The following is a 58,848-nucleotide window of genomic DNA, read 5'->3' as shown; positions in this document are numbered from 1 at the left end:
CGTAGAAACAAAATTCTACAGGGTTCACAAACTTTCTAGTACCACTGTAACATATTGTAAAATAGGGTCAGCTTCATGTAACCAAGCAAGAAAAAGCTCATGAAGATGTTGTTGATGACATCCACTACCATGGCAACAGCACTTCAATAATAAAACTAAATCTAATTTGCATCTTGAATTCATCTGTATCTGACAGTGTGGGTTTTGATTGGGACAACTTTGAACCACTTCACACAATGTAGCGTCATTAGATAGAACATTATCATAGAAAGTGATTAGATTAATTTAATGCAAAATTTGACATCCATTCAAGTGTTCTCTATCCAAATGAATCTGGCATATTGAAGTAGGTAATGGCTGATCTTTAGTTTAAATGGATCTACCTTCCCCTAGCTCCTTAATCTCTCACTGATCACAATGATCATTTTATTTTCTATTCAGAGATACAGCAGAATAACAGGCCCTTCCAGCCCAATGAGCCCACTACACCCAAGTGACAAATTAACCTCCTAACCTGCATGGCTTTCGACTGTATCCAGATGAAACCTAGACAGTCATGGAGAGAACATACAAAACTACTTACAGATGGTGACAGGAATTGAACCCTGGTCACTGGCTCTGTAACTGCCTTACTGTACATGGTTCTTTTACCATGTAGGTGGACATGTATCCCTGTTTAAATGGTCTGGCCCTTTTTTTTAATGCTTATAGACTTTACAACCATCATAAATGGCTTCAATTTACCATTTGAATTATTTTCAGAATTTTAAAAGTCATCTCACAAATTTCTGTATTTCAGAAAATTAATCTAGGTCTTTTTGTTCCCTACCCTAACTTGAGGCCCTGCTGAATCATCAAGTGATGTTCTTCCTTCATAAAGCTGTCTTCCAGAGGTGAGCTAATTGGAGCTCGTAAGTTCAACAACCCCTCATTTATGTTCTAATTGTCACATTACAAAGGTCTCTAAGACACTTTGATTACTGCGCTCCAATCAAAATCTGGAACTATGCCATGACATAGCAACTTGTTTTGCAAACTCAGAGCAATGCATTTGGTAGCATTATCATGGGTTCAAGTTCAACCCCAGAGAGTTTGGAGCACAAATCTAGGCTGACAGATTAGTGCAGAACTGTGTGCTGTGTAATTACGAATGCTCTATTTCAGAGTCAATAAACCAAGGCTTTTCAGATAAAGGATCCCTTGGCATTAATCTGATTAGAAACAGAGGCATTTGTTCTTGTCCTACCCAATATCGGTATTTCAACCATAAACAGTTTTTCAGGTCATTGTCAAATTCTTGTTTTTGGACAAATTTAGCTAGCAAAATGCTTGCAATAGGAATGAATTACAGAAAATATTTCACTTTTGAATGACTTAATATTCACTTTGGTATACGTATTAGGTATCTCATGTACCTAATAAACTGCCCACTGAGTGTGTATTCATGGTCTTTTGCTGCTGTAGCACATCCAAGATTCATCATTTTGTGCGTTCAGAAATGCTCTTCTGCACAACGCTGTAATAACTCGTGGCTGAGCTACTGCTGTCTTCCTGTCAGCATGAACCAGTCGGGTCATTCTCTAAATTCTCTCATTAATAAGGCATTTTCACCCACAGAACGGCCACTTACTGGATATTTTGTTTCTCGCACCATTCTCTGTAAACTCTAGAGACTGTTGTCTGTGAAAATTCTTGGAGATCAGCTGTTCCTGAGATACTCAAACCACCAATAATCATTCCATGGTCACATTTATATAGCTAGGGTGCTTCAGACTTTTGCACAGTACTGCACTGTAATAATTTTATGTATTACACTGTACTGCTGCCGCACAAAAAAATCTTGACATGTGAGTGATGATAAACCTGATTCTGATATGGGTCTCGATCAGGGCTGGATTAAGCTAGTGCAGGGCCTGTAGCGTATGTTAGAAAGGGGGCCCTAAATTTTAAAAATGCACATAAGTATTGAAATATAAATTATTTACTTGCATAGTAAAGTAATTCAATTTTTTCACTTGCTATACAGCCAGATAATACGACAAATGTCTGACATTTCAGTAATAGTATTACTTACATGTAGGTATCAATTTCAAATGTCAAAAAGTTAACAAAACTACAATTTAAAAGTTACATTTTCCAGATCTAGCATGAGCAAATTTGTTGATGATACTGGAAATGTCTATTTCATGCAGAAGTTCATGTTCAATGCTCATTAGAGTGAGATATTTCAATCTGTTTTGACCCATGGTGCTCCTTGGTTCATTTTTAATCCTTTTCAGTTTTGAAAATGAGCATTCTCCACTGCAGTTGGTAACCATGAGCAACAAATAGATGCGCAGGGCATTTTCTACATTTGGAAAACATGACTCCAAAGAATTGTCAGTTATCAAACATTACAACTGTAACTCTACAAGGTCTTGTTTGGCACCAATATGAGAAGCAAGATCAGTTTTCAACAGCTCAGTAAACTGCACAAATTCATCATCAAGACTTTCTTCCAGATCTTCCGGATATGATTTCTTTCCAATATTTTTATTAATTTATATACATAAGAATACAGAGTACAGGGAAAAAATATATGTCAATACATTAAACTAAATTGCATATAAAGACTCCTTACCCTATATTCGTACAAATCAATTAGTGCGTAACATTGAAAAATAATAATTCTTTTATATAAAAAAAATCTAACCCACTACCAAGACCGAAGCTGATTAATAGGAAAAAAAAGAAAAAAGATTGTTAGTCATCATCGCTGCTTTTACAGCAAATCAAAGGTTTTGAAAATAATTCAGTCCCCACAATGTTTGAAAGTCTTGATTAGATTCAAAGATTGAACATCGAATCTTCCCTAAATTTAAACATGACATCACATCACGTAAACATTGGGCGTGAATAGGAGGAGCCACATCTTTCCATTTAAGCAAAAGCGTCCTTCAGGCCATAAAAGACATAAAAGCCAAAATGTGCAAATCAGATGGCTCCAAAATAATATCCTTTTCCCCCAACAATACCAAATAAAGCAGTCAAAGGATTAGGCTTAAAGTTTACTTTAAAAAGTATCGAAAAGGTTTGAAATACTTCTTTCCAATATTTTCCCAGACTCGGACATGTCCCAAACATATGAATGAGTGAAGCTTCTCCATTATTACATTTATCACAATATGGAGATATATCTAAATAAAAACGAGACAACTTATCCTTAGTCATATGGGCCCTATGGACCACTTTAAATTGAAGGAGAGAGTGACGGGCACATAACGATGAAGTGTTGACCAATTAAAAAATTTGATTCCAAGTTTCCTCAGAAATTGAAGTCTGTAAATCTTGTTCCCAAAGATTTTAAATTTTATCTAAAGGAACACTTCTCATTCCCAACAGCGTATTATAAATATTAGATATAGATCCATTATAAAAAGGTTTCAGATTAAAGATTACATGTAGTAGATTCTTATCAGGACTTTTAGGAAATGTATTTATTTGAGACCGTAAAAGATCTCTTATTTGTAGATATTGAAAAAAATGAGTTTTGGGTAGACTATATTTAGTTGACAATTGTTCAAACGAAAAAAGACTTCCCTCTACAAACAAGTCCTGAAAGCATTTAATACCTAATCTATCCCATTCTTTAAAAGCCACATCAATCATAGAGGGTTTAAAAAAAAATTAGAAAAAATGGGACTGGATATGATTTAATAATATTTGATTACCTCTTTACGATCTCTTCAGGTATAAACAACTGTAACTGATGAAGGAATCCAAAAACACCATTCACCTCTAGATAAGTTTTCTGCCTTTTTGACAGGGCAGAAAGCAAGCTGTCAATAATGTTCGGCTTTTAAACTTCTGAGCAAGTGTTTGAGATTCAACAAGTGGATCAAGAGTGCTGGACCCACTGAAATCATCATACCTGTGATTTTGCTTGTGTTTTCTTCGAGTTTGCTGTTGATAATCTTCACACTTAGTCAGATCCTTGGCTTTTTGCTCAATGTCTGAAAAAGTAGACCACATAGCTTGAATATATCCACGCAAGCTGTGTTCAAGACTTGGCCAGAAGATTGCAAAGAAGCGCTGGTCATTTGAAAACGCTGTAATTCTTGGTCCCACAATATGACCATTATTCCTGTTTCCAACTTCATCATGGTTGAAAGTAGTCCACAGCCTGTTGTCAATACTCTGCCTTCTGATCATTGTTATTTGAAATGTCATCCAAGACTTGTTTTATTGCAGGAAAGCTGTGTAAGAGGGATTTTGTTGCATCTGCACGAGCTGACCACCTGGTATCTGAAATTCTTTTCACAATGGGCAAATGGGCACCACCATCAGATAATGCAGCAGAAAAGAGATCCCGCCGGTAAATAGAAGCTGAAAAAAATGTGTACAGGCTTCTACAAATTGGAAAAAAATTAATGCTTCTTGATAACATTCAGCAGCACATTTTCCAACCAAATTTAGTGAATGTGCAAAACATGGAATGTAATCCGCAAGCTCATTCAGCTCTTTAATTCGTGCTTGTAAGCCACTATACTTGCCACTCATGTTGCTGGCATTGTCATAACTTTGACCACGGCAGTCTTTTATATCAAGTCATTTTCCTTTAAAAAGTCAAGTAAACTATGAGCGAGCTGTTCAGCACTATGACCTTCCATATCCAAAAACTTCACAAATCTTTCAACTGGTCCAGACGGCAAAACATATGGCATAAAGTCAGTGGCGCACTTCCCAACGGCGTAACAGCGCACACTGCAGCGGCCTGGCAGCGTGGGAGATAGCACAAAGGTCACCACAACACAGCAACACACGCCTGCAGACACATACCACGCAGCATGCAGCTCCCCCGACATGAGATCGTCGTGAGAATATGGTGAGATGTCGGTTTCACCAGACTGCAGCTTGCAAACATTTAGTGTGGGGCCCGTAGCATATGCTACTTTTGCTACTAGGTTAATCCGGCCCTGGTCTCTATTGTGAACTGAAAGTGGACAGGGCAATCATGGTTGAGAAAAGAGGAAGGGGAGAGTGGAGGGAGCAGGATACAGGAGAGAGACATTCTGTAATGATCAATACACCAACTGTTTTGAATCAAATTACCTCGCTGGGTGTATCTGCACGCACCCCTTCCTCTGCCACTGACACTTATTCTCTGCCACCTGTCCCACACCCCTGCTGTGGCGTTCCACCCTCACCATTCCCAACATCCTTTGCTTCTGCAAGATTTACAAAATCATTCTCCACTCCACATTGAGAAATACAGTAATATGCAAGTCTGAACTGCCCTAGCTATATATATGTGCCTAAGACTTTTGCACACTACTGTAGATCACACTCCTTCCCTATTCTGATGTTTGGTCTGAACAACAACTAAAATCTCTTGACCATGTCAAGCGAGATCAGTCCTGGGTGCCTTGTTGTTTGTCATCTATATCAATGATCAGGATTACAATGTGGTTAACTGGATCGACAAATTTGCAGACAACACCAACATTGGGTGTGTAGTGTACATTAAGAAAGGCTATCTTGGCTTGCAGAGGGATCTACATCAGCTGGCAAAATGCCAGATGGAATTTAATGCAGACAAGTGCAAGGTTTTGCACTTTGGTAGGACCAACCAGGATAGGTCTTACATAGTGAATGGTAGGGCACTGAGCAGTGTGGTTGAACAAAGAGATCTGAGAATACAGGCACGATTCGCTAGAAGTGGCATCACAGATGGGGTCATAAAGAAAGCTTTTGGCACATTGGCTTTCATAAATCAATGTATTGAGTACGGAAGATGGGATGTTATGTTGAAATTGTATAAGACATTGGTGAGGCCTAGCTATAGTTTTGGTCACCTACCTACAGGAAAGGCGTAAACAAGGCTGAAAGAGTGCAGAGAAAATTTTCAAGGATGTTGCTGGGTCTGGAGGACCTGAGTTATAAAGAACGATTAAATACGTTAGGACTGTATCCTTTAGAATGTAGAAGACTGAGAAGAAATTTGATAGAAATATACAAAATTATGAAGAGTATAGACAGGGTAAATGCAAGTAGGATGCTTCTACTAAAGTTGGGTGGGGCTACAACCAGAGGTCATGGCTTAAGGGTGAAAGTTGAGAAGTTTAAGGGGAACATGAGGGGAGATTTCTTCACTCAGAGACAGACATCCCACCCTGCAAAAACTCATTTCAGGGAGGTAGCACCATCAATTTGCGGGAGACTTCCGGGAGAGGTGGGTTGTCTGCAATAGAGTAGCTCCTTAGCAGCCAGCCAGCTAGTTTAAATAACGTTTGCTATGCTAATGAACGAATGACACCTGTTAACCTCACCTCAACACGTCTTTTATCTTAACCCACCATGGACAATAAAAAAGTCACTGTTGCAAACTGCAGCGAGCAACACTGTCATTATTTTTGACCCCTATTAGGCAGGGGTACACGTTAGTGTAGTCTGGGGTGACGTACGTTTTATATTTTCTTTCTTTTGGGACACTCTGCCACTCTGACTTCCTTTGTAACTCTCTCGCTCTTGCTCTCTCTCTACCGCGCGCGCTCTCACTCGCGCTCTTGCTCTCGCTCTCTCTCACTTGCGCTTGCTTTCTTGCTCTTGCGCTCGCTCTCTCACTCTTTCTCGCACATTCTCTCAGGCTCGCTCTCAAAAAAATCAATTTCCGGGACATTGTATACAATTTGCGGGCATCAGGGAGCCACTATTAATGTGGGGGAGATTCCCGGAACTTCCGGGAGAGGTGGGATGTCTGCAGCGGGTCGTGAGAGTGTGAAATGAGCTGCCAGCACAAGTAATCCATGTGAGCTCAATTTCAACATTTGTTTAAAGCAGAAGTTTCAAAGTACATTTATTATCAAAGTATGAATGTAGTATACAACTCAGAGATTCATCTTCCCACAATCATGAAATAAAGAAATCCGTGGAACCCATTCAAGAAAAACAACATGAAAAGTTACGGGGAGAATGCAGGAGAACAAGGTTGAGAGGGATAGTAAATCTGCCATGATGGAATGGCAGAGCAGACTTAATGGGCCAAATGGCCTAATTCTGCTCCAATGCCTCATGGTCTTATCTGCTAATACCTGGAGCAATAAACAAACTGCTGGAGGAACTCATTGGGTTGAGCAGCATCTGTGGGGGAAAGGAACTGTTGAAATTTAGGATCGAATACCCATTCAGATTAAGAGTAATCTCTGTCAGTAACCATTCTTTTTTAAATAAATTTATCTCCACTTGTCATGACATTTTGTGGCTGAGAATTCCAGATTTGAATCACCTGCATAATTTATTTTCAACTTCTTAAATAATTTTGGTACTGATGAGTGTTCCCTTGTTACTGGTTAGCCAGATTGTAGAAACATTCTATGAGCTATATGGTTTGTAATCCTTTTTACCTTCCCTCCCCTCGACGTTTCCTCCCCTTACCTTCTCTTTCTATATACATTACTTCAAAAGCAAGGCTTCTGTTTGTATTTTTATGGCTTTCTAATTGAATTCTCAGATTTATAAAGCTTTTATTTTTTACTTTTGGGATGTGAGAACCACAAGACCATCATCTTTACTGCCCATTTCTAATTGCCACTAAGAAAATCATGAGCTCATTACTTACACCACAGTGTGGTGACAATGCCCTGTTGTTGAGATGGAAGTTCCAGATTTAGACTCAGCAACATGAGGGGCGACATTTTTACTAAGGGTAATATGTCCTGGTTATGCGATCTCTGAAGAGTATTGATAAGAGACTCCTGGATGGCTACATGGAGCTTAGAAAAATAGAGGGCTATGGGTAAAGCCTAGGTAGTTCTAAGGTAGGGACATGTTCGGCACAGCTTTGTGGGCCGAAGGGCCTGTATTGTGCTGTATGGTTCTGTGTTTCTAATGGCTGGAGTCACATGTCTTGTAAAGACACTGCCCAGAAGAAGGCAATGGAAAACCACTTCTGTAGAAAAAATTTGCTGAGAACAATCATAGTCATGGAAAGACCATAATGTCACATAATGAACAAACAGTATGTCGAATGAGCTGCCAGAGGGAAATGGTTGAAGCAGGTAGAATAACTAATTTTAAAAGGCAGTTGGACAGTTACATGGATAGTTCAAGTTCAAGTTTATTGTCATTTCAGTATGTACATGTATACTTCCAAATGAAACAACATTCCTTTGGACCAAAGTGCACAACACAGTACATATAACTCACACAACATGTAAGGACATAAGAAATAGGAGCAGGAGTAGGCCATCTGGCCCACCGAGCCTGCCCCGCAAATAAATTAATATTAGCACAAATAAATTAACAAATAATAGGGTACATTTACAAATCAAGTTTAAAAGTAAACAGTATAATGCTACTGGTGCTTCTTACGTAGTGAGACCTGGGTGGTAGCAGAGAATTCAGTAGCCTCACAGCCTGAGGGAAGAAATTGTTTCCCATCCTGACAGGAAATATTTGGAAGGTTAAAGGCCAAATGGGATGAGGTTGGATGGGGAATCTTGGCCAGCACATATGGGTTGGACTGAAGGGCCTGTTTCCATGCTGTATTACTCTAACAATGAAGGGACAATGATATACAGTATTTCCAAGCTGGGATGATGTGAGAGATCTGGTGCAGATCCTGCAGGTGGCGGTGTCCCATGCCCCCACAGGTCTCACACCTGAACAAGTTTGACCTTGAAACATTGTGGATCCTCCCAATTTTTAAACTTTCATCCTGAGATAAGCACAGTAACTAGCCCTTAAACTCATTGAGCCTGTACGACAATCCACCACCTATTTAGACTAATCGCATATTCATCCTGTTTCTAAGACCCACGTTCTCATCGCTATCACTCATCTGCACACTAGGGGTAACTTACAGCAGTCAATTAACCTGCCAAGTCACATCTTTGGGACGCTAAAGAAAACCAGTGCAGCGAAGGAAACCCACATGGATACGGAGAGCTTGTGCAAACTCCACACAAACAGCACACACAGTCAGGATTGAACCTGAGTCAGCAGCTCCACCAGCCGTCACCCTTGTCACTTAATTACTATTTTCTTCTCTGCTATTGCCTCCTCTACTGTCAAGATGAAGCCACACTCAGGTTGGAGGAACAACCCCTTATATTCCGTCTGGGTAGACTCCAACCTGATGGCATGAACATTGACTTCTCTAACTTCCGTTAATGCCCCTCCTCCCCATCCCTTATTTATTTATTAAGTATTATTTTTCATTTTTTCCTCTTTCTTTCTCTCTCTTTTTTCTCCCTCTGTCCCTCTCACTATATCTTCCTCTGATGCTCCCCTCCCCCTTTCTTTCTCCCTAGGCCTCCCGTCCCATGATCCTCTCCCTTCTCCAGCCTTGTATTCCTTTTGCCAATCAACTGCCCAGCTCTTGGCTCCATCCCTCCCCCTCCTGTCTTCTCCTATCATTTCAGATCTCCCCCTCCCACTTTCAAATCTCTTACTATCTCTTCTTTCAGTTAGTCGTGACTAAGGGTCTAGGCCCAAAACGTTGACTTTACCTCTTCCTATAGATGCTGCCTGGCCTGCTGCGTTCCACCAGCATTTTGTGTGTTGCCGGTATTTTCTTCTATCCATTTTGCATCAAAAGTATCATCATGATTGAATCAAATCTTGTGCCCCTATGGGAGCAAACATGATGAGATAATACATCATAATCCTCTTCTCATTAGACAGGAAGTACAGGAGCCTGAAGACACACATTCAACATTTTAGGAACAGCTTCTTCTCCTCCACAACACACAAAAAAATACTGAAGGGACTCAGCCAGTTATGGAAAGGAATAAATAATTCACATTTTGGCCAGGACCCAAAATGTCAACTCTTTATTCCTTTCTGTAGATGCTGCCTGACCTGCTGAGTTCCTCCAGCATTTTGTGTGTGTTATTCTGTACTTCCAGCAACTTCAGAAGTTCTTGTGTTTAGTCTTCCTCTCTGCCATCAGATTTCTGAATGGTCTATGAACCTACGAACATTATCTGTTCTCTTTTTGCAGTGTTTTTTAATATTTTTTATGGTAACTTCAGTAATTTTTCATGTATTGCACTGTACTGATGCCACAAAACAGCAAATTTCATGACATGTGTCAGTGATAATAGACCTCAGTGAAGTTCCCAATTTCAGTGGTGATATGGGCCTAAACCAATAGCGACGCCTTCTGTCCAGCCCTGTACTGCTCTGCTGAGGCTTTCGTGGAGCAAAACCTTCGCAATTCTGACACTGGGAAATCTGCCTACAGACCCATTAACACTTAAATTTCAGGCAAGCATGTCTAGTAGTCCCATTAAAATGAATTCCACTACACAGAGAAAGGTTAGCAAAGCTATTTGCTTTATCTAATTTGGCTTAATTATTTTCATTATTCATAGTGCAAATGATTGTTTTACATCATTTAATTTCTTAATGGTTTTCTGGGTTTTTCTGAATGGGATGAAGTTTTGTTAACAACTTAGGCATCTAGAGAGGCCAGGGCTGGTACCTTACTGATAAAGATCGTACATGACTACAGACACATACTTGCACTAAGACAGTTCCTACATTATCCTGACGTGTTCGTACTCTGCTTTCCAGTTCAGATTCAGATTCAAATTTATTTATGTACATCAAAACAGTGGAACACGTTATTTGCATTAACAACCACCACAACCCAAGGATGCGCTGGAGACAGCCTGCAAGAGTTGCCACACATTCTGCCGCCAAGAAAGTATACGCATAGTGTTCCGCAGAACAACATAGAACACAACAAGCAACAAAATAACAGCAGCAAAACAAGCCCCTCTCCTCCCTCCCACCCACACACACAGACAGCCCTCCAGCAGGCTCACAGACAACAAGCCTCCAACTTCCCCAGTGGACTTCAGACTTCTAGATCCAGGGCTTCTGCCATCAGGCTTCAACTTCTGGACTTAAGGGTTCAAAGTAAATTTATTATCAAAGGATGCGTACTTCTAATTGACCTTAGGGCTTCAATCTCCAGTTAACCCTAGGACTAGCCACTTCTGGACCCTGGATCTCCAAGCCACAAACTCTGGACTCCCTGACACGCGAACTCAGCAATTCGCACACCTATGGGTCACCAGCTCTCTTTCCAGTCGTAAAGCTGTGCCCAGGATGCTGGTAAATAGCGGGGACCAAAGGCTGACAATAATCTCAGGACAACAGAAGATCTGTCCAACTGAGAATAGTCTATTAACCTTCCAACTAGTACGTCTTTGTGAAGTGGGAAGAAACCAGAGCACGTGGAGGAGATGCAGCAGTCGCAGGGAGGATGTAACTCCTCCGCACAGTGTGCTTGGGTGCTCATAATCAAACTCTGAGACAACTGCACCACTTGTATCATCACTGTGCCACCTCTGGGTGAGAGACCAGTCAAAGACAAACCAGGGAAAAGTAAGAACAAGATGGAAATTGGCAGCAAAGGTGGTGAAACAATTGAATTGTTTATAAGAATTGGAAACAGCACAAGTATTCTCATCATGTACTGAGTAAAGAGAGTATTTTTTTTAAAAAATAAATTTTATTCATAATAAAAATATTTACAAGAATAAACCGTGCAACGCCTTTTCATTCTTTACATTCAAAGTTAATTATTTCAGTCCTGTTGTATTATATTCCTACATATCAGTCAATAGCACTGCTGCCACTTATGTGTCCCCCTGGGGTAGTATACTACAACTACAATCTTTGAGGGGCTCCCTCTCACAACTGGACTCCTCTGTCTGATAGCAGATGAACCCTACGCTCTGGTCCTTTCGTCGTCGCCAATAATGAAATAAAATTACTGAAATAACAGCGCCCAGAACACATGCACTCTTACGAGTCAAACTTTGCTTTCCTTTCTTGTGCACAAGGAGAACAGCTCAGCACCTGTCACCCACACTGTTCTGAAGCCAGGACAGAAAGCTGTTATTTTTATACAGAATACACTTATCGGTTGCGGATATTGACCATTTGGTAAATTGTATTTGTTTGAATTTCTTACTTGCAAGATCAATCACCATTCACAACAGAAGTGTTAAAAGTCAATCGAAACTTCAAGCAGACAACCGATGATATTTTGAAGTTAATAAAGACAATAGAGGTGTTAAGGTGTTAAAAGTCAATCAAAACTTAAAGTGGACACTGATGATGCTTGCAACACACATCAAAGTTGCTGGTGAACGCAGCAGGCCAGGCAGCATCTCTAGGAAGAGGTACAGTCGACGTTTCGGGCCAAGACCCTTCATCAGGACTAACTGAAAGAAGAGCTAGTATGCTTTGAAGTTAGTAAAGCAATTGTCCCTTACTTATTGGGTGTGATTCACATTCTTCCATTGTTCTTATCTCATCTATCTCCAGCACCCCCTATTGTGTAAAGGGATACTATGTTTTATGAAAACCTTTCACTACAGTGGCCTTACTCGTCTGGCTTGAGTTCACACTGCCACAGTCATCCCAGTTTATCTGATCTGTAGTAAGCAGAGGTGTCCCAGGCTATCTTTGCCTGGATGTTGTGTTTAACCTTTGCCTTGGCTTACCACAACTTCCACACTCCCTCCTCTTTGTCATTTACTGAAATTCAATACTACAGGGTCTCTGAAACTCCGTGACAGTTTCATCATGGACAGTTGGCTGTTGATATCAGGGATACATGTGCAATACTCCTGGCTAATAATATGGCACCTCTACCACCTCTCTTAGACAACAGAAAGTCTAATGCCACAGTGTAACTTGACAGCACTTCAGCAGTAATATAGAAACATAGAAAATAGGTGCAGGAGTAGGCCATTCGGCCCTTCGAGCCTGCACCGCCATTTATTATGATCATGGCTGATCATCCAACTCAGAACCCCGCCCCAGCCTTCCCTCCATACCCCCTGACCCCTGTAGCCACAAGGGCCATATCTAACTCCCTCTTAAACATAGCCAATGAACTGGCCTCAACAGTTTGCTGTGGCAGAGAATTCCACAGATTCACCACTCTCTGTGTGAAGAAGTTTTTCCTAATCTCAGTCCTAAAAGGCTTCCCCTCTATCCTCAAACTGTGACCCCTCGTTCTGGACTTCCCCAACATCGGGAACAATCTTCCTGCATTTAGCCTGTCCAATCCCTTTAGGATCTTATACGTTTCAATCAGATCCCCCCTCAATCTTCTAAATTCCAACGAGTACAAGCCCAGTTCATCCAGTCTTTCTTCATATGAAAGTCCTGCCATCCCAGGAATCAATCTGGTGAACCTTCTTTGTACTCCCTCTATGGCAAAGATGTCTTTCCTCAGATTAGGGGACCAAAACTGCACACAATACTCCAGGTGTGGTCTCACCAAGGCCTTGTACAACTGCAGTAGTACCTCCCTGCTCCTGTACTCGAATCCTCTCGCTATAAATGCCAGCATACCATTCGCCTTTTTCACCGCCTGCTGTACCTGCATGCCCACTTTCAATGACTGGTGTATAATGACACCCAGGTCTCGTTGCACCTCCCCTTTTCCTAATCGGCCACCATTCAGATAATAATCTGTTTTCCTATTTTTGCCACCAAAGTGGATAACTTCACATTTATCCACATTAAATTGCATCTGCCATGAGTTTGCCCACTCACCCAACCTATCCAAGTCACCCTGCATCCTCTTAGCATCCTCCTCACTGCTAACACTGCCGCCCAGCTTCGTGTCATCCGCAAACTTGGAGATGCTGCATTTAATTCCCTCATCCAAGTCATTAATATATATTGTAAACAACTGGGGTCCCAGCACTGAGCCTTGCGGTACCCCACTAGTCACCGCCTGCCATTCTGAAAAGGTCCCGTTTATTCCCACTCTTTGCTTCCTGTCTGCTAACCAATTCTCCACCCACACCAATACCTTACCCCCAATACTGTGTGCTTTAAGTTTGCACACTAATCTCCTGTGTGGGACCTTGTCAAAAGCCTATTGAAAATCCAAATATACCACATCCACTGGTTCTCCCCTATCCACTCTACTAGTTACATCCTCAAAAAATTCTATGAGATTCGTCAGACATGATTTTCCTTTCACAAATCCATGCTGACTTTATCCGATCATTTCTCCGCTTTCCAAATGTGCTGTTATCACATCCTTGATAACTGACTCCAGCAGTTTCCCCACCACCGACGTTAGGCTAACCGGTCTATAATTCCCCGGTTTCTCTCTCCCTCCTTTTTTAAAAATTGGGGTTACATTAGCCACCCTCCAATCCTCAGGAACTAGTCCAGAATCTAACGAGTTTTGAAAAATTATCACTAATGCATCCACTATTTGTTGGGCTACTTCCTTAAGCAATCTAGGATGCAGACCATCTGGCCCTGGGGATTTATCTGCCTTCAATCCCTTCAATTTACCTAACACCACTTCCCTACTAACATGTATTTCACTCAGTTCCTCCATCTCACTGGACCCTCTGTCCCTTACTATTTCTGGAAGATTATTTATGTCCTCCTTAGTGAAGACAGAACCAAAGTAATTATTCAATTGGTCTGCCATGTCCTTGCTCCCCATAATCAATTCACCTGTTTCTGTCTGCAGGGGACCTACATTTGTCTTTACCAGTCTTTTCCTTTTTACATATCTATAAAAGCTTTTACAATCTGTTTTTATGTTCTCTGCCAGTTTTCTCTCATAATCTTTTTTCCCCTTCCTAATTAAGCCCTTTGTCCTCCTCTGCTGAACTCTGAATTTCTCCCAGTCCTCAGGTGAGCCACTTTCTCTGGCTAATTTGTATGCTACTTCTTTGGAATTGATACTATCCCTAATTTCTCTTGTCAGCCACGGGTGCACTACCTTCCTTGATTTATTCTTTTGCCAAACTGGGATGAACAATTGTTGTAGTTCATCCATGCAACCTATAAATGCTTGCCATTGCATATCCACCGTCAATCCTTTAAGTGTCATTTGCCAGTCTATCTTAGCTAATTCACGTCTCATACCTTCAAAGTTACCCCTCTTTAAGTTCAGAACCTTTGTTTCTGAATTAACTATGTCACTCTCATTGTCATTGATGGCCTGGTTCGTGTCATGTAGAGCTGAGGCTGCGTTAGTAGCTAGTTTCTCCAGCACTGCTGAAGCCACATTATTGCCTTCGCAAGTAGTCCGGCAGGTCCACAGAACAGGAACACTACAACCCAGAAACGCTCAGTCTCCACAGTCCTTCAATAGCAGCCCCACACACTAGGATGTAGAGAGAGTGTGGGCAGGTGGTACAACTATGGTACTACATAGGTCAGATAACAACAACCATTTGATGGCTTTGGTTCAGGCCAAAGATCCCATTTTAGAAGGGGGAACCCTGGCAGCCAGTGTTAGGCCTGTTGGCTACATACCTAGAAAGTATCATTAACAGGATTTGGAGGGTCACCAATAGTGTCCACATTGCACATACTGTTACCGAAGTCAAGTCCCAACCCATGATCATACAGTAACATACTTAGACCATAAGATATAGGAGCAGATGGGTCATTTGGCCCATCAAGTCTGCTCCACCATTCAATCATGGGCTGATCCAATTCTTCCAGTCAACCCCACTCCCCTGCTTTCACCCCATACCCTTTGATGCCCTGGCTAATCAAGAACCTATCTATCTCTGCCTTACATACACCCAATGACTTGGCCTCCACAGCTGCTCATAGCAACAAATTCCACAGATTTACCATCCTCCATATTTTCTCCACATCTCAGTTCTAAAAGGCGTCCTTCAATCCTGAAGTCGCGCCCTCTTGTCCTAGACTCCTCTACCATGGGAAATAACTTTGCCATATCTAATCTGTTCAGGCCTTTTAACATTCGGAATGTTTCTATGAGATCCCCCCTCGTTCTCCTGAACTCCAGAGAACACAGTCCAGGAGCTGCCAGACGTTCCTCACACGGTAACCCTTTCATCCCTGGAATCATTCTCGTAACCCACAACTTCCTGGAATCACTTCACCCCTATCTCATGAAGCATCTTTGGAGCAGGGGGGTTTTGTAATCTACTGTAAGCAGGTTGATACTATCCCTCAAAAACAATTGTATTGGCAAGAATCATTCCTGTGTCTCTTTACAGTTCTAGTTTCATTATCAAAGTAAGGCACAGAATCAAACTCACTACGATTCAGGGTTTAAATACCTTCAGAATGTGTCGGCCCGCTCTAGAGCAGACCCAACAGCCTGACTGGTTAGTACACAACGCATATCCATAACTCAAGTGAAGAAAAGTGTTCGGAGTGTTAGTGTCATGAGACACTTCTGCATTTAGGCAGAAAATAGATGTCCAGATTATTCAAAATATATAATGCATATTGGTTGCTTAAGATGACAAATGGCAAGATCAAGAGGTCAGTCCATCTGTTCTTATCATCAAGGTTCCTCTGGACACTTGTTCCCTGATCTGGTGGTACCGCTAGCTTAACATGCAGGCATGTATCCATGTCAGCTTGCACATTTAATGTGATGCATGCAGTCAAAAAAACTTGGAATGGACCTTCACAGCAGGGCTCCAGGCAGTTCTATTGTTGGTTGGCTCTCACCAACACCCAATCTCCTGCAGCCAACATGATTTTCTGGGCTTTAACTACCCATTGATGGAAACTTCTAAGAGCTTATGTTAGTGCTGCACAATAATGCAACATGCTTCTACCAATAAAATGAATGAAAATCTGTTCAGCAAAACAGGGAGGGATGTCTCAAACTCTCATACGACGATAGGCCTGTTATCCTGTTTAGAGTGCTGAGCATTGTCATGAGGGCCAATGGGAGTGCTCCTGACCACTTTAGCACTGCTTCATTGCACCATTTAGATAATCTATGTTTCAGGGTTCTGTTCCACGTCATATGACAGAGGGTGGTAAGATGTTAATGATGTTTACACTACAAGGCTTTTGTCAACTTCTATATAATTTTACCCACAAAGTGAGGACCATTATCACTTGAAATTTTCTTGAGAATCCCAAACCTAGGAATCAATTCTCATAATAAAATTTAACAACAGTTACAGCATCATTTCTCTGATTTTAATAAGCTTCCACCCATGGAGAGATCAGAGCAATAACAGGTGCATAATCACAATCTATACATTTCGGTAACTGCACAAAGTCCATTTGGGGATGCACAAATAACCTCCAAGGGGAGGGCCCAGCATTAGCAAATACCAGAATGTCCTTCGGGATTATGTCTCTGGCAAATCCTACAGTTGCTGCTGCTTGTCTTGCTTTGGTCGAGAATCTCTCATGTTTATTATACTCATCATCCTTTGTAGTCTCACACATAGTGTGTTTTAGTTCATAAAGTCTTTTCCAGCCTCTGATGCATCTCACTGTAATTGTACTAGTTCATCAAAAGAATTTGCAAAGTATAGGCAGCCTGATCACACGGGAGTGCTCTGTTGCTGCTTGTTCTCTCTAGCTATTTCATCCTTCTGTTACCATGAGCCACGTAGTTCATAACAGCAATTGCAGTATGTAACTTAAAAGCATTTATGCACATATTCTACATATTCATTAACGCCATTGTCTTTTCAACGTTCAAAGTAAATTTATTATCAGTGTACATATATGTCACCACATACAGCCCTGAAATTCATTTTCTTGTAGGCATACACAGTAAATCTAAGAATCACAGTAGAGTTAATCAATTAACAGGGCAGAAAATAACCAGTGTGCAAAATACAACCAACTGTGCAAGTATAAAAGAAAGAACAATAATATTAAATAAATAAGCAATAAATATCGAGGGCATGAGATGAAGAGTCCTTGAAAGTGAGTCCATTGGTTGTGGGAACAGTTCTGTGAAGTTATCCCCTCTGGTTCAGGAGCCCGATGGGTGAGGGGTAATAACTGTTCCTGAACCTGGTGGTGTGGGTCCTGAGGCTCCTGCACCTTCTTCTGGATGGCAACAGCAAGAAGAGAGCGTGATCTGGATGGTGGGGGTTCCTTGATAATGCATGCTACTTTCCTGCAACAGCACTCCGTGTAGATGTACTCAATGATGGGGAGGGCTTTACCTGTGAAGAACTCGGCCACATTTACAATTTTTGTAGGATTTTTCACTCAAGGGCATTAGTGTTTCCATACTCTCCATCACACATCTATAGAAGTTTGTCAAAAGTTTTAGAAGACATGCTGAATCTTTGCAAACTTCTAAGGAAGTAGAGGCACTGCCAAACTTTTTTTGTTATTGTATTTACATGCTGGATACAGGACAGATCCTCTGAAATGTGGACGTCAGCCAGTGAGAACAGCGAGGAGAGTTTAAAAGGAGACAGCTTATAAAGGTGCCAGAGGAGCGGGTGATGGAGTAGAGGGAGACAGAGTAGGAAGGCTTTGGCTCAATGGGGCTTCGGAGATAATGGGTCGAGGCGAGGTAGGTTTCCTGTGTAGAATACCAACAGGAAGTATGTGTGTGTGAGGCCAGTGTTCTGCGCTTGGTGTCAGATGTGGGAAGTCCGGGAAACTCCCAGCCTCGCGGACGGCCACATTTGTGCTAGGTGTGTCAAGCTGCAGCTCCTTAGGGACCGTGTTAGAGATCTGGAGATGCAGCACGATGACCTTTGTCTGGTCAGGGAGAGTGAGGAGGTGATAGATAGGAGCTATAGGAAGGTAGTCACACTGGGGCCTGGGGAGACAGATAAGTGAGTAACAGTCAGGAGAGGGAAGGGCAGGAGTCAGAGGCCAGAGAACACCCCTGTGGCTGTGGTGGCATCCGTTAGTCTCGCGAAACCATGGATCTGCACCTGGAAAGTCTTGCTTCGGTCTGTGTTAGAGCAGCGTCTGTTGTGGCTGTAGAGGCCCACACGGGAGTGACAGTCTCGGCTGCAGCAACTGCACTTGAAGGCGCTGTCCTCCAGTGTTGTCTTGGTGCTGTTTTTCCAACGAGTGCGGTTTTCTTCAGCAGCAAGCCTCAGCTTCTCTTCTCCTCTTTTTAGACCTCTGCGTAATTCCAGCCTCCAGTGAGAGTGATCGCTTGCGATGTCCTCCCACCTCTCGACGTTCATATTCAGTGACTTCATGTCTCTCTTGCAAACGTCTTTGAAACGAAGATGGGGCCACCCTTGTGCTTTCTTGCCGGAGGCCAGTTCCCCATACAGCAGGTCTTTCGGGATCCTCCCATCTGACATGCGGTGTACGTGGCCCAGCCAGCGGAGACGGCGTTGTTGGAGCAGGGTGAAGAGGCTGGGTATCTGGGCGCAGGCCAGGACCTCATTGTTGGTTACTCAGTCAATCCACTTGATGTCCAAGATGTGTCTCAGGCTGTGAAGGTGGAAGGCGTTGAGATGCCGCTCTTGTCTGGAGTAGAGGCTCCAGGCCTCGCTGCCGTAAAGCAGTGTGCTGAGGACGCAGGCCCTGTAGACTGCAACCTTGGTGTGTGTTGTCAGCTTTCTGTTCTCCCAGACACTCTTTATCAGCCTGGCAAATGTTGAGGCTGCTCGTCCAATCCGTCTGTTGATCTTGGGGTATAGGGACAGGCTGTCCATGATAGTGCAGCCAAGGTATGTAAACTCGTGAACTACCTCCAGCTCGTAGTTGTTGATGGTAATGGCAGGGGGGTGCTCAATGCCTTGGCCCAACACGTTGGTTTTCTTCAGGCTGACGGTCAAGCTGAGGTCCTGGCAGGCTCTTGAGAAGCTGTCCATGAGGAACTGCAGTTGCTCTTCAGAGTGTGTTGCCAGTGCTGCGTCATCTGCAAACAACATGTCCCTGATGAGTACTTCACAAACCTTGGTTTTTGCCCTCAGCCAGGACAGACTGAACAGCCTCCCATCCGATCTGGTGTGGAGGTAGACACCATCAGTTGATGTTCCTAAGGCGTGCTTCAGCATGACTGCGAAGAAGATGCCGAACAGGATGGGGGCAAGCACACAGCCCTGCTTCACACCGCTGCGGATGTTGAAGGCCTCCGAAGAAGAGTCGTCCGACTGAACGACGTCCTTCATGTCTGTGTGGAATGACTGAACTATCCTGAGGAGCCTCGGGGGACAACCAATCCTGGCGAGGATTTTGAACAAGCCGTCTCTGCTCACAAGGTCAAAGGCCTTCGTAAGGTCAATGAAAGTGACGTAGAGTGGTTGTCTTTGCTCTCTGCATTTCTCTTGTAGTTGTCGAAGGGAGAAGATCATGTCGATTGTGGAGCGTTCCGACCTGAAACCGCACTGAGACTCAGGATATACCCTTTCGGCTATTGTCTGCAGTCTGTTCAGGACCATGCAGGTGAAGACCTTTCTAACGATGCTCAGCAAGGAGATTCCCCTGTAGCTGTTACAGTCGCTTCTGTCCCTTTTGTTCTTATACATGGTGACAATGTTGCAGTCTCTCATGTCTTGTGGCACTGCTCCCTCTGTCCAGCACTAGCACAGTAGTTCATGCAGGTGGTTTAGCAGGATGCCCTTTGCACATTTGATGGCCTCTGGTGGAATGCCATCCAATCCTGGTGCCTTCCCAGTGGGCAGGCTGTCAATGCCTTTACTCAGCTCTTCAGCAGTGGGCAATGCATCAAGTTCCTCCATGACAGGCAGGCATTCCACGGCGTCTAGCGCGCTGCACGAGATGCTGTTTTCTCCGGAGAAGAGTTCAGAGTAATGCTCCACTCATCTCTCCATCTGCTTGCCTTTGTCATTGATGTTTTCACCTGTTATGGTTTTCAATGGTGCTGTCTTGCTCTGGGTTGGCCCGATGGCTTTCTTGATCCCCTCGTACACTCCATGGATGTTGCTTGTGTCAAATGATGATGGAATGCTTTCGCATAGTTGTAGCCAGTAGTCATTTGCACAGCATCTGGCTGTTTCCTGGGCCTTGCTTCTTGCTGTCCTTAGTGCTTGCAGTGTTGCCTGAGTGGGGTGGCATTTGTGCTCTAGTAGTGCAACACGCTTCACCTCGATGACATGACAGCAGTGAGCTTACTAGAGCTTGTTTCAAACCAGTTCTGTGGCTGTACCCCTTGACAATAAGTACTCCTGCTTGAGTACTGTTGGGGGGGGAACGGTCTACCTGGGGGAAGCAGCAGTGGCCGTGCCTCTGGCACAGAGTCTGGCCCTGTGGCTCAGAAAGGTAGGGAAAGGAAGAGGATGGCAGCAGTGACAGGGGACTCTATAGTTAGGGGTCAGACATGTGATTCTGTGGACACAGGAAAGAAGCACGGATGATAGATTGCCTCCCAGGTGTCAGGGTCCGGGATGCTTCTAGAAGATCTAGAAGATTATAAGGCTAGCAGAAAGAAGCTTAAGAAAGAATTTAGGAGAGCCAGAAGGGGCCATGAGAAGGATTAAAGAAAACACAAAGGCACTCTACAAGTATGTGAAGAGCAAGAGGATAAGACGTGAACGAACAGGACCAATCAAGTGTGACAGTGAAAAAGTGTGTATGGAACCGGAGGAGATAGCAGAGTACTTAATGAGTACTTTGCTTCAGTATTTACTACGGAATAGGATCTTGGTGATTGTAGGGATGATGTACAGAGGACTGAAAAGCTTGAGCATGTAGATATTAAGAAAGAGTATGTGCTGTGGCTTTTGGAAAGCATCAAGTTGGATAAGTCACCAGGACCGGACGAGATGAACCCCAGGCTACTGTGGGAGGCGAGGGAGGAGATTACTGAGCCTCTGAAGATGATCTTTGCATCATCAATTGGGATGGGAGAAATTCTGGAGGATTGGAGGGTTGCAGATGTTGTTCCATTATTCAAGAAAGGGAGTAGAGATAGCCCAGGAAATTACAGACCAGTGAGTCTTACTTCGTGGTTGGTAAGTTGATGGAGATTTATAAGGATGTTGCCTGGATTGGGGAGCATGTCTTAACAGAATAGGTTGAATGAACTCGGCCTTTTTTCCTTCGAGCGATGGAGGATGAGAGGTGACCTTATAGAGGTGTATAAGATGATGAGAGTCATTGATCATGTGGATAGTCAGGAGGCTTTTTCCCAGGGCTGAAATGGCTAGCACGAGAGGGCATGGTTATATGGTGCTTGGAAGTAGGTACAGGAGATGACAGGGGTAAGTTTTTTACACAGAGAGTGGTGAGTGCATGGAAAGGGCTGCTGGCGACAGTGGTGGAGGTGGATACGATAGGGTCTTTTAAGAGACTCCTGGACAGATACATGGAGCTCAGAGGGCTATGGGTAAGCCCAGGTAATTTCTAAGGTAAGGACATGTTCGGCACAGCTTTGTGGACTGAAGGGCCTGTATTGTGCTGTAGGTTTCCTAAATTCTACGTTCTATAACATAGAGGAATTAAAAGTTGCTGACCCTCTCCACCTCTAATCCCATGATGAGGACTTGTTCATGGACCTCCAGTTTTCACCTCAATAAGTCAATAATCAGCTCCTTGGTCTTTCTGACATTGAGTGAAAGGTTATTGTTGTGGCACCTCTCTGCCAAATTTTAAAAATCTCTCCTATATGCTGATATAGGAAGGCGAGCGCACCTTCAGGGTCCTGGACTTCCGTGGCTCTGGAGATGTGCTGATTCTAGGCCGGTGCCTCTGAAGCATCAAGGGAGAACATGGAACCTCAGGAGCAGCAGATTAGCTGCCAGAGGTTGTGTGTCCAGAGATGTGTCCTGACGAAGGGTCTCGGCCTGAAACGTCCACTGTACCTCTTCCTATAGATGCTGCCTGGCTTGATGCGTTCACCAGCATTTTTTGTGTCTGGTGCTAATTACTTCTTTTCAGAATCAGGTTTATTATCAACAGCATGTGTCATGAAATTTTTTAACTTAGCAGCAGCAATTCAATGCAATATATAGAAGAAAAAAAATAAAAAAATAAGTAAATCAATAACAGTATATGTACATTGAATAGATTAAAAATCATGCAAAAACAGAAATAATATATATTAAAAAGCTGAGGTAGAGTTCAGGGTTCAATGTCCATTTAGGAATCAGATGGCAGAGGGGAAGAAGCTGTTGGTGAATCACTGTGTGTGCCTTCAGGCTTCTGTACCTCCTACCTAATGTAACAATGAGAAAAGGGCATGCCCTGGCTGTTGGGGGTGTTTAATAATAGAAACTGACTTTCTGAGACACTGCTCCTTGAAGGTGTCCTGGGTACTTTGTAGGCTAGTACCCAAGATGGAGCCGACTAAATTTAAGACCTTCTTTCGGTCCTGTGCAGTAGTCCTCCACCACCACCCCCTTACCAGTGATGCAGCCTGTCAGAATGCTCTCCATGGTACATCTACAGACGTTTTTGAGTGTTTTTGTTGACATACCAAATCTCTTCAAACTCCTAATGAAGTATAGTCGCTATCTTGCCTTCTTTATAGCTGCATTGATATGTTGGGACCAAATTAGGTCTTCAGAGATCTTGAAACTGCTCACTCTCTCCACTTCTGATCCCTCTATGAGGATTGGTATGTGTTCCTTCATCTTACCCTTCCTGAGGTCCACTATCAGCTCTTTTGTCTTACTGAGGTTGAGTGCAAGGTTGTTGCTGCGGCACCACTCCACTAGTTGGTATATCTCGCTCCTGTGCGTCCTCATCTCCATCTGAGATTCTACCAACGATGGTTGCATCATCAGCAAATTTATTGATGGTATTTGAGCTATGCCTAGCCATGAAGTCATGAGTATAGAGAGAGCAGAGCAGTGGGCTAAGCACACACCCCTGAAGTACACCAGCGTTGATCATCAGTGAGGAGGAGATATTATCACCAATCCGCACAGATTGTGGACTTCCAGTTAGGATTACAGAGGCCCAGGTTTTCTAAGTTAATTATCAGGATTGTGGGAGTGTCCTTGCTGAGGCAGGAGTTCATTCTCGTAATGACCAACCTCTCAAAGCATTTCATCACTGTAGACGTGAGTGCTACTGGATGAGTCATTAAGGCAACCCATATTATTCTTCTTAGGCAATGGTATAAATATTGCCTTTTTGAATCAAGTGGGAACTTCCGCCCATAGCAGTGAGAAGTTGAAAATGTCCTTGAATACTCCCGTCAGTTGGTTGGCACGAGTTTTCAAAGCCTTACCAGGCACTCCATCGGGGCCTTCCGCCTTGTGAGGGTTCACCCTCTTTAAAGATAGTAACATCAGCCTCCCAGAGATCACAGGATCAGCAGCTGCAACAGGGATCTTCACAGTTGCAATTATATTCTCCTTTTCAAAGTGGACATAGAGAGCGTTGAGTTCATCTGGTGGTGAAGCCCTGCTGCCATTCATGCTATTGGGTTTCGCTTTGTAGGAAGTAATGTCTTGCAAACGCAGAGTTGTTGTGCATCCGATGTCGCCTCCAACCTCATTCAAAATTGCCTCTTTGCCCTTGAAATAGCCCTCTGCGAGTCATACCTGGTTTGCTGGTACAGACGACATACCTCCTGGTTCACCCACGGCTTTTGGTTTGGGAATGTACAGCAAATCTCTGTAGGCACACACTCATCCACACAGGTTTTAATGAAGTCGGTAACAACTGCAGCATACTCATTTACACTGTCGAACAAGCAGAGGATTGTTCTTTCTGTGTCTTTTCCTTCTTTAACTTTTGCTCACTTTCTCTGCTTTTTTTTTACAGGATTCATCTAACCATTTATGCCTGTTACATCTACTTCGAACAATCATAGGCCACTCTACAGTCTCCTCACATTTTCCTTTCTGTAACAACATGTCTGCAGACACTCACTTAGTCCATTTCAGCTGTACAATATACTTCTCAATATATTTAATGTGTTCTGGTCAATAATGTACAAACATGCCCATTACTAAGCCCAGGCAAGGGACTTTCATGCCTTTGCATATTACACACAATCAGGGTTCAATCACACACAAGTGTGCATGTATTCACACTCACAGACACACGCACATTTGGAATTCCTTTATTTAAACAGCACTTACCGAATTTTCCTGTACTTCATGCCGAAGGGCCAGTACTGTGCTGAACTCTATATTCTAGTACTGTAAGGAAACAGGCCCTGTGGCCCCTCATCCATGCTGACCATGGTACCCATTATTTCCCATCTGCAGCCTGCTTCTCCATTTAATAAGATCCTAGCTGATATGATTATTACCGCAGTTCAGCATTCCTCTGTACCAGTGGTAACTATCCCTCCTCTTGCTTGTTGATTGAGGTTTGATCAATTTAAGCGCTGAGCCAAATTTGAAAGGTTAGATATTGGCTGAATCGAGGTGGTGGGGCTTGGACCCAAGACCATATCAGAGCCGGGTTCCAGTCTGAGAGCAAGGAGCGACTCAAGGTTTGGATGAGTTGAGCGTTGGACTAGATTGAAAAAGACAAAGGGCCAGGGTCAGACGCAAAGAGGCTGTGGCCTGCAATTAACAGCTTCTGAATCAGTTGCAGTGATGCCTGGCTGTGGACTCACTTCTGTGAACTTCAGTTCTGAATGCTATTTGCTTACTTTTATAATTTGCACGATTTGTTTCTCTCCCTGCACGTTGGGATGTTCTATGGTTTTCTTTGTTTTGTGGTTGCCTGTATGGCAACGAATCTCAAGGCTGTATAAGGTATCCATACTTTGATAATAAATGTACTTTTAACTTTATTTAGGTAGCTCTCTAAAATGTTCATAGACTCTGCCTCCACAGCGTTTTAAGGACGAGCCTTTCAAAACGACACTGGAAAAAGTCAGATTTGCCATAAATGAGAAACCTTTATATTTTTTAAACAAGGCAAGCTTTAGAATGTGGACAACAGGAATTCTGTAGAATGTGCGTTGCTTTAGATTCTCTCACAAGAGGACCGTCCATGAGGTAAACAACCCGCAGGACTTTAGACCCTTAAACATGCGAGGAGAACGGTGAATATTTTTGAACGGGCCCGTTTAAAATATTTGCTGTTCTCCTCATACAAGAGGAATTAAAACATTTAGTTCTATTTGGTTTGATGTAATTGGCTTCACTGGAGGTCGCACTTCGCTGGCGGCCACCTTGCCAGAAGCCGCGGCCTCCAGTTGGTCTCCTCCGGTCCGTCACGATTACGTGACGCTGCGTAGCCCGCGCAGGCGCAGTGGGGCGCTCGGTCTCCGCGGTTACGGGAGTGGAGCTGCGTCGGGAGAATGGCGCCGGGCGGTGTTGCGCTGTCGTTTCTGCTGCTCGCCTTGACTTGTCTGGGCGCCATCGGCCAGGGCTTGGCCGACAAGCGGCTGAAGATGCAGTACGTCACCGGGCCGGTGCTGCGCTTCCAGATCTGGTGAGGCTGGAGGGCAGACGAGGTTGACGGCCTCACTGGGACTGGGCGTACTCAGTCGGAGGCTAGAGGCGCTAGGCCCAAGCCGGGCAGGAAGCGCTCGCCTGACTTGTGCATGACACCGGCCCCTGAGGGCAGGGATCTTGCATAAAATGTTGTTTATAGCATTGGCCAATGCATGTATGCTGGTCTCGAAGTAATATTTATAATTTGTCACTAATTCTCAATCACAGTTCTCTGTGTGTGACTAAAATTTAAATTGGGAGTAAGGCTAATATTGCAAACGAATGTAATTGATTTTAACTGAACATTTATGCAATGTTGATTAATTGTATGGCATGAAACAGGTTCTAACTCGCTAAAGAAACCGTTAATGTTTTGAATGTTATGGGACTTAAAGTCTGTTGCCCTTGTTATAAAATCAAGGTAATGAGTAAACCTATTTTCCTTTCTCGCCTCTTTAGGTTTCTTCAAGATTAAAGCAACTTGTATTTAAATAAACTCTGATTATATCTTCAGCTTAATTCAACTATCGTGGAAGATAACATCCCTTGTCTACTTTACCCTCTTTGTCTGAATTGTATAACTCAATTGCTTTAAATCTTAAGTTTTCACCTCCGCTATTCATTTAACAATTCTATTTTTTGTTATGCTGTTATTGCTTCCTGTGGCAGGACTAATTTTTTTCTTTTTTTGAAGCATGTGTAGTATTCTTAAAATTACTTAAAATTTAAATTTATTTTGTCATTCTATACTCTTTTGTGTGTATTTATATTAGTTCAGTCAGCTCTTTGATCATTCCTTTACTCTCCATTCTTAAAATTAGTCCTGTAGTCTTCCTGGCTGCTTTTAGAACTTCACAATTGCTTTGTGAGTTAACAGCACTCAACAAAGGATGGTGTTAGTTTTTTTGTGCAGGGTTTGGGTTTGATGTTCTTGTTACCATTTGGCGCAATTTTTTTCCCATGTGGGTGGGTTATGGGGGCTGATCATATTGCTACTTGCAAGATGATTTTTGTGTGGTTTGGGGGGGGGTCAATGTTTTTCTTTAAACAACATCCATGTTTTCTTTTCTTCGTGGCAATCTGGAGAAGACGAATCCCAGAGTTATATACTGCATTATACACTCTCCTCCGTCTAGCGGAATTAGTCCTTACTCTTAACAATTTCTCCTTTGGCTCCTCCTACTTCCTCCAAACTGAAGATGTAGCCATGGGCACCCGTATGGGTCCCAGCTATGCCTGCCTTTTCGTTGGCTTTGTGGAACAATCCATGTTCCAACCCTATACTGGTATCTGTCCCCCACTTTTCCTTCGCTACATCGACAACTGCATCGGCACTGCTTTCTGCACGCTTACTGAGCTTGTTGACTTCATTAACTTTGCCTCCAACTTTCACCCTGCCCTCAAGTTTACCTGGTCCATTTCCGACACCTCCCTCCCCTTTCTTGATCTTTCTGTCTCTATCTCTGGAGACACCTTATCTACTGATGTCTACTATAAGCCTACTGACTCTCACAGTTATCTGGACTATTCCTCTTCTCACCCTGTCTCTTGCAAAAACGCCATCCCCTTCTCGCAATTCCTCCGTCTCTGCCGCATCTGCTCTCAGAATGAGGCTTTTCATTCTAGGACAAAGGAGATGTCTTCCTTTTTTAAAGAAAGAGGCTTCCCTTCCACCACCATCAACTCTGCTCTCAAATGCATCTCTCCCATTTCACGCACATCTGCTCTCAACCTCATCCTCCTGCTACCCCACTAGGAATAGGGTTCCCCTTCTCCTAACCTACCACCCCACCAGCCTCCGGGTCCAACATATAATTCTCCGTAACCTCCGCCACCTCCAATGGGATCCCACCACCAAGTACATCTTTCCCTCCCTCCCCCCCTCTTCTGCTTTCAGCAGGGATTTCTCCCTACGCGATTTCTTTGTCCATTCCTCCACTCCCCCGTCCCTTCCCACCGATGTCCCTCCCGGCACTTATCCTCATAAGCGGAACAAATGCTACACATGCCCTTACACTTCCCTCACCACCATTCAGGGCCCCAGACAGTCCTTCCAGGTGTGGCGACACTTCACCTGTGAGTTGGCTGGGGTGATAGACTGCGTCTGGTGCTCCCGGTGCGGCCTTCTATATATTGGCGAGACCCGACACAGGCTGGGTGACCGTTTCGCTGAACACCTATGCTCTGTCCGCCAGAGAAAGCAAGATCTCCCAGTGGCCACACATTTTAATTCCACGTCCCATTCCCATTCTGATATGTCTATCCATGGCCTCCTCTATTGTAAAGATGAAGCCACACTGTGGTTGGAGGAACAACACCTTGTATTCCGTCTGGGTAGCCTCCAACCTGATGGCATGAACACTGACTTCTCAAACTTCCGTTAATGCCCCTCCTCCCCCTTCACACCCCGTCCCTTATTTATTTATTTAATATATTTTTCATTTCTCCCCCATTTTTTCCCTCTCTTTTTCTCCCTCTGTCCCTCTCACTATAACTTCTTGCCTGCTCTCCACCCTCTGAGCTCCCCTCCCCCCTTCTCTTTCTCTCCAGGCTTCCCGTCCCATGATTCTCTCCCTTCTCCTGCTCTTAGATCCACCCCTCCCCTCCTGTCTTCTCCTATCATTTTGGATCTCCTCCTCCCCCTTTCAAATCTCTTGCTATCTCTTCTTTCAGTTAGTCCTGACGAAGGGTCCCGGCCCGAAACATCGACTGTACCTCTTCCTATAGATGCTGCCTGGCCTGCTGCGTTCACAAGCATTCTTTGTGTGTGTTGGTTATATACCACATAATACTTTGAAAATAAATGAACCTTCGTACCTTTGTGAATAATGAAAATACTGGAGGTAGTAAGATGGATTGACCACAGATGCTCCCTGACCTGCTGAGTTCTTCCAGTAGTTTGGTTTCTGCTTCAGGTTACAGCATCTGCAGTGTCTTGTGTCTGCAGGAGAAGTTAGCTGACCCAAACAAAATCTGCCTAGACTCGTGACCAGATCACTTTTACATTTATCCTTGATTACTTTGATATTTTGACAGGTTTCACCTATCACCTTGTGTTTGTCTCTCCCCTCCCTCCACCTTCCTAAATCTACTCCTCAGCTTTTTTTCTCCAGTCTTGACAAAGGGTTTCGCCTGAAACATGGATTGTACTCTTTTCCATAGATGCTGCCTGGCCTGCTGAGTTCCTCCAGCATTTTGGTGTGTGTTGCTCGGATTTCCAGCATCTGCAGATTTTCTCTTGTTGGTGTCTGATATTTTGGTAGTCACTTTGGCTATTTTTTTTATCTGCTGTATTGTTTGTTGGTGATAGAGTTGGTAAGAAGCCTTTGTAAGTTGCTCCCAAATGTGTTGTGGATGATAGACATAGCAATCAGTGATGGAGATGGAGACAGTGACTATTTAGGGTGTGGTTCATATGCAGACTAGGTTCAACTGTTTGCTTCCCAAAAGCATTTTTCCTGTGATGTCGAAGTTGCTGGAGACTGAAATTCTAATGTGGGGCTTTCCTGCCAAATTTGTTCCAGCTCAGTACATTGTAGGTAAAAGGAGGAGGGAAATGGAATTGGTTACTGGTGGTGCAGATAAATAGCCAAAACCTCAGCTCTTGTCAAGTAAGACACCATGGTTGTGATAAACCTGTGGTTCCGCCTTGGATACTTTCAGCTTATTTGTTTCTTTGGAGGAACTTGTTAAGTAATAGATCTCAAGTAATTGGTCTGACAATTTAGAGATGATGGGAGGGTTGAGGGAAGTAGTGAAATGAACAAGTCTTGGATACTGTCATTGCATTTTGATAATATTGAAGGCAACATTTACGGGGAAAATGGGCCAGCAGGGCTTTTGAGATGGAGCTAGATGTAGGCATACATATACAACTTGAGATAATCTGAGCAGGGCATGAGAAATAATACCTTTATGAGAAATTCCAGAGTTAGTCATCAGCAATTCCTTGATACAAGGGGGAAATATTTATGCTGAATGATGCAAAATGGTGAACAATCCAATGCATACTCTCCCAGGTTTCATTGCAGATTTGAGATCCAGCTCATTGGAGGCATTACCACTCTTTGTAGGAATACCTTTCATTTTCCTCCTCCTCCAGTGATTGACTACTCTTAACTGAGCCCAAAACCTGAACTGTTTATTCCTTTCCATAGATACTGCCTGACCTTTGTGTTACTCTGTTAACTGTGATATGGCTTGATGTATTTGGCAATACCGTTGCAGTTTTGTTTTTGTAACCCAGTGTTTTCTAATTCATGGATGATTGCATTCTACCTTGATGTATGTTCAAGGTGTGCTTTTTTTTTGTATTGTGCGCTCATTTGGCCTCGAAGCATGTAGGGACATTTACCTCACTCAAAAGTCTTTGTGGCTGCCAAGTGCCCGATGGTTATTATTTGTTTATCCCAGAGCTTCCAATTTGTAGCTCAAGAAGTGATAGAAAGGAAAATGAAATCATACCTGGCAAAACTTAGAAAGCTACTGGAAAAACTTGATTCCTAAGGAGTTTCTTGTTTAGGAAATTTCTGTTTTTAATAGTTTGTAACTATTCCCTGGATCGATATTTAATAACTGCCAAAATGTTTCCATGCATTACATGCAATTTTAATATTGATGTACCTAATTGTAATACTTTAATACCAATATTAAACAATTTGAATATAATTCAGTGCCAAGCTCTCACCACATGCAGCACTAGTTTTATCAAGCACAGTCTTTAGTCTTAAGCTTTCAACATACTTCCGTACATTTTCACAAGGCATTGCCTGCATAGCAGCAGTAAATATGACTGTTGCTATGCAGGAGAACTGAGTAGCAAATTGAATTTTTGGAAGTTAATAATTTAAGGCTATGTCCACAAAAAAACTGGCGTTTTCAAAATTATCCGGTCTCGAGTAAAAACGACAGGCATCCACATTAGGCATTTTTCAAAATATCTCTGTCCTCATTAAAACGGATATTTGGGTGAATCGACTCCTACTGGGCATGCGCAAACACATCTACAGAAAACAAGCGAAGAGGAAACGGTATAATATTTACGTTTCCATGGCGGCATTGTGCTACTTCTATTGGTCAAAACCTAGGGTACCAACAACAACAGCGAAAGAAAGTTTTCAACAATGTCTTCGAGGAATACAAAGAAAACCTCCGCTGGAAAAAGCAGACCGGACAACTTCGTTCAGACAATGAAGTTGAGCTGTTCCTGCGAGTTACAAACGACTACACAGTCAGCACAGCAGTGGAGAACGTGGAGATGTTTAACTTCAAACAAGCTATTAACGTAGACGATAAAGTAAACAACACACGCATGAAGCCGTCCTCTACCCATGATCAACAAGAGAGTGGAATCTTCTGCTGCCAGACCTGCGCAGTATTTCTGACATTAATATTTTTAAAGATAGACTCAAATCAATTTAGGGGATCTAGTCAAAAAAGCTCACTTTACAATTTAACTCTCACACCGTTTACACCGACTGCGCATTGTAACAGCCATCCGGCAGTGCTTGCACAATACCAAGCGGAAGCAGAAAAAGCATTGTTGTGGTGTTGTCATGACAGCGTTTTTAAATATCTCCGTTTATCCCATCCAAACTACAACGCGCAACAATCGTTTTCAAATTTACACACTCTGGAGAGCGTTTTAGAAAAGCTCCGTTTTCCAGGGATGAAAACACCGTTTCAATGTGGACAGAGAGTTAAAACGAAGAGAAAAGGCTTTGTTTTCAAAATTATCCGGTGTAGTGTGGACGTAGCCTAAAACAAAGTAATTTTTCAACTGATCCCGCAGTCCACAAACTCCTTTGGAAGTATAATGCTTAACTGAGATATTGTGCCCACGAAGTCAAATCTGAGAACTGAAGAAAAATACTGCTTCCATTAGTTGTATATGCATCAGAAAATAGTGATATACAATTTACAGGTTTTACAGTAGTTTTAAAGCTTTTTTTCCTTGCACAATAATTATTTAAACTTTATTGAGTCGTGTGATGGCTAAGAATAGAAATAATGGAAGCCATGGAATGTGAGGTGATGTATACCAGGGAGAGGGAAAGTAACTTCCTGTGAGGAGCCATACTGCTCAGGAAAACATACAAATAAAATGTATGTGGTTTGGCATAACATCACTATTCCTCTTTTGCATTATTTATTTTTGTTGTAACTTACAGTAAATTGTTACGCCTGCACTGTACAAACAACACTTTCATGACTTATTTCAGTAATAATAATTCTGATTCTGAATATATCAGTTGACAGATGGTTATAAGGGCAGGAACATTTATTTCACTGGAGATTCAAGCACTACAGCTTTATTGAGTGATCTCAGCAAGAACTACAGCAGCATATTACAGTACAAATTTAAAGTTTGACAGGTATCAGAGAGCATAACATAAGTAGGTGGAAATACAGAATTAACTATAGTTTTTAATGGAATGCTTAATTAATAAAGAAACGAAGATCGAAGCATAATGCCAGTTAGTCCTTGACCACCTAATGCTGAGTTAAAGAAAATAAACTGCAACAGGTTCTGATGCAGGGTCTCAATCTCTTCGCCGCCACAGATGCTGCTTGGCCTGCTGAATTCTTCCAAACGTTTTTTTTTCTCACCCACCCACACCCCCCCCACCAACCCAGATTCCATAATATGGTCTTGTAGCATTGAGTGTCCATGATGTGCTTTAAAAATGACGTTGAGGAAATTATTATCAAGCACAAAATGATGAGATATTTAAACAAGAACTTGGCTTTTGTTGCTTGATAGCAATTTGAACAATGGTAAATTCTGATGTGTATTTTTAAGTGTGGGATTATAAATAGAAGTATGTAGCTTTGTAGGAGAAAAATACTCCTCAAATGTGGTTCTTCCGGTGGTTGATAAACACCTGTTGTTTTTGCATTGCTCCTATTAGTGCGACCAGACTGTCAACAGGTATTTTGTGTAATCAAGGGAAACCTTGTGGTTCAAGAGATTGATGATTATGTCTGGTGTCTATCATGAATTTGATCTTTTTATCCTTCATCCACATGCAGTGACCAAGTAGAGTGGTGGTTGTTTCCTGGATAAATCTTTCTTTCATGCTGTTAAATCCAGAGTTATGAAGAAAGATGACAGGGAACTGTTTTTTTGTTGGAGCTGTTGTGTGGTGAGCTGATGAAAGTTTAAAACATACACTTGTAGGAAAGTAGCTGATGGAGGAAGACGTTGTAGTGGTTAGAGTGATTGGAAATAGGATGGTAGTCATACAGAGTGGGGACTCTAGGACCAGAGGATGCAGCCTCAGAATAGAAGGACATCCCTTTAGAACAGAGGTGAGAAGGAATTTCTTTAGCTGAGGATGGTGAATCTGTGGAATTCATTGCCTCAGACGGCTGTGGAAGCCAAGTCGTATGGTATATTTGAAGTGGAGTTTGATGGGTTCCTAATTAGTAAGGGTGTCAAATGTTATGGCAGAAGAACGGGGTTGAGTTGGATAATAAGTCAGCTATGATGGAATGGCAGACCAGACTTGATGGGCTGAATAACCTAATTCTGCTCCTATTTCCTGCCCTTTGTATATACCTATAATAGTCATTATAGATTCGGAGGTGCAGAAAAGCAGCAGATTGAAAGGGAAGTTATTGAAAAGGAAAATTTTGCAGAGCCGCCTCAAATTTCCTGTTTTTACTTGCAGCACATTTTTGCTGAATAGCCTTGTTTTTATTTGCCTCGTGACAGACATTATGGTTAAAACATATTTTCTTGTGATGCATTGACTCGATTTAATACTGTGAGCAATGAATAATTGCTTTCAGTTTTCAGGAGCAAGTGATTTCACAGACTTTTGAACTGTTTTGCAAAGAAATAATTCAATATTAGGGTTATTTCGATAAACCAAAGAAGTAAATCACTTACCCAATGTTTAATTGAATATTATTAATCAGCATCATCCTGAAGATTTATTCAATCAGGCCTGTATCCAACCCCTTTTAAGTAGTCAATAAGAATTTTGAGAAATGCTATGATAACGTAGAAAGTCAAGTTGAAGTTCACGTTTATGGTCGTTCAGTTGTGTACATGTATACCACCGAACAAAACAGACTTCCTCTGGACCAAGGTGCACAACACAGTACATATAACTCACACACGACATGTAAAGTAATATACCGCAAATAAATTAACATAATAAGGTGCATTTACAAACACAAGGTGAAAAGGTAAATGGTATAACGCTAGTGATGAGAACTTGGTGTTGGCAGAGAGTTCAGTAGTCACAGCCTGGGGAAGAAGCTGTTTCCATCCTAATAGTAGTAAAGAGAGACTGAGGAGGCCACAACAGGATATACAGTCCTGTGCAGAAGTTTGGGGCACAATATTTGGTGTGACCACCCTTTTAAACTGCATCAATTCTCTTAGGCAGCATACACAATGCTGGAGGAACTCAGCAGGCCTGGCAGCCCAAAACGTCAACTCTTTACTCTTTTCCATAGGTGCTGCCTGACCTGCTGAGTTCCTCTGGCATTTTGTATATCCTGCTTTGATCTTCTGGCTCCACCATATAAGCATTTTGATTCTCAATTTGTATAACTACATGCAGGTGAAAGTGGCGCTCCACACAGACTTCCAATCTGCGCCTTGTAAGGCATGAAAATGCCCGAAGCAGGCCTCTCATGGTCTGAGTCGACGTTCCCTCCCTCTGTCCCCATGAGGTATAAATATGATGAGGGTTTTTACAGAATCTTTCCATACTTTATGTAACATGACCACATGTACTGAATCAATACACATAAAAGTTGCTGGTGAACGCAGCAGGCCAGGCAGCATCTCTAGGAAGAGGTGCAGTCGACGTTTCAGGGGAAGTCATGATGAAGGGTCTCGGCCTGAAACGTTGACTGCACCTCTTCCTAGAGATGTTGCCTGGCCTGCTGCGTTCACCAGCAACTTTTATGTGTGTTACTTGAATTTCCAGCATCTGCAGAATTCCTGTTGTTCACATGTACAGAATGGTTTTTTTTCCAAATCCACTCTTCCTATATTACAGAATTGTAAATGTTTGTAAACGTATTCAAACATTTCAGCCTGGTCATTACAGTGGGGTTTTAAGTTATTATGTTAACTTGATGACCAGTAATACACAATAATTGTATCTGATTTTACTAACAGCCCTAATAGTTTTTCTGCATTAATTACTCTAAAAGGTGGTCTGATCTCCATCTAAGTCACAATAATAGACAAACACAATCTGCCTAAACTTGAACACGCAAAAAATTGTACTTTTCATGTCTTTATTGAACACGTTGTTTAGTCACTCATGGTCCAGGCTGAAAAAGTAGGTGTACCCTTGTATTTAATAACTGTAGAACCTCCTTTAGCAGCATCAACCTGTCACCCCGGGGCCACAGGAGACAGATAAGTGGGTGACAACAGGGGTAGAAAAAGGGTGAAGGTCCTGAAAGCAGAATACAGGGAAAGAAGCTAAGAAGCAGGACCTCAAAGGTAGTAATCTTGGGATTGCTGCCTGTGCCACACGGCACTGAGTATAGGAGTAAAATGAGGTGGAGGATAAATGCGTGGATCAGGGATTCACGTTTTTGGATCATTGGGATTTAAATCCGAGGGGGGCCATTATCCTGGCAGGGAGATTTTGCTAATGCTATTGGGGAGGCTTTAAACTAGATTTGCAGAGGGTGGGAACCGAAGTGACAAGGCAGAGGATGGGGAGGTTGGAGCACAAGTAGAGGCAGCTTGCAGGGAGTTTGTGAGGAAGGATAAGCAGATGTTAGAGCAAAGATGCACTCAGCCTGATGATTTGAGATGTGTCTATTTTAATGCAAGGAGTATCTTAAACAAGGCAGATGAACTTAGAGCGTGGATCAATACGTGGAACTGTGATGTTGTGGCCATTGCAGAGACTTGGATGTCTCAGGAGCAGGAAGGCAAAAGAGGTGGGGGCGCAGCATTGCTAATTCCGGAAAGTGTCATGGTTGCAGAAAAAGTGGAAGTCATGGAGGGAAGTCTACTGAGTTGGTATGGGTGGAAGTCAGAAACAGGAAAGGGCAATAACTACTGGGTGTTAGACCCCCAAATAGTAACACGGATATCGATAGGGAGGCAGATTCTGGAACAGTGCAGTAATATAGGGTTGTGATGGGTTTAGATGGGGTGGGGTTTGTTAGGTGTGATCAGGAAGGTTTCCTGACACAATATGTAGATAAGCCAACTAGGGGAGAGGCTGTACTTGATCTGGCATTGGGAAATAAGCCTGGTCAGGTGTTAGATCTCTCAGTGGGAGAGCATTTTGGAGATGGTGACCACAAGTCTATCACCTTCACCATAGTGCTGGAGAGGGATAGGAGCAGACAATTTGGGAAAACATTTAGTTGGGGTAGGGAGAAATATGATGCTATTAGGCAGAAACTTGGGGGTAGATGTTCTCAGGGAAATGCACGGCAGAAATGTGGCAAATGTTCAGGGAACATTTGCATGGAGTTCTGCATAGGTATGTTCAATTGAGGCAGGGAAAGGATGGTAGAGCTAAGAACCATGGTGTACAAAGTATGTAGAAAATCTAGTTAAGGAAAAAATAGCTTACGAAAAGTTCAAGAAACTAGGTACTGTTAGAGCTGTAGAAAATTACAAGGTTGCTAGGAAGGAGCTTAAGAATGGAGTTAGGAGAGCCAGAAGGAGCCATGAGAAGGCCTTGACGGACAGGCTTAAAGAAAACCCCGAAGCATTCTACAGGTATGTGAAGAGCAAGAGGATGAGCCATGTGAGAATGGGATCAATCAGATGTGATAGTGGAAATGTGTGCATGGAGTTGGAGGAGTTAGCGGAGGTATTTAATGAATATTTTGCTTTAATATTCACCAGGGAAAAAGACCTTGGCAATTGTGGGGATGACTTACAGCAGACTGAAACACTTGAGCATATAGACATTAAGAAAGAGGAGCTTTGGAAAGGCATAAATCACCGGGACTGGATGAGATGTACCCCAGGCTACTGTGGGAAGCGAGGGAAGAGATTGCTGAGTCTCTTGCGATGATCTTTGCGTCATCAGTAGGGACGGGAGGAGTACCGGAGGATTGGAGCGTTGAAAATGTTGTTCCCTTGTTCAAGAAAAGGAGGAGAGATAACCCAGGAAATTGTAGACCATTGAGTCTGACATCATGGTGGGCAAGTTGTTGTAGATCCTGAGAGGCAGGATTTGTGCATTTGAAGAGACATAATCTGATTGGGGATAGTGAGCATGGCTTTGCCAAGGGCAGATCATGCCGAATGAGTTTGATTAAATTCTTTGAGGAAGTAATAAAACCCATTGATAAAGGTAGAGCGTTGAATGTAGTGTACATGGATTTCAGTAAGGCATGTGATAAGGTTCACTCTATAAGGCTCCTTCAGAAAGTAAGGAGCATTGGGATCCAAGGAGACCTTGCTTTGTGGATCCAGAACTGACCTGCCCTCAGAAAGGTGGTAATAGATGGTTCGTCATCTGTATGGATGTTGGTGACCAGGGGTGTTCTTCAGGGATCTGTTCTGGGACACCTTTTTGTGATTTTTATAAATGACCTGGATGAAGAAGTAGAAGGGTGGGTTAGTACGTTTGCTGATGACACAAAGGTTGGGGATGTTGTGGATAGTCTGGAGGGTTGTCAGAGGTTACAACAGGACATCGATAGGATGTAGAACTGGTCTGAGAAGTAGCAGATGGATTTCAACCCAGGTAAGTGTGAAGTGGTTCATTTTGGTAGGTCCAATGTGAAGACAGAATATAAGACTCTTGGCAGTGTGGAGAATCTGGGAGATCTTGAGGTCCATGTCGATAGGACACTCAAAGCTGCTGCGCAGGTTGACAATGCTGTTAAGGAGGTGTATGGTGTGTTGGCATTCATCAACCGTGGGATTGAGTTCAAGAGCCTTGAGGTAATGTTACAGCTATATAAGACCTTGGTCAGACCCCACCTGGAGCAGATACAATAGGGTCTTTTAAGAGCCTCTTAGATAGGTACACAGAGCTTAGAAAAATAGAGGGCTATGCGCTAGGGAAATTCTAGGCAGTTTCTAGAGTAGGTCACATGGTCAGCACAACATTGTGGGCCAAATAACCTGTAATGTGCTTTAAATTTCTACTTTCTATGTTTTAACCTCCATCAAACATAGCGTGTAGCAGCTGATCAGACTTGCACAATGGCGAGAAAGAGTTTTAGACCATTCCTCCATTCAAATCTTTTTCAGTTCATCAGTATTTCTGGGCTACCTTGCATTAACAGTCCATTTCAAGTCATGCCACACCATCTCAATTGGGTTAAGGTCTGGATTCTGACTTGCCCATTCCAAAGCACAAATTTTCTTCTTAAAGCAGTGATTTATTTATTTATTTATTTATTTATTCATTCATTCATTCATTCACTCACTCACTCTCGTGTTTTACATCATTGTCTTGTCGCATCATCCAACTTCTTTTAAGCTTCAGCTGATGGACTGCTGCCGTGACATTCTCCTTTAAAATGTCTTGATAGAAGTTTGAATTCATTGTTCGCTCAATGATTACAAGCTGTCCAGGCCCTGAGGCAGCAAAGCAGCTTTGACCACGATGTTCCTTCCACCATGCTTCACAGTTGTGATAAGTTTTTGATGTTGGTGTGCAGTGCTGTTTTTCCCCTAAACATAGTGGTGTGCATTTCTGCCAAAAGGTTGAACATTGTCCCAAAAGCCATGTGGAATATCTAGGTGGTCTTTTGCAAATTTGGGACATTTTTTTTTGAGAGCAGTGGTTTCCTCCATGAACACCATTCTTGTTCACTGTTTTTCTTATAGTGGACACATGAGAGAATTTATCAAATTCTAGAGGTACTGCAGGTCTTTCCTAGGGAGGGTAGCAACAGTACTGAGTTTTTTGGTTTGTAGACAGTTTTTCTTACTGTGGACTGATGAACACTTAGATCTTTACAAATGCTTTTGTAGCCTTTTCCAGCTTCATGCATCTCTACAATCCTTCTAAGGTCCTCTGAATTGTTTTCAATGAGGCATGGTGCAAATAAACAGATCTTTCTTGAGAACAGGCTCTGTCAGTAACCCGATTTTTGGTGTTTTTTTTATAGCGTAAGGCACCTCTACAATCCACACCCCTGATCTCATCTCATTGATTGAAACATCCAACTCCAAGTGGCTTTTGTAGAAGGCTTTACCCCAGAGGTCCAGTACATCTTGAACCTGGACTATGATAGTTTAAATGGTGTACTCAGTATTGACGAGAAATACAATTGCTTGTGTGTTATTTGTTTAGATAGATTGTATTTGTCTATTATTGTAACTTAGATGAAGATCAGATCTTTTTTTATGAGTAAGTAATGTAAAAAACCAGGTAATTGCAAAGGGTTCACAAACTTTTTTGCAACTGTATATATAAACGTGCTCCTGAAATCTTTTAAAGTTTCTTTTTCTCACCTTGAATCCATGCTCTGTTATTATGATACCCCTAGACCAAACTATCATGCCTTCATCACTCTTCTTGGTTAACTTCCTTAAAAATAACCTAATCAAATTAGTGAGACAGGATTTCCCTCATACAGAAGTGTGCTGTCTCGCGCCAATAGCCATTAGTTTTCCAAATGCACGGCAATCCTCTCCTGTGGGATTTTTCTCCAACAATTCCTCTACTGCCTGTGTAAGGCTTACTAACTGTAGTTGCCTGGCTTAGCTCTCTTGATGTTATAAGAACAATGTTAGCTATCCTCCAGTCTTCTGGTATCTTACCTGTGGTTGATAAAGATACAAAATTCTATGTGTATGTTTTTGCAATAAACTAGGAATAAAGAAACTATTTTCCATACTTCTATAAAATCCAAATAGATCCACTATTTCTCACTTATGTGTTCTACTGGTTATTTGCTCATGGTTTATTAAACATGATTTCCCTGACTTTGGTATTTTCTGTGAGAGTCTGCAGGAACTGTTCCATAATCTGTGGAAGTTTGTAAGATGGTAATCACTTTTATGAAGAGCACCTCTTTTTAATACTTGGGGATACAAATTATCAAGCTGGATTTCAGTCAAATTTTTTCAGCATTTTTACTAATTCCTTTAAATCCTTACTTGACATTAATGATAATTCTGCTTTCTATGAAAAGAAAACCAACATATCTATTTAATGACACTGCTGTTTCTTTGTAAGCCACTTTAAGTTTTCCTGTTTACTTAAACTAATGCTTTTCCCTTTTTGTTTTGCAGACTGCTTTCATGTTCCTATTAATACTGCTTTTGCTGTAAGGCTGTTAGTTCCTTTGTGAATTTTAAACCATTAGTAATTCACGATTGTTTTTTTCTTGCAATTTTATATCACTCTGTGGACCTAATACTATTCTTAATTTATTTTGTTACAAATTTTGCTGTTCTGAATTAATTCCTTAAATGTTCACTACAGCCTATCCACCAGTGAAGCTTCGATGTATCATACTCAACTCCTTCCTCATACTTTTATAGTTTCATTACTTTAAATTTGGGATCTTGCAGAATTAAACTGCTTTGCTTTTCATCTTAATGAAGGTATCATTTAAAAGGACTCCAATGAACAAAGTTATTGTCTAACTCTGGTTTAAATACTGGTCTATAGTTAGCTCTTTACAGTCCCAGTATAAATAATTCCAGTACACTTTCCAAGAATTCATTCTCCAAGTTCCATGTATTATTTGTTTACTTTTTTATTTGCACAATTTGTTCTTTTTTCACACATTGAATGTTTCTTTGTATGTGGTTTTTCGTGGATTCTCAGCAAGTCGGGCAGCATCTATGGAAATGAATAAATAGTAGACCTTTCGGGTTGAGGCCCTTCATTTAGAAAGCATTCTCTGTGTGTTGCTCTGGATTTGCAGCATTTACAGAACCTCTTGTATTTTCATGGATTCCATTGTGTTTGTTCTGTGGCTGCCTGCAAGAAGATGAATCTCAAGGATGTGTATGGTACTGTATACATACTGTGATAGTAAATTTATTTTGAAACTTGAACTTCCATGGTATCACTGTTAGGATGGTGCTGTCTTCTCTTTATCATCTCTTTCCTCCACTCAAATTGATTTCATTATCTTGCTTTCTGAGTCACTACCCTTTCCACTATTGCTCTGATTTTATCCTTTACTAACCACATTTTTCTCCAGTATTGAAGTCATTATTTATAAAGCATTTAGTAGTAAATTGCTCTGAGATCCTTAGAAATCTTCGGTTATGCTTCAGTATCTTGTTGAGGCAGCAAGTTTGGTCTGTACAGCTAATTGAATTTCTCTCTTTCACAATTAGTATCTCCTGAGGATACAGAAGGGTGTTTGAGGAGTATACGCGGGTTATAAGCCAGCGATATCCCGACATCCGCATTGAAGGAGAAAATTACCTTCCACAACCTATCTACAGGTAAGTTGTTTCATGGTTGATTAAACGTGTGGTTAGTTTGGATTTGAATAGAACATTATGGCCTTGTTTAAATATCCAAATGTTTGCAGCATTGCAAATATACCTTTGGCAATAACTATAGGGTTTCTTTTTAAATGTATGTACTTAATTCATCATGGAGCATTAAAATGATGCTATTTTAATTAATATTTTTAATATTGAAATAAATTACTTTTCATATTAAAAGTCTAATATTAATTTCATTAATCTGACCTGTGGTCATGGGCCTCGATATTTTCCAGAGAAGTTTTCCTTGTTGGTGGTAATAAATCCAAAAGTGCCAGACAATATAGTGCAAATTTGGTGAAAGTTAGGGTGTTGGAATTCAATTCCAGTGTCGTCTGTAAAGAGTCTGTATACACTGCTCATGGAATGTGTGGGTTTTCTCCCACTGTCCAAAGACATACCAGATATTAAGTTAATTGGTCATTGTAAGTTGTCCTCTGATTAGGCTAGGTTTAAATCAGAGGTTGGGTGGCACGGCTCAAAGGGCCGGAAAAGCCTATTCCACGCTATATCCCACTAAGTAAAAAAATAATAATGTCTGAGCTTGTGTGAGTTTTACAATCCATTTGTCAGACTTTGATTATTGGGTTAATAAATGTGCACAATAAAAATAAAGCAAAGAAGTATAAGCTTATTGATGCCAGGCATTATAGGACTGACCTTCGAATACTTCAGTTTCCTTCAATGTTTACTTTAAGGTAGGCGAGTATAATAAATGCACCAATTTCACGTTTGGATGCATTGATGTGTAAAGGGTGTTGGCCTAGACCCTGGGAGTTTTATGTGTCTCTTTAAATGCTGCTGAGGGGAAAATCAGTCATTTGTCTAAAACATTGCATTATTGGAAATGTAGCACTTCATCACTACACTTTAGTGTTGATGTGCTTGAGTTCTAAAGTAGAGTTTAGCATCTCATCTTTGATTCCAATGTGTGAGTATCAGCTCTGAGCCAAACTCAGAGCGATGAAGCAAATAACCATTGTTTCTTAACTTTCCTGTTTAATTGACATAGAGGAAATGTGTTTTTTTTCCTGTTCTGGTCAAGTGATTTAGTGTTGGTTTAATGGCTATCAGTGTGGTTGTATTTAACTTCTGCTTTCTGCTTTCATTTTACAGACACGTAGCATCCTTTCTGTCAGTCTTCAAGCTGGTCTTAATAGGACTAATTATAGTCGGTAAAGACCCCTTTCCTAGTTTGGGCATGGAAGCACCTAGTATCTGGCATTGGAGTCAGCAGAACAAGGTCACTATCTTTATTCCAGGAGGAAGACATTATGCAACATGTTTTTAAAGTTCACAAAGGAACTTTCATATTACTCAGTTTTCAAAATTGCTTTTAGCTATTTGCATTTTAAATGTTTGAAAATGTCATACACAAATTGACATAGGGTGTTATTTTACATTTATCTATCCTGAAGACCACCTAGTGTCTAAAGTTTAATTAACATAAATTCATGTAATTGGCAGTTAATATTCCCTGTGGATGAGATTTGTATGTTTGTTCATATTATAAATAGTTTTGCACCAGATGCTGAAGGGCTCTTCTGTGCTGTAGTACTCTGACTAAATGTTTGATTTATTTTTCCATGTGAGCATAACAAGAAATAGGAGTTGGCCATCCAGCTTTAAAAAAGCAGTTCCCCCATACTTAAAGATTATAGGCTAATCTCTTGTCTCCGCTATTTTCTGTCCTTATTTCGATATACTTTTGATTATCTTATGGAACAATTAACCCTCCGTAACCATATGGGGTAAAGAATTCCAAGGTTCTTCACCCTCCTCTGTTTGAAGAAATTTCTCCTTGTTTCATTTCTAAACAGTCTACATCTTATTATCAACTGTACCATCCAGTCCAAGACTGTCAACCCAGCTGGGTGTGTTGGGGAGGGGGGAATAGTTTTCCTGAAGTAATAGGTTTCGATGGGATGTCCTGTCATTCTTTAAAACTCCAGGCAGTACAGTCCCAGTCTACTGAACATTTTCTCATGTGGCAAACTTGCCATTCTAAGCTTGCATTGTCGGTTAAGGAGACCAACACTATACACAATAAATCAGGAGCAATCTTACTAAGGTTCTTTGTAACTGTAATTGAAATCCAGTGTGTTCTTCAATTTTGCCATCTCAGTTGTTTTAAGATTCAAGTACATTTATTATCAAAGAATGTATAAATGATACAACCTTGAGATTTGTTTGTGTATAGGTAGCCACAAAGCAAGAAGCATAAAATAAACCAATTAAAGAAAAAAAAAATACAAATAAAAATAAAAGACCAACACCAGATGCTCAAGAGAGAGGGGAAGAAAACACAGATCATGCAACAATTGAAGCGAACAACATTCCAAACTAAAATTGAGTCCTTAGGTCTAAACCCGAGATCGCAGCAAACTTGTACCAAAAACAATTGAGAAACTTCTTTGCAGTTTCATCATGCTGGAAATGCAGTGCTATTATATTTCATAACTAGAGTGCAGTCAGATTTGTGAATTAACCCCAAGTGAAATGAGCTGCTTTGGCAATTGATTACATTAACAAACGAGAAAATTTGCAGATGCTGGAAATCGAAGTAACACACACAAAATGCTGGAGGAACTCAGCAGGCCAGGCAGCATCTATGGAAAAGAGTAAACAGTGAATATTTCGGGCTGAGACCCCCTCAGCAGGACTGGAGAAAAAGAGATGAGTATAGTTAAAAGGTGGGGGGAGGATGAAGTAAAGGGCTGGGAGGTTGATTTGTGATAGAGATAGAGGGCTAGAGAAGGGGGAGTCTAATAGGAGAGGATGGAAGGCCATGGAAGAAAGAAAAGGGGGCAGGGGGTGGGGGAGGAGACCAGAGGCAGGCAATGGACAGGCAAGGAGATAAGGTATTTCATCTGGGTAGCCTTCAGCCTGATAGTATGAACATCGATTTCTCAAACTTCCAGTAATGCGCCCCCCCCCCCACACCATTCCTCATCCCCTTTTCCCTCTCCCACCTTATCTCCTTGCCTGCCCATTGCCTCCCTCTGGTGCTCCTCCCCCATTTCCTTTTTTTCCATGGTTTTCTGTCCTCTTCTCCAGCTCTGTATCTCTTTCGCCCCGTCAACTTCCCAGCTCTTTACTTCACCCCTCCCCATCCTGGTTTCACCTATCACCTTGTGTTCCTCTCTCCCCTCCCCCACATTTCAACTACTCCTCATCTTTTTTTTCCAGTCCTCCTGAAGGGTTTTGACCCAAGATGTTGACTACTCTTTTCCATAGATGCTGCCTGGCCTGCTGAGTTCCTCCAGCATTTTGTGATTACATTAACATTGAGTTTCTAACTTGCAAGCATTAGCTGCAATTTTGTTTTGTTTGCAACACAATCAGTGGTTAATAATGGGTCTGTCTCTTCCTCCTAAAAGCATGAGCAGGCTATAAAGTTTCCTTTGGCATAAAATGATTAGATTTTTTAAGAAATGAAACCACTTGCTTGCTGTAAGTTGCAATTGTTTGTTCATTTTCCAAGACTCATTAAATTGGACCACAGGGTATGCAGAAGAGTATTTCAGATGGCACTCAGATCATTTTTGAACATTTTATTTTTTTTAACAGTCTTAATAGATTCATGAACGTGTGTTTGTGGGATGGTTTTGTAATAGAATTTTGCTCTTGGTTTTGATACACAACTATTTTCCTAAATATTGCACTTGAGATTCTTGCCATTTTTCTTTCTCATCTTCCCATCACAATCAGCACCTGCTGATGTCACGATATATTAATGTTGTAAACCAGTGTCCCTTCAGTGCTCAGATTGCCCCTCTGCAGGTGTAAGACTAAACAAATAATGGTAGTGAGCTCCCTGCCCATTGAGAGATAACATTGTGGCCAAGCATGGGACTTGCTGATATTCTTTTTCCTCAGAACTGCACATAATACTCCAGAAGACTCACCAATGTTTTATAGAACTTCAACATTACATCCCAGCTCCTGTACTCAGTACCCTAATTCGCGAAGGCCGATGTGCAAAACTCTATTTACAACATTATCTACCTGTGCCACTTTTAAGGAATTGTGGACCTGTATTTTCAGGTCCCTTTGCTCTACCACACTGCTGTGCCTTACTGTTTACTGTGTGAGTCCTGCCAAAGTGCAACAGCTCACACTCCTGCATTAAATTCCATCTGCCATTTGTTAGGCCCTTTCCCCCAGATCACTTTACAAGCTTTCTTGGCTTTTCTTACTGATTGTATGCTATTGCAATTCATATCTTGATTTGTATTTTATTATTCAACCTAAGAAATCACCGTTAGCAGCATTGTTAATCTATTTTAAACCTGACTTAGTTTGAGCTTTATCCAGTGATGATGAAAGGTGTTACTGAGAAGCTGGTATGGGGGGAATGAAGTAATTAGACCATTGCACTAAAACTGACTGCAGTTTTATTTTCTTACTTAGATCTATGCATGCATGATGGTGTTCTTCCTTAGTAACATGATTGAAAATCAGTGTATGTCCACTGGTGCATTTGAGATTACATTAAATGGTAAGTCACAAGATTGACTCTCCCTTTATTCACTGCAATTGCATTTGAGCTCTCATTTAAAGTAAAGCAAATGCCAAGAAATCGTTCATAATTGTGGACCATCTATGAACAAGGCCTGTGAAATAGGCCAACCATCTAGCCTATTTTAGTATTTACACAGCTTTTTTCATTTGTATTTAAGTTCTAAGACTGGTTTTGGTAGTGGAGGTGGAGAGGAGCAAAACAGTTGGAATCTTCGAGCAGAGTTTTGACCTGTTCTGAAGGAGTTCTACTTTCTTGTTTAATTGGCTTTTTGTTTCTTTTAATCATTTGAACAGAATGAAGTGGGTGGATTTAGGTATAGAATCGTAAGTGGTTCCCAGAAGATTAAATCGGAGCAAGAGACTGAGAGTGAAGAAGTAAAGGAATCTCGGAGAGAAGTCTTTTTTTTTTACATTGCTCTGGGAAAAGAGGCTAGACTGCGCAGGCGCGTAACGTAGAGCACCAAAGGTTTAAAAAGGAGAGGAATTTTCAATGTCTTTTTTAAATCGGAGCAAGAGGCTGAGAGTGAAGAAGTAAAGGAATCTCGGAGAGAAGTCTTTTTTTTTTACATTGCTCTGGGAAAAGAGGCTAGACTGCGCAGGCGCGTAACGTAGAGCACCAAAGGTTTAAAAAGGAGAGGAATTTTCAATGTCTTTTTTAAATCGGAGCAAGAGGCTGAGAGTGAAGAAGTAAAGGAATGGCGGAGAGAAGTCTTTTTTTACACTGCTTGGGTAAAAGAGGCTGCGCAGGTGTGTGATGTAGAGCACCAAAGGTTTAAAAAAAAGACTGCCATATACAGCGGGCAGCAGAGTGGGACGGCTTTGGCTCAACGAGCTTCGGCATGAACAGGCAGAGGCGAGGGTAGGTTCGAGTAAGTTTTGTTTTGTTGTTTAGCGTAGAGAGAATGCCAGGCAGGATGTTGGAATGCTCCTCTTGCAGGATGTGGGAAGTCGGGGAGACCTCCAATGTCCCAGACAACAACACTTGCAAGAAGTGTATCCAGCTGCAGCTCCTAACAAACCATGTTAGGGAACTGGAGCAGGAGCTGGATGACCTCCGGATCATTCGGGAGAATGAGGAGTTTATAGGTAGTAGCTTCAGGGAGGTAATTACGTCAAAGGAGCAGCACACAGGTAATTGGGTTACTGTCAGGCAAGGGAAGGGGAAAGGGCAGGCAGAGCAGGGTTCCCTTGTGGCCATTCCCCTCAGCAACAAGTATACCGATTTGGATATTGTTGGGGGGGATGACTTACCTGGGACAAGCTGCAGCAGCTGGATCTCTGGCACTGAGGCTGGTTCTGCAGTGCAGAAGGGAGGTGGAAGAAGAGGAGAGTGGTAGTGATAGAGGACTAGATAGAGATACAGACAGGAGGTTCTGTGGTTGTGACAGAGACTCCCGGATGGTTTGTTGCCTCCCAGGTGCCAGAGTCAGGGATGTCTCTGATCGTATGCACAGCATTCTGAAGTGAGAGGGTGATTAGCCAGATGTCATGGTACACATCGGTACCAGTGATGTAGGAAGAAAGAGTGAGGGGGTCCTGAAGAGTGAATATAGAGAGCTTGGTAGGAAGTTAAAAAGCAGGACCTCGAGGGTGGTAATCTCAGGATTGCTACCTGTGCCATGTGCCAGTGAGGGTAAGAATAGGATGCTCTGGCGGATGAACACATGGCTGAGGAACTGGTGAAGGGGGCAGGATTTCAGATTTCAGGATCATTGGGACCTCTTCTGGGGCAGGTGGGACCTGTACAAGAGAGACGGGTTACACCTGAACTACAAGGGGACCAATATCCTTGCAGGGAGGTTTGTTATTGCTGTTGGGGAGGGTTTAAACTAGATTTGCAGGGGGATGGGAACCAGAGTGCCAGAGCAGATAGTGGAGCGGGAGTGAAAATAAATGTTGTTAAAAGTTAATGCAAAGTCACAAATAGAAGGGTTGTGTGTAGTGGTAATAATCTTCTGAGGTGTGTCTATTTCAATGCAGGAGTATTGTGGGTAAGGCAGACGAGCTGAGGACGTGGATTGACACATGGCATTACGACATTATAGCCATTAGTGAAACTTAGCTACAGAAGGGACAGGACTGGCAGCTTAATGTTCCAGGGTTCCAATGTTTCAGACGTGATAGAGGCAGAAGAATGAAGGGTGGGGGGTTGGGTGTGGCATTGCTAGTCAGGGAAAATGTTACAGCAGTGCTCAGGCAGGACAGGTTAGAGGGCTTGTCTACCAAGGCCATATGAGTGGAGCTGAGAAACAGGAAAGGTATAACCACATTAATGGTGTTGTATTATAGACCACCCAATAGGCAGCGAGAATTGGAGGAGCAAATCTGCAGAAAGATAGCAGACAATTGCAGGAAACATAAAGTTGTGATAGTAGGGGATTTTAATTTTCCACATATTGATTGGGGCTCCCAAAATGTTAAAGGTCTAGACAGGTTAGAGCTTGTAAAATGTGTTCAGGAAAGTTTTCTATATCAATATATAGAGGTACCAACTAGAGAGGATGCAATATTAGATCTCCTATTAGGAAACGAGTTAGGACAGGTGACGGAAGTGTGTGTAGGGGAACACTTTGGTTCCAGTGATCATAACACCATTAGTTTCAATTTGATCATGGATAAAGATAGATCTGGTCCTCAGGTTGAGGTTCTAAACTGGAAAAAGGCCAAATTTGAAGAAATGAGAAAGGATCTAAAAAGCGTGGATTGGGACAGGTTGTTCTCTGGCAAGGATGTGATTGGTCAGTGGGAGGCCTTCAAAGGTGAAATTTTGAGAGTGCAGGGTTTGTATGTTCCTGTCAGGATTAAAGGCAAATTGACTAAGAATAAGGAACCTTGGTTCTCAAGGCATATTGGAACTCTGATAAAGAAGAAGTAGTATGACATGTATAGGAAACAGGGAGCAAATAAGGTGCTTGAGGAGAATAAAAAGTCCAAAAAAATACTTAAGAAAAAAATCAGGAGGGCTAAAGGAAGACATGAAGTTGCTTTGGCAGTCAAGGTGAAGGATAATCCAAAGAGCTTCTACAGGTATATTAAGAGCAAAAGGATAGTAAGGGATAAAATTGGTCCCCTTGAAGATCAGAGTGGTGGGCTATGTATGGAACCAAAAGAAATGGGGCAGATCTTAAATGGGTTTTTTGCATCTGTATTTACTAAGGAAACTGTCATGGAGTCTATGGAAATAAGGGAAACAAGTAGTGAGGTCATAGAACCTCTACAGATTGAGGAGGAGGAGGTAATTGCTATCTTGAGGCAAATCAGAGTAGATAAGTCCCCAGGACCTGACTGTATTCCCTCAGACCTTGAAGGAGACCAGTGTTGAAATTGCAGGGCCCTGTCAGATATATTTAAAATGTCGGTGTCTACGGGTGAAGTGCCGGAGGATTGGAGGATAGCTCATGTTGTTTCGTTGTTTAAAAAAGGCTCTAAAAGTAATCCGGGAAATTATAGGCCTGTAAATTTGATGTTGGTAGTAGGTAAATTATTGGAAGGAGTACGAAGAGATAGGACCTACAAGTATTTGGATAGAGAGAAACTTATTAGGGAGAGTCAACATGGCTTTGTGAGTGGTAGGTCATGTTTAACCAATCTATTAGAGTTTTTCGAGGAGGTTACCAGGAAAGTGGATGTTGTCTGCATGGACTTCAGTAAGGCCTTTGACAAGGTCCCGCATGGGAGATTAGTTAGGAAGATTCAGTTGCTAGGTATACATGGAGAGGTAGTAAATTGGATTAGACATTGGCTCAATGGAAGAAGCCAGAGAGTGGTAGTGGAGGATTGCTTCTCTGAGTGGAGGCCTGTGACTAGTGGTGTGCCACAGGGATCAGTGCTGGGTCCATTGTTATTTGTCATCTATATCAATGATCTGGATGATAATGTGGTAAATTGGATCAGCAGATTTGCTGATGATACGAAGATTGGAGTTGTAGTGGACAGTGAGGAAGGTTTTCAAAGCTTGCAGATGGATTTGGACCAGCTGGAAAAATGGGCTGAAAAGTGGCAGATAGCGTTTAATACAGACAAGTGTGGAAGGACAAACCGAGGAAGAACATACATGGTAAATGGTAGGGCACTAAGGAGTGCAGTAGAACAGAGGGATCTGGGAATACAGATACAAAATTCCCTAAAAGTGACGTCACAGGTAGATAGGGTCGTAAAGAGAGCTTTTGGTACATTGGCCTTTATTAATCGAAGTATTGAGTATAAGAGTTGGAATGTTATGGTGAGGCTGTATAAGGAATTGGAGAGGCCAAATTTGGAATATCGTGTGCAGTTTTGGTCACCAAATTACAGGAAGGATATTAATAAGGTTGAAAGAGTGCAGCGAAGTTTTACAAGGATGTTGCTGGGACTTGAGAAACTCAGTTACAGGGAAAGATTGAACAGGTTAGGAGTTCATTCCCTGAAGTGTAGAAGAATGAGGGGAGATTTGATAGAGGTATATAAAATTATGATGGGTATAGATAGAGTGAATGCAAGTAGGCTTTTTCCACTGAGTCTCGGGGAGAAAAAAAACCAGAGGACATGGGTTAAGGGTGAAGGGGGAAAAGTTTAAAGGGAACATGGCGGGGGGGGACTTCTCTGCATAGAGCGTGGTGGGAGTGTGGAATGTGCTGCCAAATGAAGTGGTAAATGCAGGCTCATTTTTAACATTTAAGAAAAACTTGGACAGGTACACGGTTGAGAGGTGTATGGAGGGATATGGTCCAGGTGCAGGTCAGTGGGACTAGGCAGAAAAACAGTTCGGCACAGCCAAGAAGAGCCAAAAGGCCTGTTTCATGTGCTTTAATGTTCTATGGTTCTATGATTAATGTTAACTCTCTGTTTTCAATTCGTTCCTCCTATTCTTTGTTTCATGTTTTGCAATTTGTGATTTGCAATTCTTGTGTATATTCATAGACATAATAACACTCGAGAAGACCATCCAGCTCATTGAGTCTGTGTGCTGGTTCTCCCTAGAGTAATTAAATCAAACTCATTCCCTTCTTTATCCACTTAGTCCTGGTGAGTTAATTTCCTTCAAATGCATAATTTAGTTTCCTTTTGAAATCTTTGATCAGTTGCATTTTCTTTACTTCGTAGGCAGCAAGTTCCAGGCCATTATCCCCATGCTGCTCTTTCCCCCTTGAAGTTTCCACTGTCCTGATTGGGAAAAATACACACAGTGGCCACTTTATTACGTACACCTTGTTATGCAAATATCTAATCACTTAATCATGTGGCAGCAACTCAGTTCATAAAAGCATGTAGACATGGTTCAGACCAAACATCAGAATGGAGAAAGAAATATGATCTAAGTGACTTTGACTATGGAATGATTGTCAGTGGCTTGAGTATCTCAGAAACTTCTGATCTCCTGGGATTTTCACACAAAACAGTCTCTATTGTACAGAGAATGGTGCAGGAAAAAAAAATCCAATTAGTGGCAATTCTATGGGCAAAACACCTCATTAATGAGAGATCGGAGGAGAAAGACCCATAGATCAAGTAAATATCTATTTTATTTGTCTATACATTTAGTGGCCTCTTATAACAATTACAGCACAGAAACAGGCCATCTCGGCCCTTCTAGTCCGTTGGGAAATCTTACTCTCACCTAGTCCCACCGACCTGCACTCAGCCCATAACCCTCCATTCCTTTCTTGTCCATATAGCTATCCAATTTAACTTTAAATGAGAACATCGAACCTACCTCAACCACTTATGCTGGAAGCTCGTTTCACACAGCTACCACTCTGAGTAAAGAAGTTCCCCCTCATGTTACCCCTAAACTTTTGCCCTTTAACTCTCAACTCATGTCCTCTTGTTTGAATCTCCCCCACTCTCAATGGAAAAAGCCTATCCACATCAACTCTATCTATCCCCCTCATAATTTTAAATACCTCTATGAAGTCCCCCTTTAACCTTCTACGCTCCAAAGCATAAAGACCCAACTTGTTCAACCTTTCTCTGTAACTTAGGAGATGAAGCCCAGGTAACATTCTAGTAATCTCTGTACTCTCTCAATTTTGTTGACATCTTTCCTATAAATCGGTGACCAGAACTGTACACAATACTCCAAATTTGGCCTTACCGATGCCTTGTATGATTTCAACATTACATCCCAACTCCTATACTCAATACTCTGATTTATAAAGGCCAGGATACCAAAAGCCGCCTTCACCACCCTATCCACATGAGATTCCACCTTCAGGGAACTATGCACTATTATTCCCAGATCCATCCCTCTGTTCTACTGCATTCTTCAATGCCCTACCATTTACCATGTATGTCCTATTTTGATTAGTTCTACCAAAATGTAGCACCTCACATTTATCAGCATTAAACTCCATCTGCCGTCTTTCAGTCCACTCTTCTAACTGGCCTAAATCTCTCTGCAAGCTTTGAAAACCTACTTCATTATCCGCAACTCCACCTATCTTAGTATCATCTTTATTAGGTACATCAGTATACTTGTTAATGCAAATATCTAATCAGCTAATCATGTGGCAGAAACTCAGTGCATTTAAAAAGAAGTTCATTTGTTCAGACCAAATATCAGACTGTGATATTTGGAAAAAATGTGACCTAAGTGACTTTGACCACAGAATGATTGTTGGTGCCAGGTGAGGTGGTTTGAGTATCTCAGAAACTTCTGATAACTTGGGATTTTCATGCACAACAGTCTCTAGAGTTTACCGAGAATGGTGTGAAAAACAAACATCATTCAGTAAGTGGCAGTTTTGTGGGCAAAAACGCCTTGTTAATGAGAGAGGTCAGAGGAGAATGGCCAGACTGGTTCAAACTGACAGTAAGGCGACACTAACTCAGATAATCACGCTTTACAACAGTGGTGTGCAGAAGAACATCTCTGAACACACAGTACATCAAAACCTTGAAGTAGATGGGCTACAGCAGCAGAAGACCATGGACATGCATTCAGTGGCCACTTTATCACTTTATTACTTTATTAGGTACAGGAAGCACCAAATAAAGTGGCCACTCAGTGTATTATGCTTTTTAATGTGTTATGAATATTGTATGAGTGTTCAACTACATTAATTTTTGCTGAGACTTGCTTTGTTGCATAATAAATGTCGATTTATTTGAACTAGTATATACCAGGTGATAGTGGATCCAAACTCCTAGCAACTGCTTCCTGTCTGAATTGTTTTTGTTCATTGCTTTTCTAGTTTAACATGATGTTTATCAGAGATACAATAGGCCTCCAATTCAGTTACATCAAATAAATCTAGTGAAACTTATTTATTATTTTATCGTCTCTTTGTTTAAAATATTATTTTGGCTATTGGAGTTCTTTGTTCTGTTTGGCATTAATTAAAAATAGTTGCTGACATTTCTGAAATTGTACTTTCTAACATTCTGTCCAAAGTGTTTGGTAATTAGATTTTATTTTAATTTTCAGACGTTCCAGTGTGGTCCAAACTAGAATCTGGCCATCTTCCATCCATGCAGCAGCTTGTGCAGATTCTCGACAATGAAATGAAGCTCAATGTACACATGGATTCAATCCCACTTCATCGGTCTTAGCTAAATCTCCAGCATTGGCAAGACTTTTCCGTGAGTGATTCTTTCAGAAACATCTTCCTCAAGCATATTTGAGTAAGTTTCTCTAGTCAGAGAGTGGTGAATCTGTGGAAGTCATTGCCACAGATAGCTGTGGAGGCCAAGTCATTGGATATGTTTAAAGGGAGATTGACAGCTTCTTGATTAGTAACGGTGTCCAAGATTACTAGGAGAAGGCAGGGGAATGGTGTTGAAAGGGATAATAAACCAGCCACGATAGTTGGCAGAGCAAACTCGATGGGCTGAAGGTCTAATTCTGCACCTGTGCCTTCCAGTTTTCTTGTTGCATCCAGTTACTAGACGTTCCTTAGGAGTGTTTTTATTTATAATTATAGTTTTCCTCAATTTTCTTCGCAACATACAACTGCTTTGAAATATGTACTTTTGTTATTCTTAGATATAGGAACATGTTCCAGATAAAGAGTAAAAAGAAAGCATATGGGAAATAGGGGGGGGGGGTCAGACCTTAATTCTAATGATGGGTCTTCAGCTGAAAAATTTACTGTTTCTTTCCCACAGGTTTGTTCTGATCTGCTGAGTATTCCATAATTTTCTTCTTTCTTTCTTTCTTTTTCAATCTTTTTATTAATATCAAAATGTTAAACATTACAGTATTAATACAAAGCTTTTGGGATTACATTGTTAATAATTAACATACATAAACTCAGTTGGCACACAGGTATTAAACCTCCCAAAATCGTACAAAATACGAATATAATATACAAAAGAAAACCAGAAATAGCATGAAAATGGGTGGAAATTACCCTAAAAAACTAATCTAACAATACTAACCAACTAAACTAAGGAACAGAAAAAGACATGTGCTGTTGTGTTTAGTTTTGGACTTCCAGCATTTACCGTTTCATTTTAGGTATTCATCATCTGCAGTATTTGGCTTTTGGATTAGCATAGAAATTTGTAATGACTGTTAGCACAGATTTTTGAGTGTATCAAAAACAGACTTATGAATCAGACTGAATAAGGATTATATCTTTTGTTGATCCTTATGGCTTCAAACCAAAAGGTGTGGTTACTAGGTAAGGTCAGATGTCATTTGATTTGTATGTGATGTGATCAATATGAATGAATAATCACATTCTTTATAACTTAATGGATATTGACTTTTTGTTGGAAATGTGTAGTTCAAGTTTAATTATCATTCAACCATTCATGAATACAGCCAAACAAAACAGTGTTCCTCCAGGGCTAAGTGCAAAACACTGTGCCAACAGTCATACACAGCACAAGGCATAATAGTAACCATTCAGTCATGCAAAGATGTACGTAGCCTAAGTTCCTGATTGACATGCCATGTAAATTGATAGTGCGTGGCTGTATCGGCAAGAACAAGCAGTTCTCAGCAGCCTGTAGACGAATGCATGCAACCTAATTGTCTTCCACTGAGCAAACACTGGAGGGTAGCTTCGACAAGTAATATGTCAATATAATTTTTGTACTTTTGTATGTTGTTGGCATGCAATTGATTGTATAAGCTTGCATGCCAAAAGTGTCAAGTGCAGAATCCTAATTTTTTTTTTTATCTTGCAGGTATTTGAGAGGATATTTTCTGAGAACGGTAAGACTGATGACTATGAAGGACTGCACTTAAAGCAGCACTGACTGTTTGTGCAGACTGGATGTTCCCCACATCAGACCTACTGAACCTTTGAAACTTCCTCTTAAAAATGGAAAAGACTTCAATGCTCTGCTACACTGATTCTGTTCACCCTGTAGTGTACTGCACATATATCAGATTGTAATATGAACATAGTTTTTTTTATATGTAATTTAATACAACTTTGTGGAGGCATTTCAAGAAATGATACAAGTGACAAATAACAGTTCTGTTATTTTGTGTTTTTAAATGAGTGATATACTATAAATTTTGTTTGATATTGTACTTTAGAAATATATTATAATTTAATTGTGGGTACATTTTTAACCTGAAACCTTCATGAAAATCTATTTGCGCTCGTGTAGAAGTCAACAGTTTAGCATTAGTACTCTGTACTAATGTTATTAAATTGGAACCATACACTGAAATATTTGCCAACAAATAAAACTCTTTTTCTCCCAATCCTCACACTCTCAAGTTTATCGCAATATGAAGCTTAACTTGGAGAGTACAATATCATTGGTCAGGGGATATAACCAGCTGGGTAGGAAGTTTTCCCTAAAAGTTAGTTAAAAATGCCTTCAGTTATAATTAAAATGCTAATATGTCAGAATAAAATTACTAGGTGATAGTGCTGAAGCAAAAGTTTAAGATGGAGGGGGAGGGTGCTGAAGGAACACTGGTTCCTCAAACCTAATTAGATAGTAAACCTTTGATAGCCTTTAATTATAAAGTGGACACTGAATTCATTAGTAAGGGTGATGGGAGAGTTCTCACGTGGTCATGCATTTTTGTGAAGTTTAATTTGAAATAATATTTTTGGTCAAATTCATGTTACTGCCAAACTTTAAGATTATTGTTTGATTATTTGTAGAGTAACTTTTTTTTTGTTAACCATTCATATTTCTTTCTTTTATGACCTGATTTGTGTTCTATGTTTTGGTGGAAATTGAGACATTTACATACCTTGAAGGATGCATTGTGGTAAAGTTTGAGATGATGCATACAGCCTGGTTAAATATTTCTAATAATCCTGATAACTGTCTAACTGCAAAGGTCTCTATGAACCTGCTCTATTAAATAGATATTTATCAAATTAAAGGAGTGAATCATTGTTCATCATACCCCCTTCTTCTCTTCCCAGGATAATGGATAGAAAGTTCACGAGTCCAAGGCACAATTTCTAGCAACACAGTTAATTCCAGTAACCTCACACCATTGGTTTTTTTAGGAAGTGGTGATGGGAAGCTATTAATAGGATGTTGCAAACAGAAGCATGATAAAACATACTTTTCATAGTCAAATCAGTTACATTTCTTTATACTGAAAGACAAAAAAATACCAAATACTTGCTACACAATACTTCCATAAGGCATAGGAGCAGAATTGGGCCATTCACTCAATAGAGTCTGGCCCACCATTACATCACAGCTGATTTATTACAGGTGTCCCCCGCTTTTCGAACGTTTGCTTTACGAAACCTCACTGTTATGAAAGACCTACATTAGTACCCTGTTTTCGCTTTCAGAAGGTGTTTTCACTGTTACGAAGAAAGGCAGCACGCGATAAAAAATCAGCGCGATAAAAGGCAGTGTGCGCCCCGAGCAACTGCCCCCGCCCGGATTCGGAATGGCATTGCTTAAACACGTTGCACTGAGCAGCTGTTAGCAAGATGAGTTCTAAGGTGTCGGAAAAGCCTGAAAGAGTAAGGGTGTTACACTAAGCGTAAAACTAGACATAATTAAGCGTTTCGATCGTGGTGAACGAAGCAAGGACAAAGTGAGTTTGGCTTGTGGAAGTTGATGAAGATGATGTTGAAGAGGTTTTGGCATCCCATGACCAAGAACTGATAGATGAAGAGCTGATGCAATTGGAAGAGGAAAGGATAACAATCGAAACCGAATGCAGAAAGTGAAGCAACTGCATGAGATTTTCGCTGCAATGATAAAGTACGACTTTAATTTTGAAAGGGTACGTAGGTTTTGAGGATATTTTCAGGATGGTTTGAGAGTTTACAAACAACTGTATGATAGAAAAATGCGTGAGGCTCAGTAGTCAAGCAAGTCTTCCACATCAGGAACAGCAGACGACGAACCTTGACCTTCGACATCGAGGCAGCCAGTCATAGGAGAAGATGAGCTGCCTGCCCTGATCGAGGATGAGATGACACCCCCGTGTCCCACCACCCCAACACCCGAGCCCCGGACAGATACTGTACCAATTAGCGAAGAACGCAGCGGTAGCCGGGAAGCACACAGCACATCTTTAAGAAAAAAGCCGAAATAAACATGCTAATTAATTAGGGAAACATGAGGGATTCTGCAGATGCTGGAAATTCAAGCAACACACATCAAAGTTGCTGGTGAACGCAGCAGGTCGGGCAGCATCTCTAGGAAGAGGTACAGTCGACGTTTCAGGCTGGGATCCTTCGTCAGGACTAACTGAAGGAAGAGCTAGTAAGAGATTTGAGAGGGGGAGGGGGAGATCCAAAATGATAGGAGAAGACAGGAGGGGGAGGGATGGAGCCAAAAGCTGGATAGGTGATTGGCAAAAGGGATATGAAGGATCATGGGACAGAAGGCCCAGGGAGAACGAAAAAGGTGGGGGGGGGGAACCCAGAGGATGGGCAAGGGGTATAGTCAGAGGGAGAAAAAGGAGAGTGAGAGAAAGAATGTATATAAATAACGGATGGGGTACGAGGGGGAGATGGGGCATTAGTGGAAGTTAGAGAAGTCAATGTTCATGCCATCAGATTGGAGGCTACCCAGACGGAATATAAGGTGTTGTTCCTCCAACCTGAATGTGGTTTCATCTTTACAGTAGAGGAGGCCGTGAATAGACATGTCAGAATGGGAATGGGATGTGGAATTAAAATGTGTGGCCACTGGGAGATCCTGCTTTCTCTGGCGGACAGAGCGTAGGTGTTCAGCAAAACGATCTCCCAGTCTGCGTTGGGTCTCGCCAATATATAGAAGGCCACATCAGGAGCACCAGACGCAGTATGTCACCCCAGCCGACTCACAGGTGAAGTGTTGCCTCACCTGGAAGGACTGTCTGGGGCCCTGAATGGTGGTAAGGGAGGAAGTGTAAGGGCATGTGTAGCACTTGTTCCGCTTACAAGGATAAGTGCCAGGAGGGAGATCAGTGGGGAGGGATGGGGGGGACGAATGGACAAAGGAGTCGCGTAGGGAGCGATCCCTGCGGAAAGCGGGGGGGGGGAGGGAAAGATGTGCTTAGTGGTGGGATCCCGTTGGAGGTGGCGGAAGTTGCGGAGAATAATATGTCGGACCCAGAGGCTGGTGGGATGGTAGGTGAGGACCAGGGGAACCCTATTCCTAGTGGGGTGGCGGGAAGATGGAGTGAGAGCAGATGTGCGTGAAATGGGGAGATGTGTTTGAGAGCAGAGTTGATGGTGGAGGAAGGGAAGCCCCTTTCTTTAAAAAAGGAGGACATCTCCCTCGTCCTGAAATGAAAAGCCTCATCCTGAGAGCAGATGCGGCGGAGATGGAGGAATTGCGAGAAGGGGATGGCATTTTTGCAAGAGATGGTGAGAAGAGGAATAGTCCAGATAGCTGTGAGAGTCAGTAGGCTTATAGTAGACAACAGGAATTCTGCAGATGTTGGAAATTCAAACA

General features: G+C 41.8%; 1 protein-coding gene across 2 annotated transcripts; it reads left to right on the top strand.

The window, feature by feature from the left end:
• Positions 1–25,908: 25,908 nt before the first annotated feature.
• On the top strand, positions 25,909–56,311 carry LOC134345150 (thioredoxin reductase-like selenoprotein T). Of its 2 annotated transcripts, none has more exons than XR_010017616.1 (6): positions 25,909–26,082; positions 41,353–41,463; positions 42,625–42,751; positions 45,922–46,009; positions 53,438–53,634; positions 55,147–56,311. XR_010017616.1 is itself a non-coding variant. In XM_063045354.1 (6 exons), the coding sequence occupies exons 1-5, from the start codon at positions 25,949–25,951 to the stop codon at positions 53,560–53,562; spliced, it is 585 nt and encodes a 194-aa protein (XP_062901424.1). In that variant the 5' UTR covers positions 25,909–25,948; the 3' UTR covers positions 53,563–53,592; positions 55,147–56,311. The 2 variants fall into 2 exon arrangements, 1 of the variants encoding a protein (XP_062901424.1); XM_063045354.1 differs by having other exon boundaries at positions 53,438–53,592.
• Positions 56,312–58,848: the final 2,537 nt, after the last annotated feature.

Source organism: Mobula hypostoma, chromosome 4 (assembly GCF_963921235.1).
Source record: "Mobula hypostoma chromosome 4, sMobHyp1.1, whole genome shotgun sequence".
Taxonomy (NCBI): domain Eukaryota; kingdom Metazoa; phylum Chordata; class Chondrichthyes; order Myliobatiformes; family Myliobatidae; genus Mobula; species Mobula hypostoma.
Note: the sequence above shows the minus strand (reverse complement) of the source record. Positions and strands in the feature narration are given on the sequence as shown.